General features: G+C 36.4%; 1 long non-coding RNA gene across 1 annotated transcript; it reads left to right on the top strand.

Moving 5' to 3' along the window:
- The first annotated feature begins 21,153 nt into the window (after positions 1 to 21,153).
- On the top strand, positions 21,154 to 53,594 carry LOC308066391. The gene is made up of 3 exons (XR_013929143.1): positions 21,154 to 43,393; positions 43,556 to 53,341; positions 53,374 to 53,594. It is a non-coding gene; the product is annotated as an uncharacterized lncRNA (long non-coding RNA).
- The last annotated feature ends 18,495 nt before the right edge of the window (positions 53,595 to 72,089 follow it).

The raw sequence follows: 72,089 nt of genomic DNA, 5'->3' as shown, positions 1-72,089 counted from the left end.
ACAGACAATGAAGTGTTTGTCGGGAGTTTTAAGCATGATAGAGAAGTAAAAAAACCCATCCTCAATATCAAAGATGGACAACATTTTTGCTTTCTTCCATATTAGTGGCAGAACATTGCTACCTATGTTACAGCCGTTACGTCACACCTATAATTTGTTTGGTGCATAACATTATTAGATTATGATCAGATTCACATCATATCTAATTGCCTTTAATCTTTCTGCATAGGTTTGTTACCAAAGGTACTAAAAGAATGAGGTAGAAAAATAGTTGTAAGAAACTTTTTAATGCCACTTAAAGCCAACCCCCCCCATTATTTTAGTGCATAAGTTCTCATGTAGGAAACAACTGCTATTCTGTAGTTTGTGTGTGATTTTTTAGGTTTGTTCATTTTGTTTGTTGGGATTTTTAATAGATGCCCTGTATAAGATCCAAACAATTATTAAATGATAATCAGTGTCAGCAAGTATTGCAATACTTCTTTTAAACGTTTGTTTGAAACTTTTGGAAAGAATTTTAGTTCTTTTAATTATTGCTTTGAACATGTTAATATAAATTATCAGTTTTAAAAAGGAATTATGGTGGAGTTGTAGAACACCTAGATTTTTTGAGTGACAGGTGATACACTTCCAATGAACATTTAGCTTATTTTTGAATGTTGACACCAACATCAAAAATTATAATATTTTAATGAAGTATAATATTCATATATGGGAATTTCTAAGAGCTTTACAAAATCAGAATTGCAAAGATTTTAGAATATTTTTTTTTTTAATTTTCATTTTTCATACATTTTTTCTACCTGCAAAGTTTTCGGAAGTAATCAAATTATATCAGAATCTAAGATTTTTTTAATTTATTTTCATTCTTCTTATGAGGTTTGTGGTACAACCTACATATGAATTGCCATAAATTGCCAGTATTTATACTTACATTGCATTTTGGTAAGGGCCACAGTATATCTAATTTGCTTGTTTGAACCAAGTAAGTAATTTCCCAAATCACCAGAAACATATACGAATAAATGTGAATATTATAGATCTAAGTAATTTAAAACTTATTACTCAGATTAAGACTTATTACACATGGTTAGTAATACTTCAATTATCTAAATTCCTCACTTGTTAGTTAAGTGTGATTCACAAATGGCAATGGAAAACAAGTACTCTGCAACTGAGCCCATTGCTTTATCCCTCCCTCTCATCACTTCAAACATTGTTGATAAAAAAAGTTGGTTTAGAAATCATAAGTAATGCTAGTAAAATGTAGACATGTAAGTGCAAACCATTACAATAAACATAAATGATACTACACACCATATTGTAGGTATCATTAGATGAACACGACTGTGTGCATACACATACACACAGAATGATTTGTAAAAGGATCTATCTTACCTTATAACAGTATAATAGTAGCTATAGGGTACGGCTAGCGGATGGAAATTTTAAATCCTGTGTCATGTATTGCAGGAATCCCCTATAACTCTTCAGTACCGTGGTATAGCAGGAACTGTTTTAGTGTGATTTGGATGAAAGAAACAAAGCGAATGGAATGAAAAATGCCCAGGAGTAGTGCTGTAATCATCTGGATGGATTTGGTATGTGTTTATGGCAGAGAGCACTGGATTTTTCTTTCTGATTCTTGAGAAGGCAGGTTATCAGGTGACTTTTTTATTCTGAAGTAGAATGCTGCAGATCTTAGTAGAGTGTCTAGTGATGATAATCTAAGCAGGCCTGAACTTTTTAGGTTAATACATCTCCAACAGTCAAAATAGCTCGTTATTAACTACATTCTTTTTCTCATAAGAAACCTTTTCATGCATCCAGAAATCAGATACTGTTCTCTTCCTCCTCTTCCTTGACCAAACCATTTTAGTAACTGAAGAAAATGGTGAAGTTCTTTACAATCATCATCTGTAAACCTGCCCCATAAAGTATTTAGAATAGATCTTGCTAGATAATGTAATTTTTTTTCTGCCTTTTCAACCGGTTCTGGACATTATACTTCAAAATTCCCCAATAATGAGATCAAAATACAGTCACTAAATCACTATTAAAAGTTCAAATCCACCACAGGAGAGATGAGAAAGTAACTCCACAAGATGTTATATTTTTCCATATATATATAAACCTTCATGTACCTTCCTTCATCCATTCATTCTCCTACATTGTATAGAAGCAATGACTAATAAGAGCATTTTTACTTCATCCAATTATTGCATTTATTTGAAAATATTTTTATGATACTAGATTTCTTCCATAAAAGACTATATGAATCATGAATTTGCTTTTATTGCTTATTTTCATCTATGAAATAATTAGATGAAGCAGCTGATACACTGCATCACCAAGTAATAGCTCTTTTTACATCTCACATTTAAACTTTCTGTTTTTACAAAAAATAAGTTAACATAGTGTGGATATAGGTAGAGAAAAGGGGAAAAAAATCAGGATGCTAATGACATTTCAGTGGCATATCCTAAACTGGAAAAAATAATAGTTTTTGAAAACAGAGCCAAATTTATATCACGTTGCTAATAGTACATCAAAAGTATTTGTGAAGACAACTGCATCTAATATAATAGAATCCTTTGAAGTGCTAGTTGTTCTTTTCAATATATTGCTTCATTCTATTGGTTTTGACTATGGCAGAGCCTTCTGAAGTAGTTTTAAAGATACCAGGTAGGGGGATAAGCAGGGAACTCTATATCTGACTAAATAGGTCAAATGAGAAAAGGAACAGATGGAGTTTGATATAATTTCTAAAATGGGCTCTATATTTGTTTGAAATACCAGGTTTTCTCTGCACATTTAAGGACACACTGACAAATACTGCCCTGACTTCTATCTCTTTCAACATACAGACATGAAATTACAGAGTATAAAAAATGAGATGGAATTTGTCCCTGTCTTTATTTGCATTCTAACAACTTTATTTTTCCCTTACCAAAAAGATCTACGGCTACATTTGAGCATAACATTTCAATAACACTGAAAGTTTATACTTTAAACTAAGGTGTAATTTATGGTACATTTTAGAGAACAGCTACTGAGACCTGGGCACAGTTCCAGTGCTGGCATTGCAGTAAAATTGAGACACTGAACTATCACAGATGTTGTTTCTTTTCTACTAGTAACTGGTAGGAAACCTTTTACCTTACAGGGAACTGCCTGAAGTACTTAATTGAGGTGTACTAATAATATTCTATGTCTTAATAAAAAAGATTTTACTATTTCAAGGCATATCTGGGCTATTGTTGAGCATTTAATGACTGTTTGGCAATGCAATTGCATCCAATACTTTACCTCATTCATTGTCTCATGCAGCATGAAATTTTCTTTACACCTACAGTAAAACAAAAACATCCTATTGCAGACAACTTCCTGCAGTAAATCTTAACATATCAAAGCTAGGCATTTTTGTTATGGCCATATGAATCTGTATTTATTTCATTATCTCTACAAAACCATAGATAAAATAAGAAAAAAGCAGAATGAAAATAGTTTATTTGATGGATGTCAATGATGGCCATATAGAGAACAAGCCCCACATTAAAAGTTCTAAAAGCAACTATTGATACTGAAAGGAACTTACAGATTTCTTTTCTCTTTAATGTACCTTGGATATTTTACAGTACATGATAATGTTAACACTGGCTTAATAACTGCAGAAAAATATAGAGAGACATAAAGAGAAATTTACCTATGATTCATTGACTTTGTGCTATTGATATTCATTAATATTTAGACAATACCAATATTAATGACAGCACTTGATAATTTCAACTATGTCAAATATGTTTCATAGAAGAATGGATGTGTTCTAATTACTCACTGTCTGCTATAATTTGGAATTCATTTTCCAACATATAAAAGTTTCTGTTGCTCCACCTGGCTGTGTGCTATGATGAACTGTTGCTTGAACTGAAGAGCCTACGCAATTTCCTCTGAAAATGAGTCAGTCAAATCATTCAACAACCTTTATACATAAAAAACACACAGAAATTCAGAAAAATGTAGTCAATTACTGTGTAGGAAATATTTCTGTTTCTGAAGTATTTTGTTGGATAAATACCAATTTACCAGCATAACTATTCTTCACTGAGGGAAAAGAAAGATGGGAAACATTAACATGTCAAATGTACCCATACTGACTGCAGTATGGAATGTAGGCAAGTAGAGAGGTTTTCACAGAATTGTTAGCCAAATGCTAAAGGAAGAAAGATTATTACCTGAACTGCATTACTGAGTCAGAGCCACAGCACCAGTGCCTTGGCCAAAAGCAGCACCCATGGACAGGGTGTTTGCCCTGGCAGAAAGGAATTCTGAAGAAATTACAGACGCCTGTTATGACCAGGATGGAAATGTAAAGATGATTAAAAGCAATCGTCTTACAACCTTATAAACAGCAGTCCTAAGTGAGATCATATGAGCTCTCCTGGACTGTAGTGGTCTGCAACCAGCATCTCCCTCTCAGAGGGACACCACTCAGAGGTTGTGAAGTTTGTGATACTACAGCAATTGTCACCGAAGACCAGAGCCTGGGCTGACACCCCTGTTCCTTGAGGCTCAACCCTTCACTTGTTGAGGAATGCAAAGGCGTTCAACATGAGTATTTCACTGAACTCAAGGGGAACTTTTAACAGGTATGTTTTTGTACATTTATGTATATATCCCTATATGTCTATTTCCCTTGCACTTTTGTGTGTGTATGCAAATTGGTTTAGATAACTCATAGTAAGCATTAAGAAATTCAATCAGTAGTTAGGTTACTCTTATGATTTAATCAAATTCTATTGATTCACTTTGTAGATGTTAAAATAATCATAGATTAAATACTGCTAAAATCAAATGCCGCTAAAATCTTAAGAATAATCTTGAATTTTGAACAAATCTCTTTCTGATGAACAAAACCTCTCTTTCCATATACCCTTTAGATATAATCCATTGTCCAAGGCTGAGACTGAAATTGGACCTAGCCACACATACACTCTGTCAAAGAGTTCAGCAAGCAAGGTGGTCTATTCTGAACCTTGTGACTCAACAGTAGGATCTCCCTTCCTCCTGTATTTCCTTAAACCTATACCTGTTGTCCAAGTTTGAGACTAAAGGTAGGTCTAGTCACATCTAAACTCTATCAAAGAGTTTAGAAAGCAAGGGGCTCTATTTTGAACCTCAGGACTCAACAGAAGGGTCTTCTTTACTTATCTTGTTCTTTATACCTCTTCTGATAGATGGAGACCATTGTCCAAGTCTGAGACTAAGATTTGATGTAGTCACACCTAAATTCTATCAAAGAGTTTAGAAAGCAAGGTCTGTTCTGAACCCCGTGACTCAACAGGAGGGTATCCCTTACTCTTTTGTCTCTTTGATGCCTGTAAATCATTCTAGCTTGATTCTAACTCCATTTACCTTTGTGTGTTTAATCCATGTGATAAATAACAGAGTGAACCTTGTCATCAAACTTTGTTTAGTCACATTTTCACAAATTCAAATAAATGTATCTTGCTCATAGCTTTGGTTGTGAGTCTTTAAGTGCCCTAACCTAAACCATTCACTGTGTGACAGCAGGACAAGGCTGCCTTTGGGAATGTTGGCACTAAGATCGCCTTCAGCCTTTCCAGGCAGGCCCCTGTGGGTAGGTTCTTAGGAACTTTCAACATGTTTATGGGTTTTGTCCTGCACATACTTGGGAAAGTATATTATTCTCCAGCATAGCATTCAATTATATAATCATAGAATCATAAAATAATTTAGGTTAGAAAAGACCTTAAGATCAAGTCCAACCCTTAAGCTAACACTGCCAAGTTCACCACTTAACCGTATCCCTAAAGTGCCACATCTACATGTTTTCTAAATACCTCCAGGGATGGTGACCCAGCCACTTCCCTGGGCAGCCTGTTCCAATGCTTGACCACCCTTTCAGTGAAGAAAGTTTTCCTCATATCCAACCTAAAGTAATGTACTGTTAGCAAGTTTGTTGATGATACCAAACTGGGAGGTGCTGTTGACTCTCTTGTGTGACAAGAGGACTTGCAGAGGCATCTAGATAGACTCAAGCATTGGGTAATGATTAATGGGATTAAATTTAGCAAGTAAAAATGTGGGATTCTGCACCTAGGACACAGTAATGCCAGGCACAAGTATAAATTGGAAGAGGAGTGGCTGGACAGAAGCCCTGCAGAAAGGGCTCTGGGGGTGCTTGTTGACATCAGGCTCAATATGAGTTAGCAGTGTGCCCTGGCAGCCAAGGGGGCAAACCATTTTCTGGAATGTGTCATTATCCTGCTGTATTCAGCATTGGTGTGGCCTCATCTTGAACACTATGTGCAGTTCTGGGCCCCACAATTTAAGAAGGATGTGAACATCCTTGAATGCATTCAGAGGACAGCAACAAAGCTGGTGAAAAGGTTGGAAAGGAGTGTCCTGTAATGGGTGGCTGAGGATATTTCTTTTTTGTCTGGTTTGTCTGGTTTGGAGAAAAGGAGGCTAAGGGGTGACCTCACTACTCTCTACAGCTTCCTGAAGAGAGGAAGTGGAAAGAGATATGCTGATTTTTTCTCCCTGGTATCCAGTGATAGGATGCATGGGAATGCTTCAAAGCTGCACTAGCAGGGGTACAGACTGAACATTAGGAAACATTTCTTTACTGAGAGGATGGTCAGACACTGGAACAGGCTTCCTAGAGAGGTGGTCAATTCCCCGAGCCTGTCAGTGTTTAAGAGGCATTTGAACAAAACCCTTAACAACATGCTATAACTTTTGATAAGCCTTGAATTGGTCAGCCAGTTGGACTAGATGATAGTTGTAGGTCCCTTCCAACTGAAATAGTCTACTCTAGTCTAGTCTATTCTAAGCCTTCCCTGGCAAAAATTGTGACCATCTCCTCTTGTCCTATCCCTTGTTACTTTGGAAAAGAGACTGACATACCTTGCTACAACCTTTTTCAGGTAGTTGTAGAGAACGAGGTCTCCCCTGAGCCTCCTTTTCTCCACACCAAACAATCCCAGTTCCCTCAGCTGCTCCTTGTAAGATTTGTTCTCTAAACACAGGTTTCACTGCTCTTCTTTGGACATACACACATACAATTCGATGTATATTTTTTAACATGCATCACCTCATTGATTTCCTCCCCTGAATAATTCACATGCCTAAGAATGCTATAATCAAATGCTATGTAGGATTAGGAATTATGCAATCAGAATACAGTAAGGAATTCTATCAGTAACATTTTAAAATAAAAACATCTCACAGCTGTATGTTTCTCAAGGTAGATGCCAAGTCATTTCCATTTATCATAGAAATATAGAATCAGAATGGTTTGGGTTGAAAGGGAACTTTTAAAGATCATCTAGTCCAAGCCTTCTGCTGTGGACAGAGACATCTTCCACTGGACCAGGTTGCTCAAAGCCCCATCCAACCTGACCTTGAAAGCTTCTAGGGATGGGACATCCACAACTTCTCTGGGCAACCTGTTCCAGTGCCTCACCACCCTCATTTTAAAGAATTTCTTCTTTGTATCTCGTCTGAATCTACCTCTTTTAGTTTAAAACTATACAGGTCTTCTGTCTTTCTTATCAGTCCCCTTTAAGTATTGAAAGGATGCAGTAGGGTCTTCCCAGAGCCTTCTCTTCTGCAGGCTAAGCAACTCAAACTTTCTCAGCCTTTCTTCATAGGAGAGGTGTTTCAGCCCTCTGATCATTTTTCTGGCCCTCCTCTGAACCTGCTCTAACACTTTCCTGTACTGAGGACTCTAGTGCTGGATGCAGTAGTGCAGGTGGGGTCTCACCAGAGCAGAGCAGAGGGTGAGAATCACCTCCCTTGACCTGCTACCATGCTTCTTTTTATGCAGCCCGGGATATGTCTGGCTTTCTGGGCTAAAAGTGTACATTGGTTTTTGGCATCCAATTTTTTGTCCACCACTATCCCCAAGTCCTTCTCTGCAGGGCTGCTCTCAGTGCATTAATCACCCAGTCTGTACTGATACTGGTGATTTCCCCGACTCAGGTGCAAGACCTTGCACTGGCCTTTTCAAACTTTATGAGGTTAAAGGAAATTTAGAAATCAATGGCAACATTAGGGAAATTTTTGTTGTTGTTGTCATTTTTCTTCTTACCTCTTTTCAGTTTTGCATTTTTAAAACTTGCCTTATGTGGATTATAGGCATTACTGGTACTTGCATACTTTAAGACTTTAGAACACCTTGCAATCATTTCAATCCACCTTGTTATGATGCACAATTTCCTAACACAAAGCTCTCGAGACATGTTTGAAATGCATGCTGTTTCAAGGCCAATACATCATTGCAGTCTAAAAGCTCCATCGTTGCTGCTATGATCAGTTAGTAGTGTCATTAGAAAGCAGGAACAAAACTACTGGAAATATTGTAACAAAATAATGTTGATCGGTTTCCATAAAATATTTTCAAAAAGATATTAGTTACTCCATCTCCTTCTGGACTGGCAGTTATCCAGAGAATGCCTACACTCTATGGTGTTAGATAGTTATTCACTGTGTATTATCTATGCCCCACTGCATCATGGATTGTCCTTGGTATCTGATAGCAAACAACAGGAAATATAATGATTTTGTCACAGATTATTGTTCCATTTTTATGTGTCTTTCAGCTATGTGAGAGGGTTGGCATAAGTCCATATTTCTATCCCATATAGATTTAGAGTGGGATTGCATGACTTCTGGTGTTTTCTGCAGAACATGACTTGGGTAATGAAATAGTTGCATCAGGATTTATAATGCTAACACATCAATCACTGACTGCCTGAATCATAAGAAGTAATATCACAGAAAGATTTAAAGAGATGAGGTGGGTATAACTGGGAAGAAGACTAAAATAGTATTAGTTGTATCCATGAAATGAGGTAGAGCTTGATCAACTGTTTGCAAGAAAGTACTGGAATTCTTGAACCCACTCTCATTTTAAGAGATAGTGGATATTATGAACTTTCTTGCACGTCCATTATTTGGCTAGTACAAGGGACAATTGGAAGGTAGATCTTCAAATAATTGTTGCCTTTATTTTGGGCATTTTTTTTTTGTCACAGTGATTGAGTATTTTTACCTAAATGATGAGTCAGGAATAGAAGTTACATATTTAAACTGATGAACTTTATGGCAATCAACATAATAGCTTTTTACTGGAACTGCAACAGAAGTGAATTGCTCTCATGATTCTTTCTGAACTAAATCCAAGAACAAATTCATTTTCTCTTGTGCTCCAAAAAATCCAGCTCTCTGCAGGGGATAGTACAGTGTGTAAAATTGCATGGTGGGTTTTGCATATTTTCTTTTTTGAGACAGTGATTTAGAAAATAGAATTTTTTCATTCTCCTTCCTTATCTCTTATGTTGTCTTTTAATTTCTCAAGTTGTACTTTCACTGCTTTTTTCATATCACAGACCAAAGGATTCTGTGATCATTGAAATGAGCAAAGTATTTCATAAGCTTTTCTAATTTTCTTGCTTTTATAGACTTTTTTTAAAGTTAAATTTTCACCACTAATCCTGAAGTTATTTAAAAGAATAAAAGTAAGTATTTAGATACTACTTAACATGTTTTTGCTTAATTAAAAGCATGCAATTGAAAAAAAAAATCCACGTATTATAAATTTATAGAATGATTTTTGATGACAGTACAGCCAAAATTATTATGATCAACTGAAGTGTACAAATTCAAATTCAGGTAAAGAAAACTCATAGGCCAGTTTACAAAATGGAAAAGAAATCAACTAATGTTCTAGATGACAAGGAATCAAACGCATTTATTTGAAGTATATTGTACCTACTGACCATAATTTCAAAAATCAGGCATTTTTTCTCATCTGTTCTTGTCTAATGTGGCACCACAAATATGCAAATGAGAGCTATAGAAATAACTGCAAACAATCTAGCTGTGACAGAATTTAAAGACTATTTCTGGTACATTTACTTCTGTGAAAGTTCAGGAAGTGCCATTTTCAAGAGTTATGTTCATAATTTTGTTACCTTCTTGCTTCCAATATAGTTTTGGGGTTTTTTTTCCATATGGATACTTCTCATCCACAGCTTCTGCTCTTCTTCCCAAAATTTTTCAGGCACAATAGATAAGCATTTTAGAGCTCTATGCTTTGTTAATCAATCTGACCCTATAAACAAAGCATAGTTGGTTACCTGTTAGCAAAGTTAATTTATTTGACTAAAATATCTAAATACATAGGTGAGATGTACATTAGCAAAGCCATATTATGTCTAAGGTACATATTACTGTGATACTCATGACTGTGCTTGGTGACAGTATTGATAAAACTATGTTCCTTATTTAACAATTCTGTGTAAAAGTGATTTTATCATTGTAAGTATACACTTCCTTGATATCTATATCTTTCATTGATGTGGAGTTCTCTACCAGGAGTGACACTGTAATTTTTAGTCTTTCTCTTGTCTATCTTTCTCAGCATCCTACTCTATTTTTAATTGGCAATAAACTAAATTAATTTTCCCTAAGTTGAATCTTTTTTTCCCTGTGATGGTACTTGCCAAATTATTTCCGTCTATCTCAGCCCATGAGTTTTTTCTTCTCATTCTCTACATCTGTCCTGTTGAGTATGGGGAATGAGAGAGCAGCTGGGTTGACATCTTGTCAAACCACTATAATCTCAGCCTTGAAATTCTATCAAAACTGAAAGATATTCACACTCGTTTCAGTGTAGAAAATTCTGTGTTTGGTTGGTTTTCTTTACGGTTTCCTAGAATGAGCGTTTTGACCTGGTTCAAATTATAGACTCATAAAAACTTATGCTAAGGGTTTTTTGCACCTGTTAAAAGGAGGCACTTTAGTCTTTGAGTAAAATACAGCCTGCGTTAACAGCAGAGGAACACTTCAAGCTGAATACAGAGCTTCTCTTGATGGAATCAGGAATGGTTCTCAGTAATAAAAATAAATCAAAACTTGGATCAAACCAATTTGGTGTTGATTTTGCATAGATAAAGGTAAAGTGGTCTTCTGCAAAATTTATGGTCCAAAAAAAGTAGTGAGGGGGAAATTTCCTCTCTCAGTCTTTTTTTTTTTTTTGTTTGTTTGGGTTTTGTTTGTTTGTTTTTGGGTTTTTTGCGGTTTTTTTAATTGTAAAAAAACTTGTTCATGTTCATGGAACTTAAAAATGAAATCCTAATCCAAATTTGTTTCACACCTGTTATAGCTTCAGTTGCTTATATACAAATTATTACATAACATGCAAAAACATTAAAAGCACAAATTCTTTAACTTAAATTTTCTGAGCCTATACTGTTTAGACAAAGTGGAAAATATATCAAGATATAGTTTGATCAAGATCCTAATTTTTCAAAGCCACTGATCACTAAATATCCATTAAAAATAAATAAATAAATAGATCGATAAATACATAACTGAACCAACCTGAATGGGGCAGTGCAATTTTAAAGCTGTTTATAAAGGAGAAGGGGGAAAAAAATAAAATGAAATAGAAGAGAACACAGAAATGAGATTAAATCTTTATTTTCTATGACCAAACTTCCATTCATAAACACTGTGAGAACTCTGAATTGTAAAGACATTGGTAGCAAGAGTAATTATTAAATATTTCAGTAGGGAGTCATTACTGTTGCCCTTTAAATATCTTTCTGAAAGCTTGCCCTACGTACAGCTGGGATAGGGTTGATTTTCTTCCTAATAGATGGTACAGTGCTGTGGTTTTGGATTTAGTATGAGAATAATGTTGATAACACACTGATGTTTTTGTTGGTGTTAAGTAGTGCTTACCCTAAGTCAAGGACTTCTCAGTTTCCCATGCTCTGCCAGTGAGCAGGTGCACAAGAAGCAGGGAGGGAGCATAACCAGGACAGCTGACCCAAACTGGCCAAAGGGATATTCCATACCATAGAATATCATGCTCAGTATATAAACTGTGCGGAGTTGGCCAGGAGGTAGAAATAGCTACTTGGCGACTGGCTGGACATTGTTCAGTGGGTGGTGAGCAATTGTATTGTGCATCACTTGTCTTTCTTTGGTTTTATTTCTCTCTCTCTTTTTGTTGTCTCACTTTACATCATCATCATTATTATTATTCTTATTATTACTATTACTATTATTACTATTTTATTTCACTTATTAAACTGTTCTTATGTCAAGCCACATGTTTTACCTTTTTTCCGGTTCTCCTCTCCATCCCAATGGGAAGGAGTAGCAAGTGAGCAGTTTCATGGTATTTAGTTGCTGGCTGGGGTTAAACCACAACAGATATATCCTTCAACAATGTAATTAAATGCATTCAGCAGCTCCTTTGAATCCTAAAGAGGTGGTGAACCTGTGTGCAAAACTGTGGTAGATTGGATTCCAACATAAAACTCATAAAACCACAGAAGAATAAAAGCATGAACTTTTAAATAACCCATTGAATTCAGTGTCAGATAATGCATAGGTAGAAAATTCTGCAACTCAAAAATGGCAAATAGCTAGGGGACTTGTCTCTAAATATATTTAATGCTCAAAGGAAAAGCTTTCAGAATATGCCAAGAGTTTCTTCCCAGTATTTTTTTTTCTGTTTAACATGATTTAACAATTTTCATCAGTTGCCTAATGTAAGTATAGCATATGCTTTATTTCTATAATCATGTGCACAGTGTTCATACCAAGTCATGGCTGTTGAATGCATGTAATGAAGATTGTTGCACTTACATAGATTTAGTCAGGTTTTTTTCTTAATATTTATTTAGCTGTGAAAGTAGAGTTCTCCCCTGGAGATTCTGCTCTTTTCCTAGAAAACAAAACAAAACAAAACAAAACAAAACAAAACAAAACAAAACAAAACAAAACAACTTACTGCTTGTCCTGGATATTGAGCACTGTCCTTACTTTACCTGGCTCAAGCAACTTTGGCTCTTCATTTGTACACTTGCTGTTTGCCCATTCAACTGTCCACTTTGCAATTTTAGAGAAACTTGCACAAAGCTCATTTCAGTCCCTCGGAAAATTATGGAAGATCTTAGCAGTATATGAGGGACCAGAATGTGACTGGAAAAAAATCACCATGGTAAGTTGGGCTTGACCAATCTGATTCCCTTCTATGATGTAACAACTTGCTCCATGTGTAACAGTAGAGCTGTGCATGCCATCTACCTTAATTTTAGCAAGGTGTTTGACATGGTCTTTTGCAAAATCCTTCTTGATAAACTGTCAAGGTATGGACTGACAATAGACAAAAAAATGGCTCATTTGGCAAACTCAAAGTTGAACTGGTGACCAGCCCCAAGTGAAGCTACTCACAAGTCAGTATAGGGTCTAATACTATTCAGTACCTGTATAAACAATCTGGATGACAAGATTGAACGTACTCTGGCAAAATTTTTGAATGACAGCAAATTGAGAGGAGAGGTGAGTATATCAGAAGGAACAGCCACTGTACAGAGAAGGGTTGGCAAGCTGAAACACTCAGCTGATAAAAATTACATGAGGCTTAATAAACATGAATCTCTGCACTTGGGACTGAATAATGCCAAGCAACAGTACAGGTTGCAGTGTGACTGACCGGTGTGTAGTTCTGCTGAAAATGACCTTGGCATCCCGGTGGACAGTCAATTAAACATGAGTTAGCAGTGCAACTTTAAAGCAATAAAGGCAAACCATGTCCTGAGCGGCACCAGCAAGACTATATCCAGCAGTTCAAGGAATGTAATTATTCCCATTCTACTCAGGATTTGCTGGGCTACATCTGATACTGTGTCTAGTTTTGGCCCTACACATTCAAGAGAGACACTGAAAAACTGGAAAAAGTCTAACAGAGGGTCATTAAGTTGTTTATAGGGTTTGAGAATTTGACACATGAAGAGAAGTGGAGGGAATAGATTGTTCAAGCCAAGGGAACAATGGGAACTAATCAGTCTTCAGGTATCCAAAAGGCTTTTATAGAGATATGAAGGTACTTTCTTCACAAGGTTGCAGGTGATGAGAAGCAACAGACATAAGTTGTTTCAGCAGAAATTCTGCCTGGATGTGAATTCTTCCCTCTAAGAACAACCAAACATTGGAAAAGGCTGTCAAAAAATGTAAGACTCTGCATGACATGGCTCTGCATAACATGGCCTAGGGCTGTGCTTTCAAAAGATGGTTTCATCAAATGATGCCTAGAAGTCTCTTTCAGCCTAAACTTTTCTATGATTGCTAATAAATAAAAGCAAAACAAAATAAAAATGCGTTGTAGTTTTTTTAAAACAATATTCTTATAGTATGTTAAAATTTTAAAAACCTCAAACATTTAAGTTGTAAGGCTTAATTTAAGATTGTACCATTTATCTGTATATAGAAACAATATTTAGTCTTTGTTGAGCTTGTACAGGCTTTATTTCTGTTACTAAGCTTTAATTTCCTCAGTTTATTGCCCACTTATTCCTATGGGTTTCCTTTGGCACAACTCCTGTTGTTCTATAAGACTACAAGCTGAAGGCCCTAAGAAACATAGGTCCTTGTAATGCCAGACTGCTCAAACATAGTAGAATGCCCATTTCTATCCTCATGATCCTTAAATTCAATCTACTTTGTAATAATAATCACTTCTTATATTGCTTTTTTACAATATTTATATGCACATCAATATTCACCATGTTCCATTTATTTGGGTACATGCATTTAGACAATTTAACCTTTCTTCATAAACCATCTTCTCAATGAAATTTGTCATTCTTTTCTGAATGTCTTTCAGTTTCTTTACATCATTCTTATATTGGCACCTTAGGAACTGCAGATTTTAACCTCTGAGGCTTTCTAGTCAGGATATTAGAAATTTCTCCAGAAACACTTCTTTTAAATTACAATGAGAGTGATATCATTCAATTAATTAGCTATCTGGCCTTCCTTCTATGAAATAGGCAAAAATATTTCAGAACTTTCAGATTTAAAAGAAGAAAAAATTAAGGATGAGAAGGAAGTGGTGGCAAGTATAACAGCTTTACTTATTCTGTAAATAATCTGTCTACTTTTCAAGTTGCTAAAAATAATTTCATGGATGCTAACTGGCATAGAGCTTGATTTGTTTCAGATGTTAATTCATGTGTTTAAACACAACAGACACACACAGATACTTGCTTATTAAACTCAATATTTGGGTTAATATTCTACTTAACTTTTTCAGTAATACTAGTATCTGAAACATCTGAACTTCAGGTTTATGCTTTAGACATCTTAGGTTACTATTGTCATGCATCATCATGGTACATGTGGTCTGAACAAGTCATACTCTAGTTGCTAAGCAGGAACCTAGCTGTGAATAAAAAGAAGCATTACTATGTCTCAGATATCTGTACATACCCCTAACCTTGAACTTAAGTCAATATTTGCTGAAATTTCCAACAAAGGCAAAACATGACCCTCCAGATAGATCTGCAATATGTTTATTTGCTTAAGCAGCAAATTTATTGCAAATAGATATCCAATGTTCAAACATACCTTTCTGAAGTCTATTTTCAAACAAACACCACAAAATTAATATGACCTTTAAAAATGTGATGAGATAATAAAGTAATAGAGAATATAGGGAATACATTTAAGGTTTTCTGTCACAATCGGGTTCAGCATGAAGTTTTTTTAAATTGTATTAAATACAATAAGTAATATTCAAAACCAGAAATAGACCTACATCAAATTATTGAAAACACCTACATACCTGAATGATCTTGGCTGGAAGTCAGTGCTGAACTGCTTGACTTAAATAAGAAAGATTTCCTCTTAGAAGCAGTTTGATTTTTAATTTTATATGTATATATATTTCTTGTAATGCACCTGCATGCATAAGTAAAGTGGAAGAATCCAGTGTGAATTGTGTTTTTAAATTGACAGTTACACATAATTTTTAAGTGACTCATTCCAAAAGTTGTTGCTGTTGCATAGGATAAGGGACACTAAACCCAGGTTCCTCATATTCAGTGTTATTCTTAACAACTCTATTAAAGAAGATATGGTACTTCCTGTACAGGAGAGATTTAACTCAATGTTGTATTTCTGAAAAAAAGTCACCTAGTACACTCTGGAGACATATGTATATTACTGAAGTTAACACTGACTGTGTTAAAGTGAATTTAAGACTAAATAAACATAATAATTTTGCATTAAAAATTTGTGAATGTTTGCACTTTCTATACAATGGACAATGAACATGCAAACAAAGAAAAAAAGGTTGCTCAATTTACTGGGCATTTCTAGAATGCTAACTTAGAGTGTTCCTAATATAATTGAAAGACAAATTGCCCACCCAATGGCAACATGCACTATGAAACCTCTTTAGAAAAAATGACATTGGAAAAAAACATGTGTTACCCTGAACGTTATCTCAAATCCTCCTTTCAGACTTGTCCTGGATGTCTAGCTGCGATTTCTTTGGGTGGTTTTTAATTATCTGCATATACTTGTCAAGGGGTTAACTGCTGTTTTATTTAGTAGTTAAATAAAACATACTTTTAATCAGTAAATGATGATTTTACTATCTCCTGTAAAACTCAAAGACCATTTGGAAATAAATAGTTCCATTTCCAATTTTGTGTAATACAGAAGTCTTGTAATTAGTGATGCTGCCCTTGCCCGTTTCATTACCTGGACACAAGTAGTCCAATACAAATGCTATTCAAGACATTGTACCGAATCAGAAAGCAATGGAAAAGAGATAGTTTCCTTACTGAAATATTTTTCAAACAAATAGGAGAAAATTTTAAATGGAGTAGTTTAAAACTTTAAGCTGAATAGCTTTTAAAACCTAACTGTATTTTTAATATGATTGAGAAAATCCTTCCTCATGCTGCAGTGAACATTGTTGACTTAGACTTTAGGAAAGCTTCTGACACTTTCCCACAGCATTCTCCTGGAGAAACTGGCTGCTCATGGCTTGAACAGTTGTACTGTTCACTAGGTAAAAAACTGGCTGGATGGCCAAGCCCAAAGAGTGGTAGTAAAGGGAGTTACATCCAGCTGGTGGATGGTCACAAGTGGTGTTCCCCAGGGCTCAGTATTGAGGACAGTTCTGTTTAATATCTTTATCAGTGATCTAGATGAGGGGATTGAGTGCACCCTCAGTAAGTTTGCAGATGACACCGAGTCAGGTGAGAGTGTTAACCTGCTTGAGAGTAGGAAGGATCTGCAGAGGGATCTGGACAAGCTGCATCGATGGACCAATGCCAGTTTTCTGAGATACAACATAGCTAAATGCCAAGTCCCGTGCTTGGGTCACAACAACCACACACAATGCTACAGGCTTGGGGAAGAGTGGCCAGAAAGCTGCCAGGTGGTAAAGGACCTGGGGGTGCTTATTGACAGCTGGCTGAATATGAGCTAGCAGTGTGCCCAAGAAGGCCAATAGCATCCTGGCTTGTAACCAAAATACTGTGGCCAGCAAGACAAGGGCAGTGATTGTCCCCCTAGATTTGGCACTGGTGAGGCCACACCTCTAATACCGTGTTCAGGTTTGGGCCCCTTACTCCAAGAAGGATGCAGAGGTGCTGGAGCGTGTTCAGAGAAGGATAACGAAGTTGGTGAAGAGTCTGGAGAACAAGTCTTAGGAAGAGCTGCTGAGGGAACTGGAGTTGTTTAGTCTTAGGAAAAGGAAGCTCGGGGGGACCTTATTGCTCTCTACATCTACCCGAAAAGAGGTTGTAGCAAGGTGTATCAGCCTCTTTTCCAAAGCAAGAAATGATAGGATGAGAGGAAACAAACTCAAGTTGTTCCATGGGAGGTTTAGATTGGATATAGGGAAAAATTTCTTCACTGAAAGAGTTGTATAGCATTGAAGAAGTCTGCCCAGGGAAGTGGCTGAAGCACCATCCCAGGGAGTATCTAAAAGACCTGTGGAGGTAGCACTTAGGGACATGGTTTAGAGGTGGACTTGGAAGTGTTAGGTTAAGCATTGGACATGATGATCTTAAAGGTTTTTCCCAACTTAAATAATTCTATAATTCTATTATCATAGTTTCTTGGTTCTTTCAGGTCAAATTTTCTGAGACTTTTGCAATATTGCTTTTAAGGTGTTGAAAGAAAGCTATATTTAAATTAAAATCAGGGTAACATAATGCTGTCCCTTTAATTCTTTTGATTGGTAGAAATATCAACGTTTAAATGGAATGACTGAATATTAAAATATGCACTAGTACTACAAGTCATATTTATGCTGTTTTTTAAAGCTGAAATTCTAGAAAACAGCATCCCTGCTATAGTGAAAGCATTTTAATTTAATTCAAAAAGTACACCATAAAAATTCAGCAATCTATGTAAAAGCAGTGAATGTTAACATAGTAACATTGCCACGGTGAATACACTACAGTCTTACAAAATGAGATCGCAATTAGTGTTATAGTCATAGTACCTAGCAGCTGAAGACACTTTCTGCAGCAGATTCATTGCTGTGAATGAATAGTAACATGCCTGGAAGGCCAATGTGAAATACTCTGAGTTTTCATTTAAGAGAGTGTTGTTACATTTTCATCATTTGTTCTATGATATGGAATATAGCAGCTTATAAATAAACTAAAAGCAATTAAAAGAAAAAAATAACCATTTTAGCCGTGAGGTATTTTTTTTTTCTTGAAAACTCTGAAATTGTTTGGGTACAACAGTTTATTGGTCTAAGGTGGGACACATATGGATTAACTGAAGCATGCCTCTCCTAAACAGGAAAATACTCTTCTAGCAAAAGAAAAATGTAGAAGTGAGATGCTAAATAAAGAAGCTAAAAAATGAAAGCAGTTATGCTGAACTTTAAACAGTTCTGACTGTATTCACACATTAAGCTAGTCCTTTGTGTCTTTTTACAGCCTGTCTATCCCCCAGTTAGAAGTTAGAAGAAATATTGCTATAAGGAAAACTGATTTGAAATAACATGTGCAACAACAGTAAATCTTCTTGAATAGTTATTTTCTTGAATCAGAAAGAAGGTTAAAAGGTATTTGAAAGTCCTTGCTGAACCAAAATAAGAAGTCAATATAACACCCTTGTCCAGTTACTGATTCAACTAAAACAACATAAACATCTCCTGGCAAGATCTGAATCAGCATGAAGTCTCTGCATTTACTAAAGCCCGCGGGGCAGCCTAATGTTACACCTGCCTTTTCATCTGAGTATTATTCACCCTGTTTCACTGTCTGATTTGACATCATGTGCAGTGTGAACCTTTTCTTTCTTTACCTTATCCTGGTATTGTGTTGGGTTTTTTCCTAAGATCTTTACGTAAAATATTCCAAGTGAGTTCTTTCCTGCAGTGGACAGCTACCTTCATTTCTGACAGAAGATACTGCAAAGACCTGATCAATCCAAGGTCTGTCCTAGCTCTCACACCACTGTGCATGTGTATGTATTACCATATTCATGTGCTGGGGAAAATGCAGAGTATAAAGACACATACCCACTCCACACAAACCCCTCCACATTTTGTTGGTCACTATTATGGCATTGATAGACAGGTAGCACTGCACTTCAGCTTCATTTACCTTCCTAACTCCTGTGTGCTGGATTTAGGAATCTGGAAAGATGTTGAAATACTGTTCTAAAAAACAAAGAGGTGCCTGTACTCCAGCACTGACATCACCCACATTTTAATGAAGTAAAACCCCAGAATGCGCTTATCAGAGTAACTACATGTTATTGATGGGAAATAAAATTCGGGCAGGCCAGCTTCAGTCAGAACTAACTTAAAGCAGTATTGAAATGAAAAGCTAGATTGGTTCAACCTTTTGAAATAAATGCCTAAAACTCATAAAAAAGTGGGAGAAAATCTGTTGGAGAAAATCACTTTGAATGCAAATCTGTTGATTGTATTGTTAGTGAGTCAGCAGGGTACCTGCTGTCTAATGCTTAGGGCATATTAGAACATTTAGACTGGATACAGTTCATCTAATGAGGATGTAGGCATCCTAACCTCATTTGAAGCCCAAAGAAAGATCTTAGTTTTATTTTACAGAATTCTGTACTTCCAAATCCATTAAGCAGTCCTCTTATTTTTTGAGTTGTCAAGGTTCCTAGGTACAAGGTGTGTCCTGAGTAGATTGTTCTCCAGATTTCCATTGCAACTCAGATTTAGATAGACAGCTGACTAAATTCTATCGAAATATCTCAAAAACTTAAAAAAAATATCTAGAAAACATTGGACGTTATATTTTTAGTTTTTAAATCACATATATTATACTGCACTGGGTCTGGATGAGCCCAATGGCAGCCCTCAGTGCTGTGCTTGTGTTGGTAGCTGGGAAGGTGATGATCACACACCAGTGCTTTGGCTGCTGCTGAGCACCACACACACAGCACCAAGGCTGTCTCCCCAGCCTTCCCCACCCTGCTCACCAGCAGGCTGGGGTGGGCAAGATCTTGGGAGGGGACACAGCCAGGACAGCTGACCCAAAGTAACCAAAGAGATATTCCATACCACATGACATCTGCTCAGCAATAAAAGCTATGAGAAAGGAGGAGGAAGGGGGGAGCATTCATTATTCACAATGTTTGTTTTTCAGAACAACAGCTACACATACTGAAGCCCTGATTCCCAGGAAGTGGCCAGACATGGCCTGCTGATGGGAAGTAGGGAATAACATCTTTTGTTTTCCTTTGTTTCTGCACATGTGCCTTTTGTTTTTGCATCATTAAACTGTCTTCATCTTGACCCACAAGCTGGTTTCTTTTTTTTTTCATCTTATTTTCCCCTCCCTGTTCTACTGTGGAGGGGAGTAATAGAGTGGCTTGGTGGACACGTGGCATCCAGCCAAGGTCAACCCTCCACCATACACTTTTGATAAAAGTGTGAGCATGAAGTCAAACATATAGGGAGATGTAAAGATGATATTGACATATACATATACTTCAGGGAATTTTTTTACTTGCCTGTCAACATTAAGCCTACCTTCTAAATAGAAGTATGCATCTTTATTTTTATTTGGTGTAAGCAATTGCAAATGGATTTAAGATGCCTATCCTTTGCTGTTGAGCCTATGACCTATGACATATAACTGCTGCTGTGCCATTAGCATGGTCGGTATAGACTAGGAAAGGTATTTTGAATGTATATTTTTTATATCATCGATTCCCTTTATGCCACTTTTAGGTTACCCATTCTGTTTCAGCTGTGGAATTTAATTTGCTACTTTTAAAATGCATATTGTATCAAAACGCATACTAAATTAAATATGTATTAAATATACGCATTGTATTAAATAAAGTCATATGTATTAAATACATATTGTTTAAACTTATTGCAGGTACTCATAAAAAAGTGAATGCAATTTTGACAGTGAATTTGTGCATAATTTTCTGGATGATTCACTACACACATAAAAGCAGAAAATAGCATAATAAGCTTCATTTAGCTCAACAGCTATTTTTAACTGGAAAGTTTCTTTTTGCACGATTATTTTCTTTTAAAGTGCTATGTTTTTCATTCATATCTGCCAAATCAAGATACCTCCAGGATTAAAGTTGATGTGGAACAGCCTATTATGTCATTTTCTCATAAATCACTTAATCTTTCCCAAGTAAAACAGAACACTGAAAGTTACTACTATTTAAAGGAAATTCAAATAGCTGCAAATAATGGTTTTCACTGAAATAATTAAAACACAATCAGAAATTTATCAATTTCTTCAGAACATCAGGTTTTGTTGAAAGACGAAGAATAGCACATGTAGTTCCTTTATGAAAATTGTGGCCTTTATTAATCAATGGCAACAGTTTCAAAGAAGCTATGATCACTGAACTAAATTAGGAAGTTTGAGTTCTCAAAAGATAATCCTTACGGTGTAAGATCTGTGTGAAAGGAAAGGTAGAGAATAAAAGAGAAGCAGAAAAGGTGAACATTTCTTAGATTCCCACGTCTTCTGCCATCTTCAATCTCCTGCTCACACTACTGTGTAATAACAGTAAAGGTTTACATATAGCCTAAGAAAATACATTGACAGACTACAGGGAATGCCTTTTGACCAACCTTTATTCTAATCAGGAAATTGAGTGTTTTACAAGAGTTTGATGATTGTTATCGCAATACCTTTCTTGTATGGTCCAGATTAACAACAACAACAAAGGGGAAAAAAGAGCACACACAAACAAAAAAAACCCACACCAAAAAATAAAAAACCTCAAAGCCAGATTGTCAGAGACTAGAGCTAGGAAGACAATTTCAAAAGTACTCACCAGTCATCAGATATCAATACTACATAACTTGTTGCTTTGATCAATGTTGAAAATCTGCCCTGAAGAATTTGCAATCACAGATCCCTAATGACCAATTCAAACTCAGGTGGAGTGCCACCCACTCATTCAGGTAAAGCCAGTTACACAGTGATATTAAGCCTGATGAAAAGGAAGTTTCAAAACAGTTCCAGATATTAAAAAATACCATCATTACCATCAAAAAGAATTCAATAAATTCATAATAAGAAAAAAATAATATTAAAACCTAGAATTTAAGAATGGAGAGTGGTATATAATAAAAACAGTTCCTTCACAGTGTCATTTTTAAAGACTATGATTGTATTTCAATTATTTCCTTTCTTGTAACACCTCTAGATTTTCTCTCCAACTCAGTATGATGTAAATTAAGGACCACTCCTTTTCTTACTACTATTTCTTCAGTAATTGTTTTGCTTATAGACACAAAAGTGTCTAAGTGGATGCCTGATTTAGGACTATACAAGAGCTGTTACCATCCAGTCTCTTAACTCCTATTCTTTTAATAATTATTATATACATTTCCTATTCTTCTTATTCTTATTGAAGCCGGGGGCTTGGACTAGAGTCCAGTGACATGAAAAGTCTTATTAATTCCAGTGTTTTATAATTAAATTCCGATTGTTGTACTTTGTGGATTCCACACCTTTCTTGTCCTTATTTAATCATTTCCCTCCACAGCTTTATTGACACATTGCTGTATGTAACTTATGTCAGTGAAGTTGTTATTCACTGTAGAATATTTTCCTCAAAAGGTGGTGAATACTTGGGAACCAATTTTTTTTTTTTCTTACAATATAAACTGAAGCTGGTTCAATACCCCAAGTAAAAACACCTATTCCAGAAGTGAGCAGTTGAAACAGTTTGATGTTAAACCAAAAATTACACTTTTGTGCTGAAGTAAGGGTGTCAAATATGGGAGCGTACTGGTAAAATTATATTTTTGTGCTTATGGGATACTGGTTTATCCCTTTTTTATGTGTAGGCAATACCTAATTAAATCAATTATATACTAAGTAATATCAGTCCCTGTTCAAACGGATATGATGACTAACATTACCACGACAAGAGCAAGCAAAACGGAGTAGCTTTTCATTTCTTTTCTAGGAAAATAGGAGAGCAGATTCTTATCAAGTAAATGAATGATAAATACAGGATTCAATTAATTTAGCCTGTGAAAGAAGTAGCAAATGTCCATTTCCTGCTGTCAGCTTGCAAGCATTTAACCAGTTCCTATACAGTGGTACAATATCAACTCGGTGGTTGGTCCATGTTGGCTTATATCACTCAATCGGTTTGACCCACTGATAAGATTTCTGGCAAGTTACTGTCTTTATATGTAACTCTACAGGATGAATCAGTGAAACATGCAGAAAGGCTAATGTTTTCACATATTTCTGCTGGGGTTTAGTGCAATCCCTATATATAAACATTTCCCCCTCCCCTCCTAATTTCTGTAGTCTTCTACTGATTTCATCCTTTATAAACTCTGTAGAATTTTTCCAATAACAAATATACTGTTTTGCCTTAAAGTTTTCTGAACACACAGATATTACTAGTGATTAGTTTTCTTTTTAAAAGAGGTTTGAATTAAACTTTTGGATGGCTCATTAACCTAAGAATCTTATTAAAACATTCCAGATAAGCAAAGGGAACATTTGCTAAGGACACAGCCTCCTTGTTCTAGGAAAAATCTCATTCTACTAATTCTTACCTTCTAGAGATGTAAATAAAGAGGGAGGACTCTGTGAATTATAGGTTTCTCTTTGTCTCAGAAAGTGACAAAAATCCGTCGCTTCCACACAATTTCTAATTCTTTCTTAAGACTATGTACAGATGGGTTTCTCTGAGGAAACCAGCAAATATTTGAGGATAGGCAAGAAAAGGGTCAGAAGCTAGAATTATGAAACATGATGATTTCCAGATCTCCATTGTATGTAGTTGAAACAAATTAAAAGTTATCACAAGCAGAAAATCTTTGTTACCAGGCTCTTGGCAGCTTTTTAGAAGTACTTGCATGTTGCATTAGAGGCATGGGTTGTTCACCACCTGATCAGATATATGATCTGGTCTTCAAATCACACAGTATGTTGCTGGTCTGTGGAGGTTTTTTTAGTAAACATTAAACAAGGAATTGTTATTAATTTTTAAGTGTTAACATTATTAGTGGTTAGACAGTATTGAATATTTACTTGCTAATTCAAAGTATTTATGAAGAAAAACTGGCAGAATACCTGTAAAGGTTAGTATACCCTCCCACAACGGTTCAATAATTACAGAGTAAGGAAGTGAGAAAAAAGGGAAAACTTGCAATAAACATGAAAGTACTTGCTTTCTAAGTGAAAGGAGGTTGTAGCAAGGTGGGTGTTGGCCTCTATTTGCCAAGTGAGAAATGATAGGATGAGAGGAAACAGCCTCAAATTGTTCCATGGGAGGTTTAGATTGGATATTGGGAAAAATTTCTTCACTGAAAGGGTTGTGTAGCATTGGAACAGGCTGGCCAGGGAAGTGGTTGAGTCACCATCCCTGGGAGTATCTAAAAGACCTGTAGAGGTGGCACTTATGGACATTGTTTAGTGGTGGATTTGGCAGTGTTAGGTTAAGGATTGAACTTGATATTAAAAGCCTTTTCCAACCTAAATGATTCTATAATGATATGGTTCAGCTTAACTTATAAAGTATTTTTTTCAATATATTCCTAAAATTACAGGGATCATACTGTGGTGATCTCTCTCTGCCTTTGAATCACCTTAGACTAATTGTAATTACCAAAAGACATTGCACTATAAAGTGCATATTGTTTTTGACCTTCGCCCCGCCTCCCCTCAAAACAGCTTCTAAGTGAAACTGTGAAACACAACATGGTAATGAAGTAGCTGGGTGATAATTTATTTTATCAGGTGGAATTTGACATGCATGAGAACAATTTCATTTTATTTTCTCTAAAATTTCATATGTTCACATGTTCTTAGCATGAGACTAAATGCAGTACAACTTCACTGGAATTGCATATGATTTATAATAAGACATAACAAACTCCAAACAGTTTAGGCAGATTGAATAAACATTGAAATGTGAACACTTTTACCAACTGAAAGACAAGATCTACCAGGAGAATGACTTTTGCTTATCGTCATAATGCTGCAAAGCAACCATTTTAACTGGTTGATAAAAATTTTATCATGAGAGGTTCCTATTAATCTAGTTGATAAGAAAAACTCATCTGCCTAATTCACTATAATAAATAAGAAAAATACAACTGTTGTCTGTTTGCTTTTTAATTTTATTTAGAAGGCAAATAGACCAGTTCCTGTTCAATGTGATTTTTTTTATCTTTCCTAAAACAGAAGAATTTTACAGGTTAGCGATAGAGATTTAAATTATGAAGCATTTTTGGTTAGCTGCTGCTGAGCAACATTTCTTGTGTTGCCTATGCTTCTGAATGTCTGAGTGACACCCTTCTGCTATGCAGGAAACGTGCTGTCACAGATATTTTAGACTTAGTTTCAGCAACTGGCCTCTAATTTTGTTAAAATAAAATAAAAATAATAATTTTGTTGTAAAATTACAACAACAATGTAGTAGTTAAGACTTTGGCATCTTCTCAGATGATTTGTGTGGTTTTATCCTGGAATCCACTCTGTTTAGGCTTGTTACATTGCTCAGTAGATTCAGTATAATGATTATATCTTAATATTATTTAATTTGTTATAAATATTTTGTCAGGGAAGGACTAGGAACATAATATATTAGCATTACAATTCCTGACAGAATATTAAGAATTAAAATTAAAAAAATTAATACTGCTTTGCTTGCTATAAATATTACATGAATACCCAATAAAGGAGTACCGCCAATTCAAACCTAATATGCTTCTGGCACAGTGGATAAACGAAGCTCCCAGGGAAAGTTGTAAGAGTTTACTGTGGATAAATAAATAATAATAAAAAAACCCACACAAAACAAAAGCCGCAAAACCCCCAAAAAATCCCAAACCCAAACCCCAATGCAACATAAATCCTAAGGAATTAATGAGCAGCTTTGCCTCAAGCAACTAACTCTCCCAAATGGCAATTAGTTCATTAATCCCCTGGAAATGCCCTAGGCAGTGTTTCTTAACTGTACAACTATTTCTAACTGACATCAGGAACAAAAATAGTCTCACTTCATAGGTTTAACATAATTCCTAGCATTATCATTCTATGATTGCTTAAAATAAATGTGTATGTGTATATAAAATACTATTTCACAATATTTCCATGCAGAAATAAAGAACTACTTTTTTAAAAGCAAATTTCTATATTACATAGAAAATGGAACATAATTAAAATTTACAATGTGATTAACCCTTATTTTATATCTTCAAAACACTTTGAAGACAATTAATTAGTATGAGTAATGACCTGATGACATTGGTGATAAAAGCATAGTGGTTTATTGGAAGGCAAATGTCAACTCACTTGAAAAATTCACCTTGGTACCAACATAAGTGATTCTCTTATCGAACAGGTAGTGGACTTGTCTCCAAAATTAACATTATCGTTATTTTCAGAACATAAGGACAATTTCAAAGAAACACCACACTTCAAAGCTGTTTCTGTTCTTATTCTTTCTTCTTGGCATTGTACATCCAATATAATTGTATTTCTTAGAAAATTTCAGTGAAAAGTTACATGCAAGAATTACCAGTTTCCTGTTCAGAGTTTCTCAGCTTGGAGAGGGACTAGCAAACAATTAATACAATCTCAATATCCACTTTATAGAAACCTATCCTTCAGCACAGATATTGAATAAGTCTTCCTCCAACATTTTTTCATTGGAAGTCCTATGGCATTCACCAATAGTTTTAATATTTTATATTACAAAATTCCTGTTTTCTAGTCATCTACAGGAGATTCAAATTATAAGATGTTCAGCTGAAGAATTTACTTTCTTTCTAAGAAGAATGTATATAGTCCTAGTAATTTCTTGTTCAAATTAAGTGTTAGCCAAGGGATAGTCGTTATACATGAACTTACAGCCTGTCTTCTTGACCAGACTAAGGTAAAGTAAAAAATATCTCCAACAGTATTGGGTTTGAGATGTGGCAGTAGTCATACTAGTGGGAGTTTGTTCATGCAATTTTAAGAAATGAACTGATATAAAATATTCACCAAGTCTTATTTGAGGGTCTCCAAAAAACCCAGAATTTATTCTAATTTTATTTCTGTGCAATTATTGCATATGCTTCAAATTGGCAACAATTCTTCGCTTCTACCCCATGCTGATCACCCATTTCTGCATTTGTTTTCTCATTGGACTGTAAAACTTAATTGTTGGCCTATTAATCCAAGCATTTTTAAAGCCTGAAACTTTTGAATTTCTGCCAAATTGAAGCTCTATTCTCTTGATGCCTTTTGCTAGCAGAAGAAAGAAAAGACCTAATCTCCTTTCTCAAAACTGGATTGACAATGTAGGCTCTCAATAATTAAAGGTGACAGATCAGAAGGGGCTTTTCTCTGAGCAGTGCTGAGCAGGCTCATGGCACAGGACTCAGAAGGTGAATCATCCTATTCTCTCATTTAATAAAACAAGCCAATTAATAACATAAATTGTATGATATACAATATAAATCTGTGGCATCCTCCTGTGTTTGGGTATATTGTTCTCATCTCATCTACATTCATCAATTACCAACACATATATGTTTTACCTATGCATACATATATTTCCCCAATGACTAGAAGACAAAATCAAAATAAAACCACTACTGAACTGACTGCACTATTCCAAAATGTGTACAAAAGTATATTATAGGCAGAAAACAGAAGTCAGCTGAAAACTTTTTTTAATGTTGTTCTTGAACAACTATTTAACAGGAAATTGCTATTAATCACAAAGATGCTGAGTCTCTTGTGGGAATTTTAGGTACTTATATTTCTTTTTTTTCCAGACACAATGTGCAATTTTTTCTGCTTGTTGAGTTAGCTGTTTCCCCTAAACCATTATATGAAATTCTCTGGGTTCAGGTTTTACAGTGTGGAGGCTGAAAAGAGCCAATTACACCTGACAATTATTCTAAAATATATCCAGAATAATTTCAGTATAAGTTAGAGCAGAATTTAGTCTTAAAACCCATGGATGTCAGTAACATGTTCTTTTTTTCATGCAGTTGAACAGATTTTACAAATATTCCTGAATTTTCTGAAAGTACTATTTTTTTAAATTGATGGCAGATGACCATTAGAAGTCCATACCAACAAAACCAATGTGAATTATGATGAATTCCAGTGTAATACTTAATAAATGGTGCCATAAATGAAACTGCATGCTATAAAGTATTAGAATAGAATAATTGAAATCAGAGTGCTCATATGGGTTTGTTTTGTTTCCTTGAACCATTAACTAAGCAGCACTATTATCTTCCCTGACAGAAACTCTTGATGACAAAAAGTTTGCATTTTGTGCTGCTGAGCTACACAGACAAATTTGAATGTCAAAGAATTCCTTTTTAGAGGGATAGAGCATTATTTTACTTCTCCCATGAATGGCTCACAGCTGTGATTACAGACTACAAAATATATCCCCTGTTGGAAAATTCAAAGCCATGTATTCCAAAGTCAAACCTCAGGACAAGTAACCTTTTCATTGTTAGAAAAGTAACAGTCACTTTACCAAAAAAGAAAAGAAAAAATGTTAAGAATGGAAAAAAACTGAACAAAAAAATTAAATATGTTTTTCTTATATGCATAAGGAGATACTTAATTGTACAATATCAACAAGGAGATACTTAATTGTAGCAGCTCTAGAAAGAAGCTTCTTGTATCCCTTCACTTATTTGTGTCACTTTAAATGCTGCAGGACCTCAGCAGTAGTACAATAAAAAAGGTTGGTATTGGAAAATGTTTATATTAATTTTATTTCTTTGTAGAATCAGAATAGATCTACTATCTGAATTCTCTATTTTTAGATGTTTGCAGAGGAAGCATACAGCAATAATTGCTTAGAGGGTGTAAGTTTAGCTTTGGGGGGGGGAAGAGTCAGTGATCATAAAAGACATATTGTGATCCACTTTAGGAAGGCTCTTACTTCTGGCATGCTATTGACTGTGCTTTTTATACCTGTTTTGATATTTCACAATTAATCATATTATCTACACCATCTAACTTTATAGTTTATTACATAAAATTAAGGAACACCAATTCTCAAAAAAGTAACTTAAAAAAAGAAAAAACCCTATGCTGCATATCAATTTGAATTGTGTAACTATTGAAATACTTCTGAATTTAACACAATTCTTTTGTTAATCACTGAAGTAATTCTTAAATTGAGACTTTCAAAGATATGATCTCACAGAAGTTAAATATTTGATGCATTAATTCCCCTGGGGCTGCAAGTGAAGGGGCAGGGGCTCCCCCAGGGTTGGCAGGGAAGGACTGAAGCCTGACTGGCACATTAGCTGATGGGTGGGTGTCAGGATCAGTCCCAGTGAGAAGAACTGGTGTCAAACACATCCCTAAGATGAACAGACTGGGCTATGGGGATAAGGCTGGACTGGGACATCAGTCCACAGGTCGCATTACTCACCCTTAATCACCTGTGAAATACATCCATCCCTGCTGGTATTCTCCATCATTTTTGTCAGATCTCACTGTGTTATGTTATGTTCAGAAGTTTCTCATGTCATCTGCAAAAGTTTCTCACAGTTTCTTCAGTTAGCTAAACCTCAGATCAGGATATAAACGTGAAGATATGTTATTTTAGCATGGTGTGTATGTCTAACAAATGCAGAAACATGCAGATGTCAGACTGCTTTCTCAAGCAGCCCTAGAACTACCTTTATCTTATCTTTCATATGGAATTTATATTTGGAAATTCATCTGAACTTGTTGTTTTCTCATACCTAGGGAAAATACTAACATTCTGCAAAACTGAAATACCATTTGAGACATGGCAAATATAAGGATAACGTACCATCAGCAAAGCCATGTTTACGCTTAGCCAAATGGATAACTCACCAGGTGACAGTGCCAACTACCCTAATTATTTCAGTAAAGATGCCTGTGTTGCAATTCTGCAGTGCAATGCTTTCTGCTATCACAGGAGGGAAAAAAAAAAAAAAGTCTTGAAAACTATGGAGCAGCTCCTCCCAGCTGCTAGCCACATCCTTTGCAATAGAAGAAATTGCAGGTGTTCAGAATCTTGCTTTGGCTACAAATGCCTCTGCCCCCTTTATTTCTTCACAGGCTCAACCTAAAAAGGTGCTCTGATACTACAGCAAAACTGAATTGTTCCATTCCAACAATGGGGACAATTTAAGTCCTTTAAGGAAACAAAATGAAGTTATTTTACAGTATTTAGAATCCTTGAATTGGCTCAGCCTGTCAAGATGTATTGCTGTTGTTTTCTGTTTGATTGCTAAGTGCAAAGAGACATTAAACCCCTAGATCCAAACAGAGGAAAATTCTCTGGTGAAGAGAAGAAAACAACCATTTTTATGAGAATTATTTCACAAAATGGGGACAGGTCTCAAGGTGCAGAGAATGATTAAAGTAGAAGTACACAGTAGGAAAATTCTGGGGTTTCTGGTAAGTATGAATAATAAAAGTAAGCTGAAAACAGGCTGCTTAAATTTAGATAGCTCCTGCTGGAGCATCAAAAATAGGACAGAACGGGATAGGTGTAAAAGTTTGTCCCTTAACTGTCCCTTCTACCCTCTTTGCTGTTTTTCTCAGAAGTACAGAATAGACTTCTTTAGATAGGCACAGATACATAGAAAGATAATGGTAAATTTCTGTTTAAATAATACTGCAGGATGATAAAAGTTCCACATATTTGACCTCTCTATTGGTTTATGCTCCTTAGGGGTCTTGTGAATGTAGTGATCCCTTAGCTCTGTGGATTAGTGGTTGCTTCCAAGAACACAGAAGAGACTAGTTTTATAGTTTTCAACTATAGTCAAATAAGAATAACAGCAATTTCAATTGTAAACAAAAAATATGTTGGTTGACAATTTAGTGTTAGCATTGGTATTGATAGCAACCCTACCAGTATATGACTCTCAACAGCCTGTAATCCCTTTCCAGTTAGGAACTGGATTGCATGGATTAGCTTTCCATCTTGGGCAGGTCCAGAAATGGTCCAAGCTTCCTAAAAGGGTGGGAATTTTAACCTATGACCATGTGTTATTAAAAACCAGAATACAAAACACTTGACATCTTGGACAAAGATGAATGTGCTGGCTACTATTTTCTTGACATGAGTATTCTTAAGCAGCTACTGCCAAATTTTGGGCATTCAAAAAAATTTCCCTGACCTGAAAGTGAATCAATGTGTATCTATATCCACCTACTACCATCTCACTGATTCCCTTGCTACATATGCCAAGGCAAATACTGCTCACCTCAGCATAGACAGTAGTTCAAAATTACATCAATCATGGTTTAAAATGCAATTATCTATATGCACAGAATAGAGAACCTTTAAGGTTCATATTGGATACTGGGTCAATAAAGGGTGTGTTTTAGAATTTATAAATAAATGAATAGAATTTATTTTATTGCCTTTTTATATCTAATTTAACCAAAGACCATAAAAGATTACAAGAGAGAAAAAGGAGGAAAGATGTCACAGCACTATCAAAACTGGCCAGCTGCAACAAGACTTTTACCATCCCACACCAGGTTGACTTCAATAAGTAGTTCCCACGCCTTGCCCCAGCACAGCCACCAATCCCCCACAAGGCTTCAAAAGTTCATCTACTGTCTGTGCTGTTTCTTCATCCTCTTCAATGCCAGTCCACCCTGCTTCTTGCCTCTGCTACAGCTGGATTCTCCCTTCATCTGGGCTGCTCTTCCAGGCAGCCTCTCCTCATTCAGGCCCCCTCCTTATCTCTCCTACATCCAGGGTGTGTTCTCTCCCTCCTCCCCCTGCTTCTTCTGGGTCTCTCTTCATCCAGTGCTCCTCTTTATATGGTCCTTAGAGCTATTTAACTACTTAGCAGGAACCAGCCACAGCTGCACATCATCCACATCAACCAACACTCCACCCCAGAAGCCAGCCCACAGCTGTATATTATCAATGTTAATTAACCCAGCTTCATTCCTCTATAATTCCTCTACAGAAAGACTGTTAAGACCTTCACATTCTTCTGGCCCAATTCTTGTTAAATCCAGCTGTACCAAGATTTTCTAGTGGTAAGAATTTCATAAAGAAACTGGTTTCTGAGTCTTTTGTCTTCTTGATCCATTCTAATATTTGAGAGTTCAACCCTACTGCCCAGAGAAGTTGTGGATGCGTTCATTGCAAGCGTTCAAGGCCAGGTTGGATGGGGCTTTCAGCAACCTGGTCTAGTGGAAGGTGTCCTTGCCCATGGCAGAGGCTTGGAACTAGTCCCTTTTAGGACTCTTTAAAATCCCTTCCAACCCAAACCTGTCTATGATACCCCAGCAGTAAATACAGTTTCCTTGGGTATGATTTCTTTCCATTGAACCATGATCTTTGCTCCCTTTACTTGGAAATGTTTTTTGACTTGGAATCAAAAGTGTGATAGCCTTCTCATCAGAAAAAATGTGTTCTTTCCTCTAAGACCTCTCAAGCATGTCTATTTATTTCACTTGTAATTATTTCTGCAAGTGCAACATTCGATATGAAGAAGTAATCTATCGCTGAAAATGAACACTTGGGATTTTTTGTTGGGTTTATTGTTTTGGTTTAGGCTTTTTTTGCATGCCCTCACCTTGAAGCCCACACCCTCCACACACAAAGGATCCAAGGTAAGGACTGTAGAATCATAAACCTCAAAAATCCCATCAGGTTCTTGCTTCTCATTCAATGTTAGAAATATATCTTAGAAGAAGATGCTCTCCAGCAGTCTGCAACTATGAGTTGTTGAAAAGCTTGCCATACATTTCAGTAAGAAACGAGCAAGAAAGTTATAAAAGAGATTGTTTTATGGGAGAATGCAGACTAACTCAAGTGCCCTCATAACACCCAAAATTAACAAGTCAGAACTAATTGTAAATTGTTAATACCAGGATCATACAAAAAGTTAGATTTATGTAAGCCTATAGTCATATAACACAAAGTTCTCTATATAAGAAGTGTTACCGTATTTATACATTTCTGGAATATAAAAAAAGAATTGAAAACATAAACCAGTTCTGTTTTTTCAGAAGACCAAATAAAAGGAAAAGCATCCCAATTTTTCAATCAGTTCAAAAATATGGAGGTTAAAACTAGAAGTCCTTTTTATTCTCCTCTTTTCCGATAATGTGAACAGGATTTGGTTTTATCTTTCCCAGTTCTAGAACAAAGGATGAGCCTGTGTATTAACCATGGCAGGTTTTGCACTCTCTTTACACTGACTTTAAATTTTAACATAGGATTTGATCTCTGGAACATACTAAGGGAAAATACTGCAGTTGCTGAAAGAAATTCATTAACTGTTGTTTCAAAGAGTGGATATCTAGGTTTTTAATCTTCTTAAGTACATAGAGACAGAAGTTCAGTTTCAGAAATGTCTGTGTTTGGCAAGTAGGTATTCTGTCTTACGAGTTCTTGATGTACATCCACTTAACTTGCAAGGTAGAATTCATCACCACAAAGCAAAAAAGAAATCATTCAGATATTTGAAATCTTTTCTTTATTTACCTTTTTTTCTGAAAGTCCAGTTCCAAATATAATGTTGACCAGGATCTATCAATAACAGAAGAACAATGTGAAGAAAAAGCTATTGCCTTTATTTTATTACATAAATGCAACCTTTTCCAGAAAGAAATTCAAATAATATAGAGAATGAAGGACTTTATCTCAATATGATTTTTTTTTTGAGTAAAAATTGGATCAAATATATCAATATTTTTGTTAAGATCATATACTAATAATTAAAGTATATAAATAACTAAATCTATTATAACTTTCCCAAATTTTTCTATTTGTCAAAACACTAGAAAGCAATGAGAAAAATCTCACATTGCAAAGTCTACAGAATACACAGTTGAAGCATAGATACTACATCTATGCCAATTGTAAACTAATGTAGAAATAACATATATAAAACTGTTTAAATGCAAAATTCCTTCCCCCATCTGTTTTAACAACATTTCATACTTACTATGCTGTGGAAAAGTCACATATTCAAGTGTTCAAGTCCCTTTGTTAGTGCCATTTTTTCACATTCTCACATAGGTGAGCAAATTTTATGTAAGTGCTGCACATTAGCAATAGCAGTGTACTATTGTACTATTAAGGTGGAATCCACTTTCAATTTAAAATAGTGATTTTTTTTGTTATCTTTTTTTTAACACCTCTCTTGCTTTATTTTCTCACCCACTGTTCATAGACATTATATCCTATGTTTTACATGCAATGTGTTTTGTTGTCATTGATCAGACCACACAAGGTGCAAGAAAATGGACTCTTTAAAACTCTATCAGCATATAATTGTGATAATGGTTATCTATATTGTGAGCAGTTCCTGTAGTTTGGTATTTCAGCCTTCACTCACAGAAGTAACCTTGAAAACTGAGAATGCAATTAAAAAGTGCTGAAAATCCTTATGTTTTTCAGAACAATAAACAAAGAGTAACACTCTCTTTTTGCCAGCTATGATCATGTAATGAAAGTCCTATACACTAAACTTGTCCAGAAAGCACGACATGTGCAATTTTTATGGTTTATTTATTTAAAAAGCTAAAGAGAAATTTTCAGCCTAGGACAGAGAAACAATTTCTGGGTTATATTCACCCGCCTGCCACCTCACAGTGTTAGAGAAATCATGAAAAGTCTTTGCTCTTCTGTTTTCTTCTCTCTGTGAGTTTAGTGTGGAAAAGTTCATAATTGACAGAAGCTACAGGCTTAAATTAAAACCTTCAAGGCATTTTTTGCTTTGAAAGTCAAAATCTGACTTTACTTAACCACTAAAATTCTAACCCTTTTGCAAAATACACAGAAGAACGTATAGTGCAACAATGTTCATAAGATAAAATTTCAATATATCTAGTCTCATGAAACTGTACTGATGATTCTGGAAAAAGTTCTCTACCTTTATTGGGGTTGCAATTCCCTGGTAACACAATTTATATTTCTTCTAAGGATCCTACAGATTGTTAAAAGCAGACTGAATCAAAACATGAAGTCCGCTTCATGAGGTGTTTGCTGAAGAGATGGTCCTAAGCATATTCTTGATGTCACAAAGTATATGTATATTGTGGATAAAATAATGGCACTGGGATACACAATGGTGTATAGCCACAAATCTTTGCTCATATTTTCATTCGGTTGTGTGTATGAATATGTACATATATATATACATACACACACACGTATTACATATTTGAATGTATAGGAAGGAAATAGTTGATGCTGGGATAGGAACATCTGGAAAACTAACAAATTGTGTTGACTTAAAACTTGAAAAGTAAACTTACCAAATTCACCCAATAACTGCACAGCTGAAGCTAATAGTTAATTCTTACACATCATTAATTGCTATCACTACTTACAGAAAACTGCTAGTCTTTAACAACCATATTATAATTTACATGTGAGTATACAATGCCATGAAGCTGAAGCAAAATAGTTAGCAGTGGCAGCTACAGTCCTGAATCGGCCTAGTGACCAAGCTCCAGGTGACCAGGCTTGAGAGCTCCTTGACAAGAGAAATTAAAACCAAGATGGGTTTGTCTTTTTTTCTTTCCCAGTTTTCTTCATTTGTCTGACGTATAATGCCCTCTGTGCCCCTTCCCCCCAAAATGGGTCTCCTCTGATTCCAGTATTGCTTTTTGGTGTGCATTAGGCAGGATGTTCTGCCTGTCTGTGAAGTCATGTGCTTCTCTGGCCTTCTGTCTGTCACCTTTTTATCCCTTGTTTCCCATGTGCAACTGCACACAGATATGTACCTTCGATGGTCACATTGCTCTCATCCTTACGTAAAATGCTTATAAATTGTTTGGTTATTCCATGGAAATATTACTAAATACTGTTATTAATTGCACTATTTTGGTCTGCTCATATTTGAGTTTAAGAAAAAATAATATTAGCATATTTAATTAAATAATTGGTTAACATTTTAATTGGAATATCTTTAAAATATGCAGGTGTCAGAAGGCTCTGCTTTGACTACATTCTCCAAGTGGGAAATTACATTTGGTGGTTTCTAAAAGAAGGGCATTTTATAGTGATGTTAGAAGTAATTTAAATCATACTTATTAACACCAGCAGAACAGTCTTTTGGTTTAATTATGTCCCAATGCAGACATACAGTAGATTATCCAAATGCCCTGCTGAGTTAACAGAATTCTTTGTCTATTGTGGGACTGTACGTTTCAAGTTCCAGTTTCTATCACTAAGGGTTCTGTGTGATGCCTTGATCCAAACACACACATAATTAAAAGGAGTCACCCACCCCTGTCACATATGCCATGTTGAATTTCATAATTCCACAGTGCCCTTAGGCACACAGCAGGGATTACTCTTCAAAATCCCATGTCCTCTATGTTACTGCTTATCTAATAAGTAACATCAGTGCTGAATTCTGCTGCAGGCTGCTTTACATCAGAGAGCTAACATTTCAACACAAAGGCAAAGTGGCATATCCTGAGTTAACAATAACTGTTCATAAGTAAGGTAGCTATTTCCTTTATCTGTTATCATGCAAACAACAGTAGGCGTAATGTGATGGTGCTGTTATTGCTGTTCTTTGTGATGCTGTAAATATATGTAGATACTGAGGCAAAGTTTATTGAAATATAAATAATAATAAAATTGTGTATTTTTCCTTTTATCAAAACAGAACTTGAAGCCCTGAACTTTATGTACCCCTCAACAACATCATTTCTACTCAGTTTGCCAAAACCCATTAGATAAAATCACAAAGAAAGTATGATTTTGTAATGATAATATAGCAAAAGGTATTTTGATATTGAACACAAATAGTGATGGTAGCAGTTGCACAATTTTGTTCTGGAAAGCTCAGAAAGTTTCAGAATGAGATGTTGGACTAAGTTCTGAAAGATATTAAAGGGTTACAAAACCAAAATAAACAATCCTCTTGCTTACCACAGCTCTCCTTTAACCGTATACTAGGCCAATGACTTCAAAAGTTTTTAGGGACCCAAACAGTTTTGCAAAGTCACCTAGAATTAGAGCTACAAGAAGATGCAGTTTCTAGGTCCAAATTCCCTGATAATATTTTTGTTTACTTACAAAACATAGATTTGATTAGTGTTAATTAATTAAACACAACCCTGAAAGGGTTTGAAGTTTTCTGGGAATCAAAAGTTCAACTTTGAGGCACAAATAGACTTCTATAAGACTCGAACAACTAGATCATATAATAATAGAATCATTTATGTTAGAAAAGACCTTTGAGATTATCAAGTCCAACCATTAACCCAGGACTACTAATCCATGTCCATAAGCACCACAATCTAAGCATTTTTTAAAAACCTCTAGGGGTGGTGATTCTACCACCTCCCTGGGCAGCCTGTTCCAATGCTTGACCACCTTTTCAGTGAAAACATTTTCCCTAATATCCAATCTAAACCTCCCCTGGCATAACTAGAGGACATTTCCTCTTGTCATATTGCCAGTTATGTGGGAGAAGAGACCTACCCCCACCTCCCTACCTCCTTTCAGGGATCTGTAGAGAGCAATAAGGTCCCCCCAGGTATCCTCCAGACTAGAGAAGCCCAGTTCCCTCAGCAGCTCCTCCTAAGACTTGTTCTCCAGACCCTTCACCAGCTTCGTTGCCCTTCTCTGAACACGCTCCAGCACCTCTGCATCCCTCTTGAAGTGAGGGGCCCAAACCTGAACATTAGAGGTGTGGCCTCACCAGTGCCAAATATAGGGGGACAATCACTGCCCTTGTCTTGCTGGCCACAGTATTTTGGTTACAAGCCAGGATGCTATTGGCCTTCTTGGCCACCTGGGCACACTGCTAGCTCATGTTCAGCTGACATCAAGCAGCATCCCCAGGTCCTTTTCCTCCAGGCAGCTTTCTAGCCACGCTTCCCCAAGCCCATAGCATTTTGTGGAGTTGTTGTGACCCAAGCGCACGACCTGACATTTCTTGTTGAATCTCGTACAACTGGCAACAGACCATGAGTCCAGACTGTCCAGATCCCTCTGCAGAGCCTTCCTTCCCTCAAGCAGATCAACACTCTCACCTGACTTGGTGTCATCTGCAAACTTACTAAGTGCACTCAGTCCTTTTGTCCAGGTCATTGATAAAGATATTAAAGAGGACTGACTCCAGTACTGAGCCCTGGGGAACACCACTTGTGACTGGCTACCAGCTGGATGTAACTTCATTTACTACCACTTTTTGGGCTCAGCCATCCAGCCAGATTTTAACCCAGCATAGAGCACACCCATCCAAGCCATGAGCAGCCAGTTTCTCCAGGAGAATGCTGTGGGAGACTGTGTCAAAGGCTTTACTAAAGTCCAGGTAGACAATATCCACAGCCTTCCCCTCATCCACTAGGTGGGTCACCTTGTAGAAGGGGATCAGGTTCGTCAAGCAGGACCTGCCTTTCATAAACCCATGTTGGCTGGGCCTGATCCACCAGTTGTCCAGCACATGCTGCGTGATGGAGCTCTGGATGGTCTGCTCCATAGCCTTCCCTGGTACCAAGGTCAGGCTGACAGGCCAGTAGTTCCCTGGATTCTCCTTCCTGCCCTTCTTTTAGATGGGCGTCACATTGACTAACCTTGAGTCTTCTGGGACCTCCCCTGTTAGCCAGGACTGTTGATAAATGATGGAGAGTGGCTTGGCAAACTCTTCTGCCAGCTCCCTCAGTACCCTTGGGTGGTTCCCATCTGGCCCCATAGACTTGTGTATGTCTAAGCAGAGCAACAAATCATCAACCGCTTCTTCCTGGACTGTGAGGACTTCCTTCTGCTCTTCCTCATTCCTGTCTTCTAGCTCAGGGTGCTGAGTACCCAGAGTGAAGCTGGTCTTGCTATTAAAGACTGAGGCAAAGAAAGCATTAGGTACCTCAGCCTTTTCTTCATCCTTTGTGGTAACGTTCCCTGCTGCATCCAATAAAGGATGATTATCCTTAGCCCTTCTTCTGTTTCTAATGTATTTGTAAAAACATGTTTTGTTATCTTTTGTGGCAGCAGCCAGCCTGAGTTCTAGCTGGGCTTTTGCCTCTCTAATCTTCATCCTGCATAAAACTATGACATCCTTATAGTCCTCCAGAGTTGCTGGCTCCTTCTTCCAAAGGTGGTACACTCTTCTTTTTTTCCGAGTTCCAGCCAAATCTCTCTTCATCCAGGCCAGTCTTCTCCCCTGCTAGCTTGTCCTTCAGCACATGGGGACGGCCTACTCCTGCACCTTTAAGACTACCTTCTTGAAGAATGTCCAGCCTTTTTGGACCCCTTGGCCCTTCTGAACTCTCTCCCAAGCAACACTGTCAACTAGGCACTTAAGCAGGCCAGTCAGCCCTCCAGAAGTCCAAAATAGCAGTTCTGCTGACTCTCCTCCTTAGTTCTCTGAGAATTGAAAACTTTATCATCTCATGATCACTATGCCAAACATGTCCTCCAACCACTACATCACCCACCCTGTTTTAAACAGCTGGTCCAGTGGGGCATCTCCCCTGGTTGGCTCACTGACCAGCTGTGTCAGGAAGTCATCTTCCACACGGTGGGATCCTCCTAGGCTTTTTTCTCTCCACTGTGTGGCATTTCCAGTAGACATCTGGTAAGTGGAAGTCCCCCACAAGAACAAGGGCCAGAGATCTTGAGACTTCTCCCAGTTGCTTGTAGAATGTTTCATCTATCTCTTCATCCTGGTTGGGTGGTCTATAGCAGACTCGCACCAGGATATCTGCCTTGTTGACCCTCCCCTGCTTCTTACCCATAAACACTCAACTCTACTGTCACCGGCATTCAACTCTAGGCAGTCAAAACACTCCTTGACATACAAAGTTACACCACCACCTCTCCTTCCTTGCCTATCCCTTCTGAAGAGTTTGTAGCCATCCATTGCAGAATTCCAGCCACACAAGTTTCCCCACCATGTTTCCATGATGGCGACTATGTCAGTTTTCCTACTGCACAATGGCTTTCAGCTCCTCCTGCTTGTTGTCCATGCTTTGGGTATTGGTATTGATGACCATCAGCTGTGCTATTGATTTCACCTCCAACCCTGGCATGCCACCCCAGGCTCATCTCTAGCGAGCTTGCTTTTATTCCTTTCCCCCTTTGAATCTAATTTCAAGCTCCCTTGATGAGCCCTGCTAACTCCTGACCCCTTTGAGACAGGTGAACCCCATCTGTTGCCAGCAGGCCTGGTGCCATGTAAACTGACCCATGGTTAACGCCCCCCAAAATTTAGCCACTGACACCAGGCCTGGGAGCCAGGTATGATCTCTGTGACCTTCCAATTACACACCCCATCATTCCCTGCAACTGGCAGGATAGAAGAAAACACTGCTTGTGCTCCTGATCCCTCAATCAGTCACCACAAGGCCCTGAGGTCTCTCTTGATTGCTTTCAGACTTCTTGTCATTTAGACTTCATCATTGCCCACTTGGAAGACCAGTAATGAGGAGCAGTCAGAGAGCTGTACCAGGCAAGGGAGTTTTCTAAAAACATCCCTTACCCAGGCCCCAGGGAGGTAGCAGACTTCCCTATGGGTTGGGTCTGGTCAGTGTATTGGGCCCTCTGTTCCTCTCAGAATGGAGTCACCAATGACAACCACCTTTCTTTTCTTCCTAGCAGACCTCACCATGATGTGGGGTTGACCAGCTGTCCCTGGGCAACTCCTCCAAACTGGACAGGCTTTCATCCACATCGTCATTTTCCTGGACATCAGTTTCCAGAGCCACATACCTATTGTATAGGGGCATCTGGGAAGGTGAAGTAGGCCTGGAGGTGAGTCACCTGCTGTCCCAAGCTGGGACCTGTTGCCATTCCTCCCTGCCACTTAGGACCACTCCATCTGCCTAGTGGCGAATGGGTAGGGGAGCCTCCACTTCTGATGTGTCTATTTGGCGCGTTTGTCTCAGCGATGGTAGAGTGGCTCCACCAGTCTCCCTCCCCCTCACACTCCTTGATACTCCTCAGCCTTCCTGCTTCCCCTTCTATCTCTGCCCAGGGCTGAGCAGATCATCCACCTGGTCACCCCTCACACAGGTGGTGTCTCCACTGCCCTCTCACAACAGTGCCAGGCTCAGGCACCCCCTGCAGCCCGGGACCCGGGCACCTGCGCGTTCACCCGGGAACTCCTGCTGGGCCGCCACGCCTTCCGGCACCTGCTTCGGCCGAGTGGAGACCCTGGCCAGATTCCTTCTGGGGAGCAATGAAACGCCATCACAGCCCGCCCCTTTGAGGCATTAGGGGGCAGTGCCCTGCTCGTGCCCTGCCCTCGCCCATCCCTGCGCCGGCTGCTGCGCCCCGCCCCGGCTGATCCCACACGCCCAGCTCGCCTGCTCGCTCCCGCCTCGCGGGCACGTGCGGGGTTCGGGCCCTGCGGCCCTGGCCCCACCTGCGCAGTCAGAGCAGCTGCTCAGCCAGGGCTGTGGCGCTTCCTGCCGGGGGGGACAGGGCAGCCGGGTGTCGGCGTGACCCTCTGCCCCAGAGCACCTCTGCCAGAGCAGTGAGCCTCGGAGACTTCACTGAAAACAATGACCAGGCACAAATTAAGTCTCTTTCATGCAAACGCTTTGAGCATGCGTGGCTGGCTTGCAGTTAATTTACATACAAATGTGCTGACTCCTATCTTAACGTACATTATAAGCTGTTATTTGAGGGGCAAAAAAGCCACAGAGTGCCCAGCCCTTTCCATTACCCTCATTGCTAGATCCCTCGCCCCACTGAGCAACAGACCTATCCTTTCCTCTCCTGTCAATGCACTTACAGAACTCTTTCTTACTGCCCTTCACCTCCCTTGCTAGTTTTAGTTCAAACTGAGCTTTGACTTTCTTCTGTATCTTCCTACATGAGTGGGCAATGTCTTTGCTTTCCTTCCATCTAGCCTGTCCTTACTTCTGCTATCTCTGTACTTGCTGTGATTGAGCTCAGTCAGGAGCTCAGTGTTGATCTATGCTGACCTTTTCCAACACTCGCCTGACAGGAACAAGCCATTTTTGTGCCCTGAGGAGGTTGTCCTTGAAGATCAACCAGCATTTGCATTTGGCAACAATTCATCTAAAAGCTACATGAGGTTTGACTCAGAATAGCAACGTTAACATATTTTTTTTATGTGGCAGTAGTGTGTTTTTTTCGCTGGAATCGTGATACCTAGCCATCTAATTTAATTTTCCAGGATGCCAGTAGATATCTAAATTTTAGATCTAAAATCTTGCCCTCAGCCTTCTGTTCTGTATTCCTGCTTTCCCAGCATGGGAAGGAAACATCGTGAGATGGTAATTTTTTTCCACTGATGGAGTACATGTAAATACTAAGAATAACAGATAGATTATGCAGGCACACACATGTAGTTTCAGTCTGACCCTCTGAAATACAGTTGTTAATTGTAAAACTGTACCCGCAGTTAACCTACAAATATAGCACCATTTGTAGTGTAAATGTACAACAATAACGTCTCTGAAAACTGGTAACATTTAAATTTTAAAGTATGCCTAGATCCCAGCTTTGTATCTACATTGTTTTTCTTATTAGAAAATCAAACTTCAAAAATCCATCCTGCCAAGGGAGAAACAAAAAAATGAAGAATTAAAATACCTGAAAGTCTTCCCTAGGATTAAAAACCAATTACAACTTCTTGTCCTTCTAACATTATGAGAAAGTTATGAATGGCTTTGGAATCACAGCAGTAAGCTGTGAATGATATATGAAATGAAAACAATCCTGCTGAGTATACTGCTGTGCTGTTTGCTATGTCTTATAGACATTCAGGCCCACAATATTCATATTGTGGACAGAAGAATAGCCATGGTAATGTAAAATTTCAAAAGCAAAATAAACAATAGTTTATAGTTATAGTGTGTGTGAGAGAGGCTGAACCTTTCAATGTGTATTCTATTTTCCTTTGAAGACTTTTTCTCTCATCACCCCGTTTCCAGACTAGAGCCCATGAAGCAAAGAGAAGAGAATTATTCTCCAAAACAGGCTTCTTAGAATGCTAAAGATGCCCTTTACAGGTTAAAATTTCTTTCCCCTTCTCATCACTAGGCAAGACACAAAATTTTGTTTCATGCATCAACAGAAGCAGCTTGCAAATGCAAAGGAAAATAGCTTACAAGTAGATTTATTCACTTAAGCTTGAATGCTGTTATCACAAAGATCCAATGGATACTATCAAATACTCAACAGACTTGCCTTGCTTTAGCCATTGTGCTGGACTTTGGTGCTGTCCTATGTGAAGCAAAAGAGTTACCTGCTGATTATGCAGTATCAATTAAAGAACAATCAAGTCTATAGATATGCAGTGCTTATCAGTAAATGTATAATCTCTCACTAAAAATTACCAAATGTATGCTATTTTCACTTACTATACCTATTTATTAATAATTTGGTGTGAGATATCCTCTTTGTATTTAATGGTTAACTTTTTTCTAAATGCTTTTAAAACTGCATTTCTTCAGGTAGTGCTTTCCAGATAGTACAACTGTATTGTTTTCTAGTAAAGGCAATCCTTTCCTGAATCTCTGGACCCAGCCAATTACTGTACCATATTCCTTCTAGTGGAAAGATAATTGTCATGGTCTAACCCTGGCTGGGAACCAAGTACCACACAGCCACTCACTCACTCTGCCCACAGTGGGATGGGGGAGAGAATTAGAAGAGTAAAAGTGTGAAAACCCATAGGCTGAGATAAAGACAGTGTAATAGGTAAAGCAAAAGCCATGCACACAAGCAAAGCAAAACAAGTTCATTCACCTCTTCTCATTGGCAGGCAGGTGTTCAGCTGTCTCCAGGAGAGCAGGGCTCCAGCACACATAATGGTTACTTGGGAAGACAAACAGCAAAATTACAAACTCCCCCCTCTTCCTCCTTCTTCCCCCAACTTATATATAATCAGCATGATGTTCAACAGTATGGAATATCCCTTTGGCTAGTTTGGGTCACCTGTCCTGGCTGTGTCCCCTCCCAATTTCATGTGCCCCTCCAGCCTTCTCACTGGCAGGGCCTGAGAAACTGAAAAGTCCTTGACTGAGTGTAAACATTACCAAGCAACAACTAAAAAATCAGTGTGCTATCAATATTATTCTCACACCAAATCCAAAACACAGCACTACACTAGCTACTAAGAAGAAAATTAACTCTATTCCAGATGAAACCAGGACAATAATCTTAATTTTGTGGTTTTTTTTTTTTTCTGATTTATTAGAGTTCATTTAAAAAAAAAAAAAAAAAAAAAAAAGTTTTCTGGTTTGTTAAGACCTTTTCTTCTGCTGCCAGAACAAGCATGGGTTCTGACAGCAGTGTCATGGCATAAGCATGCCCCTAGAGCCCAAAGTACCATGCTGACAGTGGTGAGTCATGGAAACTGGAGCCATTAGGCAGGTAGCCAGTAGGGATTGCTGGTGTAATTTCTAGTTTAGTGAAAATTTGTGGATTTTCAGTTGGGATAAACTTTTAAAGCATAAGTGAGTAAAAAAAGCAACTGGATTCAGAAACAAAAATTTTGACAAGATGTAATAGGTTTTAAAACTATACCTTAATATGACCTTTTTAATCTTTTATTTGGTAAATGATAGGGGTATGCATAACTCATTCACTGCTTGGTAATGTCTTCATGGAGATGTCAATTAGAAGAAAGATCTCCCATCCCAGAGATTTCTGCAGTAGATTATGTAGTAATCTTTCTGATGGGTAGTACAAGTAGTAATAGTTACAAGAAGATTAGAGAGGCTTTATGACTGGGGAAGCCTATGTTTGAGTTTACACTTGTCCTTTAGACATCCCCAAATCCTCCATAATTATAGCAGAGAATCTGACCTCACTTTTAACCAACATTACAGAACAGGTCTCTATACTTACTCTTTTGCATGTGAATGAGAAAAAGGGCTTTCATGTAAGTGCAGAAATTGTAGAGGAGCAAAGGCATTCTCAGCATCAAGGCACAGTGGGGGCCGGTGAATCCGTGGGTGCCAGATGTGGGTAATGGTGGGTGCTACCCCAGGGCATCCAGGGCAGGGCTTCACAGCCAGGGCCCATCCCACCATTGCATCGAGGGAGCTGGGCAGGCCTGAGGGTAGCCAGGGGCAGCCTCAGACCGGGGCACTGGGCACCTCCCTGGGGATGGTCTGAAGCTGGGCTGGGACAATAGTCTGTGGGTGAGGGTCAGGGTCAGGCCTGGTGAGGGGAAACAGGGCCAGACACAGCTTTGGGATAGCCAGGCTGGGATGGCAGCATGCAGGGTATGTCTGGGCCTGGATAAATGGGCCAGGCACAGGTACAGCTGTAATGGTCTTGAAACTACAGGTGAGGCAAGGGCTCAGGATGACAGCCACAGCTTCACAGAGCCTCACAAGGGCGTAAGGAGGCACCCCTCCCAGAAGCCTTCCAGCAGAGCTGCTTGGAAGCCTTTCCCGAAGGTCACCAGCTGTACTACCCTGAGTGCGAGCCCAGCCCACTAAACCTCCACGATGTGGATGATAAACTCAGGGCGTTGACTTTAATTTTCAAGGAAAACTTTTCCTTTAATTATTGTTTTACTACAATGCATATAAGAAGCACGTATAAGCATGTAAGAGATGTTATATATATACCGATTAAGTCTGTTGTTATTTGCCATTTTTGCTCATTTGCCCTTTTTAGTAGGGATGGGTGATTTTCTTCAGGTGTACACCAGAATTTGCATTAAAAAGTGATATTAACAATCTTGGAATCTGCAACTTGTGATCACAGGTTTCAAGTACAGTCAATGGAAACTTCTTCTGTGGAAGAAGGATAGTTGGATTTGGGTAGTTTAGTTTTGTCCCAAAGTTTTGTCACAATGTTTTTGTGTTCCCAATGAAATGTTGCAAAAACTTGTGGGTTTGTTTTTTTGTTTTTTTTTTCCCTGTGACTTACAGACACATAAACCCCCTTACATTTGTTTGTTAAGTTTTACATAGTTTATAGTCGCAAAACAATACTGAAAACAAAATGGAAACAAATCTGTGTTTAGTTCTCAACTGATGACAGTTCCCTCTACTGATGCTCCAGCCTGGATAAGATACAAATCCGCTTCACCAAGAAGAAATGTAATACATATATGGCTCTGTTCAAAGACAGTCTCTGTTTCTTCGGCTCAGAGCACAGCAGGTTTGTGCCTGCTCGCAGTCAGACTTGTGGAACATCACTGAGACAGCTGAGAACTTATGAAGGAGTCTGTGATGTTACATAGGAAGCACTGAAGAGCCTTTAAAGGTTTGCCTCTGAAGGGATGCTGTGTCTCTGGGGGAACTCAAGGTATCTCTATATTAGTGTTTTAGTTTTGTTGATAAATGTGCTTTTTAAGTCACTTTTCTGATTGTTTCTACTTTGATTCACATTATGGTTTGAAATTACTGTTACTGGGTTTCTTTTGAATGAAACTAAATACAAAGATGCTCTCCAGGAGCTGAATGTGCTCTGACTGCTGGTAGTTGCCACATTCAAGTGACCAAAGTAGAATTACTTCAAAGTAAAATTTCCTGGGTTCTCAATACTAACTCTTTCACTGTATGAAAACTTAGGTTCCTTTTGCTATTTGTTACTTGTAATGTCTACATAGCCTTAGACTGCTCCTCAGCACTGGGAGTATGGCTCTCCTCTGATGAGCATAGAACGTATGCAGCAATCTGAGTCAGACATATTTTTGTATCACTAGTTCTGCTATTAAATTCCTTCCTGTGACACTGTTGATGTGAAAGTAAACAGAGCTGGATGATTTTTTGATTTAATAACACACTGTTAGTGGTTTGAGGATTACTTGTGAATTGTGGCCTGTTTCTAGTAGTTTCAGACAAATACTTGTTTAGGGGACCAAAGGGAAAGAATCGATTACCACGAAAGTTCTCATCTATCTAATAATTTAATGGCCCATATTCCCAATCACATGTAAAGGATCCAAAGTTCTTGTGTTGCTTTTACCTGAAACCTTACATGGTTTATTTCAATTCACAGCTTTTCATTGCATAGACTTTAGATTTAACTCTGACCTCTACTTTTCAGGGAAGTGTTTCAACTGCTATGAAGTAAACAGTTCATGACAGAGACAGATTATTGCTATTAAAGTAATGTAGCATGATGTCATGCCTGAGATTGCAGATCCTGCCTCACTTTGTTGATACAGCTATACTGCTTTCTGTCCCATAGTTGACTCAGTCATTACTTCTGTTTGCTTTGCTGGGCTTATTGGTGTGCTATGTTCATACTTGTAGAGGAATGAAGCTGGGTTAATTAACATTGATAATATGCAGCTGTGGGCTGGCTTCAGGGTCGGGGTTGGGGGGTGCGGGGTGGTGCAGGTGCAGGTGTTGTTGGCCAATGTAGATAAGGTGCAGCTGTGGCTGGTTCTGTTAAGGGGTTGGGCAGCCAATGAAGAGGGAGAAGCCAAGGAAGACAGAGAGCTCTAGATGAGGTGAGACTAGGAGAAGACAGCAGAGGGACTGGCATAAAGAGTATGATGGTATGTGGTGGTAAAAGACCTTGTTGCAGCTTGATAGTTTGGAGAGTGCTGTGACACATACTCATGGATAACAAAGAACTTGAACAGACTAATACTGTCTTGTAGTGTGTCACTGTCATTATAATTTCAAATGGTGTGAAAGTTAGGGCTTATCTAAATGATAAAATGCCACTGGTTATGTCTTCTGCAACAATACTTCATGTCCAGCCTGTTGTGCATTGGCTCCAGTGGTGACATGTAGCATAGAAAAATCCTAACTACTTATCTGAAAATCTTAATGAATATATTATGTTTATGCTGTCTACAGGATAAAGAAACATGAGTTTACATAATGACACCACGATCAAAGTTTGCCTGTTCGTTCATGTGATTGTATCTTATTTGCCTAGCTATATAAAACTAATTTTCAAAGTTCTAACTAAAGTTAGATCTAATATACTTGCCTGATTTTTCAAATTTCTAAAATGCGCTCTTGATTTTAAGGAGCCAATGCACTAAACTCTTAGCCGATCAACCTACAGCAATGAGGTAGCATCAGTGGATCTATTTCTGACTGAGTTTATGCAAGACTTGCTGACAGAGGCAGAAATTCCTCTCTTCAGTTAATATGACAGATTTGATTATTGTTTTTTGCATTATTATATTGCTTGCAGAATTGTGCATGGAACCTTCATTCTCATTATAGAAAATGAATGGCATTGCACATTATTTAAGCCAGAATGATTAAGGACCTGGCACAGCTGAAGTTAATGTGAACAGAGCCAGAAAGCATTACTTCAGTAACGAATGCAGGGTCTCTGGCAGAGTTAGTTAAATCTTTTCATTTTCTTATTACTAGTACCAGAATCTTTCAGAGAGGCAAGACTTGGATTTTTAAATGATACTTGCTGCAAATTTTCATTGATACCCTGAAATACACTGGAAAAAATTCAAACCTCAATGTAATTAGATATCAGTTATATTGGACTTCAATACTGATGCCAGGTAAAAGGATAAGCACAGGAGGTAACAATTTTTTTTTAAAGATACAGTTTTTCATTTTAATTTTTGAGTGAGACTGAAATTACTGAAAGAATTTAAGAAGCTTAACATTATCTGGTACAGTGTATTCCTGGTGTTGTATTTAACTATGTAGGCCTTGACTATCATGGTTAGCTTAGAGGCATGATTGTCCTTTTAAAAAAACCAGCTTATGTTTACTTTAACTTCCAGTACTTTTGAATGTTGACAGCAGTGTAAACAATTATTTTGATAATGCAACATAAACAGAGAAATAGCTATTTCCAGTGATGACTTCAAAACTATTTTTATTATCCATACACCATTTTCCTTCTTTTTGCTAGTTTGAAACAAGTTATTATTAGAGGGACTGGTTGTGTTGTTATTAATTATGAATTATGCAAAATTATGTTTGTTTTTAACCAAGAGATAGCTTGGTTAAAAAACTGAAAGGCCAATGGAGGACTTCTGATTTTGTTTTGCATTTACTTTACAAAAAATATTCAAGTAGAATTTTTTGGTAAGAACTGACTATTGATATTGAGATAATGCTACTCTTAGAAAGTTGTGTGCAGGGTTCTTAAGCATCTAAATTTGGGATTGTGTATATAGGTAGCCTGTACTTAGGCTTTTTTCAGGTCTTCTCTCAAAAATTCCTCTTCCAGTGATTGCAATATATTACAGGTCGTATATATCTTCTAGGATTGTTTATCAGGCATCGAAAATCACTATAAGAATCTAAATGGTACTCAATTTTCTTTTCTCAAATCTTATCTTTAAGCTCTTTATTTATATGAGGTATGTACAAAAAATGAACAATGGAAAGGTGCAAGAACACTGATAGCAGTGCATAGAGTGGTGACTGATACTGCCTTGTGTTCTGGCCTGGCTCACACTTCAGATATATATTCATCTTCTTACTCTTATATTTTCATGACAGACCTCCTTTCATTTTCATTCTTTATATGCATGAATCCAGCACTAAAGAAAACTAGTTTGTAATTGAAACTCATATTTTAAAAGATGATAATACATTCAAGATCTTGGGTACTATAATATTTTTCACTTACTCATTTTAGTATAGAATATGATTGTGCATAATAATAGATAATAGATAATAATAATAGATTAATGCAAAAAAGCTCTGCATATTACCATCATATTTATTTTTCCTTCAGAAGACGAATTAAAGCATGAAATCAGCAAAAGATATCTAATCTCATTTTTAGGACTCTGAGCCTACTGTTTGTTTTACTGGTGTCATCTTTTAGTGCTTAATTACCCTTATTGTTAAGGAATACAATTATGTTCAAGATGGAATTTTAACAGGTTCACATTCCAGCCTCCACATCTTGTTATATCTCTTATTCAAGACATCCTAATGACACATACCTTTTCCAGGGCAAATTCTAATATCAAATGATCAAGCACTCTGTCAAAATTCTCTTCAATAAATTGATTAGACTGAGTTTGTTGTCTTCCACTGTGATTCTTACTTTCTATGCTTTGGATCATTTAAGTATCCTTCCTTCAATGCCCTACAGTCTTACTGAATTTAAAATGCAGTGTCATCTGCTTGATATGGTGATGTCAGGTACAATAATAAAATCATATCCTTTCACGTACTTTGTATTCTTCTAAGCCCAAGGATCACATATCCCTGATTAGCCTCAACAGTACATTCTGACCTTATGGTAAGTCTTCAGAGGTGAAACAGTGTACTTAAAAAAAGTCTTCCTAACTCAAACAAGCTATATAAGACGGCTTATTTTAGTTCTAGACAGTATATTTTTCACTACTAAAGTCACATGTAATTACAAAACTCAAAGTTGTAACCCTTTTTCCAGTAATTTTTCAGTAGTGCTTTGATAGATGTGTTTGATGTGAAATTCAGTTTTCAGGAGTATCACATACTAAATATAAGCCTAAAATATATTTTTCTCAATTCATGGTTGATTAGTTTCATAATTTCTGATAGTGAACATGCATTTGTCTTTGAGATTTAGTTCTGTTGGCAACGTTCATAGGCAATGAAGTCTGCTAATTAAGTTTGTGTTCAGAAGTGCACAACTGGAATACTAAAAAAGATTGGATGTTGGAGGGGCAGGTAGGGTAACTTACTTTGGTCATATATGACATGTTGAATTACGTAACTATTATGTTTGTAGGCATTCAACAATGTCTAGTTTTTCAATAACCAATGTGTCTCTTTTACTGCTCATCTAAAAAATAAGTGCTAGAATGCTGCTTCAGGCTTGTTTGCATGACATTTCAAAATACTGACGAAGTGACATATCTTGAATAAACACTTCTAAATAAGTTGGCTATTTCCAGCTTTCTTTTTTTTCATATAAACAGCACTAAGAATGCAAGTATGCTGCTGTCATTATTAGCATTTGCAGAAAATGTTTTTAAAAAGTGGAAATTGAAAAAAGATTACATGAAGTGTTACATTAATGTGTTTTATATATGCCAACACAAGACTTGACATTTACACCAGTCAGTTTTGATATGAAGAACAGACAGAACTAAACAGTAAATGTGTCAGGTTTTACATTATTACAGGCTGATACATATCACTAAGCAAGATTTTGCTTGTTTGTTTCATTCTTTTCAGAGTCTGGAAGAAAACAGAGATAATTTTCTCAACTACTTGACAGATATTCTTCAAAGTGAATTTTTAAGATGAAGAAACATTTTACAAAGAAATGTTATATAACAAAGATAAGTGAGCTTAAAGTTTAGATAAAGCACAGTTTCAGACAAGGATTTATTTTTCTGTATCTTATTTCAATTTGTCATAGACTTGAATTTACTAAAAAATTTACTTTTTTTGAAAGATATAGTTGACAAAATACCTTATTTTTCTGCAGCTATTCTACTTTTTCTAACATACTTAAACTTTGTTAATCATTCCTTATTATTTGCCTAAACTACTTCCATATGCCAGTAACACACAAAAGCTAATTGCAGCAATTTATCAGTACTTTCAGAATCAAGAAAGCTAAATTCTGGTGGAATCTGAACAGAAAGTAGGTAGCCTGTGTCCAGAAGAATTCAGTGAATCTGGTTTGGGTCACAGCTTATGTTCCCTAGCTTTGAGCTGGGCAGGAAAATTACCTCATCTTGCAGACATGTCAGGAGCGTTCTGCACTGACGTGAATCCAAAACATTAAAAAGTCCACAAAAATTAGGTATGCAAATAGATCCAATATAATTTCATAGTGCCTTATTTGCCTTTTAGCAATCTGGGTTCAATACCATGGCCTAAATAACAATATTTCTATTTATTTGTTGGTTTATTTATTTACTTTTTAACTTTGCATACCCCTCCTTTCTTCTCTACAGCTCTCCCTCTGTGTGTCTCACTAGAAATTGTATTTTCAATATGATAAATATTTTCATGTTCAAATGATACATTCAGGAAGAAAAGCATCCATCTAAATTAAATACTGATAAGCCATCGCATCAGAACATTCTTGAACGGTTTATCCTAGCTTATTTCCCATGAAAGCAATGCCTGTGGATAATGGGACTAAAGATAGATTTTAAAATTTTGCTTTCTTATTATTAGTGTTAATTGTTTTTAAAGAGAGAATTTTAATATTGTTTATCAAGATAATAAAATCATCACATACCAATAAAATCATAGGGTGTGAGAGTTTCCACACCATCTCTTGTTCTTGAAATAATTTTAGATAAAGGTCATTTGAAAAGGTGTAGTTATTTTATGAAAAACACTAATTGTGGAAATACTTCTAAATTCCAAAACAAAATAAAAACAATATTTCAATATTTGCATAATATTACAGAATGACATTTTGTAATTCAGAATTATGAAATATAGAGGTATAGAGAGAGACCATGAGATATCAGATATGTCCTATTTAGGTAAGTCCTGTCTAAATCTTTTCTGATAGATATTTTTCTATCTGGTTTTTATCACCATTTGGATTTTTTTCTGTGGAGATGAACAAGAGGGAGAGAAGAAAAGAAATCTGGGAAGACAGTGTTGCTTCATTAAACTGCAGTGACAGAAATTCAGCCATGTGATATTCCTTTCTTATAAGTAGATATGAAAAAAAATTGTGACAGCTTTTTGTTTCTATTTTAATGAATACTCACCTTTTGGAACCTGATCATTGAAGAACACTTCATTTCTCAGCTCAATTTAAACAATAGAACTGAAAGAAACAAACAAAAAATTTTGCTGCATTTCAATCTTCTGCACTGTGGACTTCTGCATGTTGGATAATGACGTCTTTTCTTTCTGTAACTGTTCTGTTTCTTTTTGAGCTAAGGCATACATGTTCACATTTGTATCAGCTCATGCATTTTTCCTGCTGCAATTGCAGAAACCCTAATTTCACTTTAAGATCATAGAAATAAATACATAGAGGTGTGGCTTCTTTTGATCAAAATCTCAAAAGTCCTCTTCTACAATAGCAGTTTTCTCTTTGTTTGGCATGTGTTTCTGAATTATAGGAAACTATTAAAAAAACAGAATGACAAATCTTGGGGAGGGATGCACTTTTGGTTCCTTTCATTTGAGGCCCACCATTCTCATATGTCCTTAAACATACATTTTAAGTCATGATAAGTCATAAACAAATCTTTTAAAGAAAAAAAAAAAAAGAGCATAGGATGCTTTTGAATTCAAACATATTCTTACAATTGGATTAAGAAGTTAGAATATTATAGTATTGTATTTTTTATTTTAAAATCTATGAATATAGTTATGGCACCCTACAATGATGATTTAGACTGAATATTTTAATACCAATCCATTACTCACATCCAACATTTCACAACATGCCTTAGGTAGGGTTACTTAACTGTTTATGAACTTAACTGTTTATGAACTTCCAGATTGCTCTAATGTAGAGGAAATACTACTTTGTGTGATTTGTGTTTTGTGGTTGGTTTGTGTTTTGTGGTGTTTTTTTGTTTTTTTTTTTTAATGGGAATAATATTAGTGGCTCCTGTCAGAAGAAAGAATCACATTGAAAACTGGGTTTGGTTGGTGTGTGTGGATTTTTTTAGGTGTGGGAGGGTTTTTTGATAGTTTTTTTGGTCAATATCTAGCTCCTTCTGTGTATGATACTGATTAAAAAAGCATAATTTCCCATTTAGAATTATGATTGAACCTATTTGATAGTTTATGTTGCTATTTTTTTCCAGTGCCAGAAATATTAAACACATTTCTTGAAACAACAAAAAATGGAGAAAAGCTGAATGAGTGCTACTGTCTTGTAACTTTTCCTGTGTATATAAGACAAAATATCCTACAACAGCAATTGAAATCCTCAGTCCTTAAGTGAAAAGACAGGCATATTGTTTCTTTGCAGTAATAAAGTAGAGCACTTGTGTAAGTCTGCAGGAGGATAGCCAAAAGCACTTTCTCTTTTGATTTCTGGGAGTAATTTTTACTAATACAGTTAGGAACCCACAGTGGAAACAAACTCCTCTATCAGATACTGTTTTTATCTGAGAGGAAAAATAAATAAGCACTAAATGGAAACCACTCTGTTTTGACATCGTTAGTGGATGTATCAGGAAAGCTGCAGGCCTATGACAATAGACTGATGACATTATTGACAGAGGAATCTATTCACTAGAAACCTGGCATTTATTAAAAGGACTGGAAGAGACTACAGAACAGCAGATGGAGGGCAACTTCAGTATCATTAACTAAGTTTTGACTGGAGCAAATACTGTCATTGAGAACTATTGTTTTTCTAATGATTTAAAAAAAAAAAGTTAAAATTTTTCATATGTGAATGAGAAACCAGAATGTTAATTCAGATTGTTCATTCTCCTTTGAAATTGTCAGACCAAGGTAACCTGGATAGCTGTTTTTACTATTTAAAGAATCTGAATTTATGATCAGGGTTATAAATTGCTGCATGTACTACAGTACTACAGGTTAACTTAAAACAATTGTTGCTTGCAATTGTATATGTTGTATATGGAACAAATGGAATAATATCTTGAAGTAGATATCTTCCTGTTGAAATTAAGAGTAGAATAAGCTACAATGGACCTTTACCAATGTGAAGGGAAACACACAGTAGAAAACAATTACTCTAAGTGGTTGGGTTTTTTCTACTTCTAAGTATGGATAAGATATTAGGATTGATAGACCATCTATTCACATGCTGTGTCAGTTCAGTTGCCACAGAAATATCCCTCTGATTTGACTGTTGGAAAGACCAAGAATCACCTAATACAAATAGTGAGGAAAGTGGCATGAAATTAAGTCAGACAGGAGGAAAAAAATGAGAATGCTTAAGAAAGGCAATTCAACTTTGTTGTGTGTATCTGACCTGTAAATATAGGAAGAAAAGAGTGGATCGCAAGACAAATTCCACTTAAACTCCTCTATTTATGCTTCAGCTCAGTCATTTTTTCAAGAATTGTTTCTGAAAACAGAGAGAAGTAATCTTTTCCAAATACAATTGTTTAAAAAAATGGAAAAGACAACACTAAGTGGCAAAAACTTACAAAGAGAATACCACATGCAATATCTAACTGCGGTAAGGTGTCTGCATTTTGTATCAATACAATGATTGAAAAAGTAATTACAAAAGTAACTACAAATCTAATAAACATCATGGAAATAAAACCTGGGAAATTTCAGTCTTAGGCTTGCAAACGCTGCCAGAGAAGAACTTAGGAAGGGATATACAGTACTTTAAAGAAAACCTCTCACATTAATTAATACGACTGTGAACAGTTCCTTGGTTTCAGGAGTGGAGTAAAACGTCAATTCCTCAAGATGAACCTCTGCTTTTTGGATAGAAAATATAAATTGTCTCACAAAAACATCAGGAGCATTTTGCTTTCAAAGAGCCCAAGTATCAAAAGCATAGAAAAAGTCTCCCCCTGCCCTTAATATGCTAAAAGTGAATTAATGCTGCAAAATCAAGTATTCTGAGGTTAGGAAATATTAGACTTAATTCATCCCACTTCCAGGTGAGCAATATGATAAAAACTTCAGTTTCATGATAATTTATTGGCTTTTTTCCAGGAGTCTTCTGCATGGATTTTTTTTTTTAATAGGATTGCATACATTTTATGTAGAATTGATGTTTATCACCTAATGAACAGTATTTGAGTATGTATTTTGTCTTCCTGATCCAATCTGTGGCTCCAGATCTTATTTACTCTTTCTCTAAAGAAAAAAAAAAACTTTAGATAGAATTTCTACAGCATTTAATATCACTGTTGTTTCAGACTGCTTCAAAACATTAATTAATGGATTTTCACAATGGCTGTAGCATGGAAGAAGATAAAATTGTCTGTTTTATGGAGATCTGAATCACAGACAGATAAATATTGAAAGTATATCTACCTTTCTTGGGTACTAGGTTTGAAATGCGCAGAACCTGATTTCCTAGTGTACCTAATACTGCAACATACTTATTTCATATGTTCAAAGCATATTTCTCATTGAGCAACACTGCATTGAGCACTGTGAGTGCTTAGTACAGCTGTAAATGAGGCATCCACATCCTGAGATCAGGCTCCCAGAGAAACAGAAAATCAGGTAACTGATGACTTAGAAAAAAATCTGATTAATAACATAGCAGTTCTGGACAGAACCAGGGATAGAAACCAGCTCATGAAAACACTTTTCCTTTGCTTTAACACTGAGATTTATTTTTTTAATTATTATTCTGGGTTATTCATTTGGGAAGCCTTCTGCCTGAAACCAATGATCTGTAGACAAAAACTTCCTTTCCATTAACAGTGATTTATCACCAAGGAACTTCTATTCTATGCATTCACACATAACATTTTGGTGTAAGATAATAATAATATAGTAAAAAATAAATATCCATAAAATATACTGAATTATATATTATTAAATTAAAAGTTGTGTGTGGGTTTAATATCCATTTAACATCCCTACAGTGAATGTGTCTGTTCCTATGTGCATAATATTGTAAGAGCTAAATATTCTGCTATTTCAGCTAAAGGACAAAACCATCACAATGTTGGGGTTTTTTGCCCTAAAATATAGAAAAATAATAAACAGTTTGACTAAGGATTTTAGTAATATTGGCTGTTAGAAGAGAAATTATGACATCCAGAAATTTTGTGTTCCATTCTAGGCTATGGAAAGCGGTACACACACAATTTCATGCATTAACATGATGACTTCCTCCCTGTCAAGGTCTTGTCATTAGTCCTTCCTTCTGTGTTTCCACCTTACAGACACTGCACTCTTGCATAAACACATTTAACTTCACTCCATTCAACTCTCTTATATTTTCTGGAGGGTGTTGGTTTTTTTTTTTTGGTTGGTTGGCTTTGGGTTTGTTTGTTTAGGGTTTTTTTTTTCTGTTTCTCTCCATACTTCTCTATCAGTATCTATTTCTTTTGAACTATTGCCATTTTGCTGAATCAAACAGCTTTCTTATTTCTATTGTCTCACTCAAATAAGAAGAGGGCAAAAGGAACTTAAAAACAAAGTTCATAAGTTATTTTTTTATTTCGAATTTTTATTTCACTGAGCTGAAAATTTTTGGCTTTCAGTGAAACTGAAAAATTAATTGCTCGTGAACATACTAGACCATTTGTTCACACTGTATCATTATCAGTTACAGAAAAGCACCTAACACTTCCAGCTCTCAGAGGATTCCTCATGCCGTTAAGTAGCACTTCTGAAGACCTTGGCTACATTGATAGTCCTGGCCCACATTTAAAATGTTGGTGGTGCAAATTCTGTGGCAGTCAGTCTGGAATCCATGAAATGGTTCCCCTAAAATTGCCTAAGAGCTTAGGCAATTTAGTGGATGTGGAATGCAAAATTTATTTTTGTCAATAGGCATTTTTCATTGATGCTTATTTGTTGGTACAATTCCAGTAGGTGCTGCAGAGAATCAGAAGACATTAGCTCAGGTTGAGTACTGTGCTGCAGCAGCTATATCGTTTGCAGATTTATATTCAAATCACTTGGAATATGCAGTAAGACAACTGAGACATGTCTTAATAAGGACCTTTATAAATACAGTTCTGATGATATTGTAATGTAGCCTGACTATAAACTCAGTCATACCTCTGCACATAATTCCTGTTTCTGTTATTGAAAAAAAACACCTTAATTTTTACCAAATTTATACAGGGTGTGTATGAGCAGATTTTATCCAAAAAGAATATGCTTGAACATGTATGTATGTATGAACATATGTATGCTTATACAATGACTCATTCAGGTGGTCATCACTTACGGCTGAGGATTAGCAACATAATTCCTGATAGCTCAACAAATTGTTTTATGGCTAGATAATACCAAGCAACAGTAACTCAAAGTTATTGTTTTTAATTTCAGAGGTTTTCTTCTTTTCCTGAAGATGTTTTTCTTTCCATTCTAAGGTGTACTTCTGAACATCTTTTTTTTTTTTTTTCTTTCTTTCTTTCTTTCAGTTCCAACACTTAGAAATTTTGAAGAACTCTGTGGAGATAAAAATGATTTAAGGCATTGCTAGTTTTTAAAATTACCTAACACAGTTTTTCTTTCTCCCTGTAACTATACCCTAATCACAAGCAGCAATGTTTAGGGGTTTTTGGGTTTTAGTACTGATTAGGGCCTTTCAGCATCAGACTTCCTACTACTACAGTGAATTAACATCACTGTATCATACATTATACCATCCCATGTAACAGGACTATAAGGTCAAATTACTTTCAAACATTAACTTGTCTGTAAAAGAAGTATGTTATTACAGTACCACAAAGTACAACTATTATGATGGTTTTCAACTGTTTTCTTAATCAAGCCCTTTTCAGCAATGTATGATTAAGTGTAAAAATCTACTGTGTGATGAAATTGCTTATTTTAGACATTTTAGACAGTTAAAATAGATGAAACCTATTAAATGTGTGTGTAAATTTTCAGTAATCACTGTGTTTATTCAAGATATTCTTGTTATATCTAAAACACAATTGTATTTAATTTTAAGACATTGGAGATAGAAATAAAAAAATAGTCTTCTAAAACTATATAGAAATTCAGTTTATTTGTATTTCAATAGGCTAATAATACTTGAAATAAAGAACTTTAAAATATCTGCATCCTGGTAGAATCCTAGCATTGAATAACAGAACAGCTCTTGGCTATCTTTTGGTTTAAAATGGTGATGTTAAGAACTGTGCATTATTCAGAAAAAATGATTGAATGTTTATATGCTAAATGAATAGTTCTGTTACAATAGTTCTGCAACTTGCATACCCAATGGGTTTAATAACATTTAGAAGTTTGCCTGGGGACAGGAAAGTCACCTTTCAGTTTCTTTATGTACCCATTGGAGAGCAATTTAGCTGTTTCAATCAGTTAATTCATTTCAAACAACAAATTTCTCCAGAACTTTAAAAAAGCCTTCATAACTAAAAAGCTAACAAACAAATTCTTCTAAACCTCAGGAGCCATTAGTAGTTGTATGCCTGTCAGGATACAGGAAAACTTCAGAATTTAAATCATACTTCATTATAAAAACAATGAAAACATAATTTAATGTTGATTGGAAGATAATACAATCAGGATTAAATTTGCTATTTTGTCTCCGGGTACTGCTCTGTTGAAATCAGTACTGGTTCACATAAGAAAGGCAAAATGAGATATGGTTCTTTATAGTTAAGCCATGCAGTTCTATGGTTTTTCACATGAAAATATAAGTATAGCTTAACAGAAATATAGTTGTTATGTGGCTGGGGTGTGTGTGTGTGTGTGTGTGTGTGTGAAACCAAAAAAAACCCCACACCCTGAAACTTAGTTTCTTTGTAGTATTTTGTCAGTCCAGGGAATCATTAATCTTTGAATCAAGCTCCTGTGAGAATTTATTAAAAATTCCATGAAATGTTCTTATAACTTCTTCAAAAGAATTAAGTAAAATTTCTTCTTGGAAATCTGATTTTTGCTAGCTGAATTCAATGATTCTTTTTATCTATTGTAGGGTGACAGAGCGCTGGAACAGGCTGCCCAGAGAGGCTGTGGAGTCTCCTCTGGAGACATTCAAAATCGACCTGGATGTGACTGTGCAACCTGCTCTAGGTGAACCTGCTATAGAAGGGGTTGGGCTAGATGAACTCCAGAGGAACTCTTGACTATTCAGTGATTCTGTGATTGTCTCTTTCCCCACTTCTTCCATATTATTTAAACAGTGTTAAGGATCAGAGAGATGTGAAATTAAAACTCTGCCTAATTCTTCAGTTTATTTTCCTAGGTGGAAAATGTTAATCTCTGTATGTATGTAAAATAAATGAGTAACACATAGAAACTCTGAAGATAACTTGTCACTGCATTAAAAAGTCCTATATAATCAAATAAAAGAACCATGCTAGATTTCATCAACAAATTAGCACGTCATCAGGATATTGGTTCTTGAAACATTTAACAAAAGATCATTTCTTTATCCTCTCAGATGAACAATAAACAAGAAAAAGAAGGAAAAAATCCAAACCACATAATATTGTAAGTGTTTGGTTTCTTGTCTTTGTGGAACGAAAAAATTCTGAAATGATCTAGTATTTGACAAATGTAGAAAAATATTTAGATCTATTTTTTTAGTTGATTAAAATGAAAGCAATTATAACAATTACTGGTACTAAAATGATTATATATGCAAGCTAATAAGAAAAGGGAAGGAGAAAAAACAAAGAGATGACAGAAACTCTCTGCATTTAGTATCTCTCTCCAAATACACACAATTCTTAATGAGTATTTTTCATGCAGCTCACATGCTCTGTTAGTTTTTACTTTAAATATAATTATGATAGTTTGAATGACAACACTTATTAAATTGACTGTTGTTTAGATAGCTGGAAAATCATGGACTACAGTATTTTGATGTATCATATTCAGGAATTGGGAAAAAAAAAAAAAAAAAGAAAACCATCTTTGATGCTATTTCTTTTGCTCTTAAGTAAGACAAAAGAATATACTCAAACAGTTATTACAGAGCAATCGGTGCATTGTTAATCACCATACTTACCTTGGGATGTGAGCAAACCTAAAATCAGTTTTCACTTACAAATTTCTGGGAATAGTCAAGGCAATAATGTGAGAAGATGAAAAGGATCACATGGTGATTTGAGATATTAAGAGCAAATTTAATATTCACTTAAAACTTCACACTGTCTTTTCCTTGTTTTATGACATTCAGTTGTTGTAACTGAAATAAAATTATGAAATTACTTTTTTTTTCTTTAAGTTCCTCTCTAATCCTCTAGCATAATGTTATAAATTTGGTTTTACCTGTCTTGGCAAATCCAGTGTTATTGATCAGGCCCTTCAACACCTGACACAATGTTTTTTGACCCTGTAAAAAACCCCTATGCTTCACCCATGTGCCATTTGAGGAACAGAGGATTCCTGTAGATAACGCATTCCTAGTGCACCACTGTCTTCCTTTGTCAAACAGAGTAATTTAATAATTCCTGAGATAATTTAATGGTGTTCTTATCCTATCTTTCTGTGAAGGAATATGCAACAGCTTCTGTGCTGTTATCAGTTTTATAGTAACACTGGGGTAGTTTGGGTTTTACTCCCTGCATAAAATACAAAACAGTTCATCTGTTGCTTTGGAATAAAGTTCATGGTCAGATGAAGCAGATCTCATTTTGCGAAGTAACCATAAACACACAGAATTGAGATTAAGATTTAACTACTATTTTCCAGTTTAGATTATATATAACTATCTTTAACACCTACAGTCATAAATGCTTTTTGTTAAAAGAATCTTAACCATTTCAACTTGAACTAACTAGTATAACTAGCTAATCAGTTATGTAATATAAACTTTTCTTCATTCCCTTGGTTTCCAAGAAAAACTCTGGCCTTATCTAATGGCCCAGCAGTTGCATATGGCCTCATGTCACTCCATCCAGTTTCCCCTTCTTCAGTTCTAGTAGACTGCCTGTGGCATCTTCTGAAATACATGGAAGTGCATAATTTTCAGCCTGAATTAAAAATGTAGTCACCACTTTTAGTAGTTTCATTGTAAAATTCTAAAGATTTATGTCATTTGAGGAACTTTATAGTACTCGTTTTGCTGACAATATCTACTTCCCTCTTTAACCTGTTCTGTTACCAGAATGTATGGGCATTATCTTTACAGTATGTTCTTCGAATTTCTATATTTTAAAGTCTGCCCCGGCCCTCTCCCCGCCCCTCCCCCCCCCCCCCCCCCCCGGTATAATAATATTCACAAAACATTCTTATTTCTGCAAAACAATATTTTCTAGGATGGAAAAACTCTCAAACCTTAATTGTGTCTTCATTTTTTAAAATTCACATACTTACCTAATATAGTCTATTATTTTTGCAACGGACTTGCTCATAATTCAAAAAGTAAACCAACAAGATCTAATTTCCTAACTCTTACAAACAAGTAGAATGTTGGTTTTATTGACAGAACTGTATGTTTTAAATTATTTTTTTCTGTAGAATTATCACAGTATACACAATCTTAACATATTTAACCTTCTCCTTTTCAGAAAAGCCTATATTTTTGAACAATTAATAAAATCAGAAAAACTAGGGAAATAATATTAGTATAAATTATTCATTCCACTCCATTAAGTTTATATTTTTTAATATGACATTCAAGATACTGAAAACTGAAATCTTTTTTGTTGTGCATACTGTAACATAATATCTCTCCAGAAGAAAACCTTAAGAAGCTTGCTTGGTTGGTTGTTTTTGTTGGGGTTTAGTGGGTTTTTTTGGGGGTGTGTGGGGTTTTTTGTGTTTTATTTTTCTCCTTTTTGTTTTATTGCAGGTACAAAAGATTATCCTAGTTTGATATGATTACATTTTTTTTCTTATTTTTTCCTAGCAGAATTTACCAGTCCTAACCTGTAATGATTATTTTAATATGTATTTTCTATTGCTTTCTTAAACTTAACTCAATGACATAATCTTCATTAGGGTGTTTGAAATTCTCAGCAAAATGAAAGCAAATTAAAGATGATTTTTTATTGGCATAAAATTCCTGTATAGATGGCTTTGAAGGAATAAAAATACTTTCAAATTTATCACATTTAGACTTTTACCGAAGAAAAAAATTATGAAAATATTCAGTCATTATTTAAAAAGTGAAAGTATTTTTTGTCTTGAAGCAGTAGTTTTATTTAAAAATAATTAAAGCGAAGAAATAAAAGAATAGAAGTCTTAAAAATATCACTCTGCCTTACATTTTTCCATTCAGTTGTCAAACGGGAGAAACCATAGAATTATAGAATCATAGAATGGTTTGGGTTGTAAGGGACCTTCAAGAACATCTCATTCCAACCCCCTTACTATTGTCAGGGACATCTTCCACTGCATCAGTACCAGAAGGCCATTATAAGCCTTCTCTTCTCTAGGCTAAATAACCCCAACTCTCTCAGCCTGTCATCATCATAAGCCTTATATTATTAGAAAATTATCTTTCCTTCCTCAAGCATGAGCCTCTGGTATCCAGTTTTACCATGTAGCATTTGAATAAAGCACTCTCATATGACTATTACAACTGCAGCCACAAATACCTTCTGGTAGAATTGGAAAAAGCTGTGTTACAGAAGCCAATAAACCGATTCCTCATACTTAAGAAGTATTTTACAACTTCATAAGCCCTCCCAAAATGCTGCAGTACAGAAGAAAATTAGCGGTCAAGTCTTTAAAATTTTTACTAGTGTACATTTAGAAATAATTTCTAATGTTTTCTTTGTACTGTATTTTGAGCAACCTATGCATTTCACAAGAATTTAGTGCTAAAAAGGACATGTGCAATTTATAAAAGGGAAATGTTTTATGTTAAGACTTCCGTGCACTTCTATTTTGAGCTTTGTGTTAACCTTAACTTCCCCTAGTTGTTGTGTGTGTTTGTATGTTTGTTGTTTTTCCAGACTATGAACCTTACGTGCTTTAGAGGAAAACTGTCTGGTAATATTAGGAACTTAAAAAACCAAATAAAAATTAAAAAAATATTAATAGATTAAAATAATAATTATAAATCCCTTTGTCTTCATTCTGATCCTTTAGCTTAATGTATCAAAAATGTTATGCATTATCTGAGATTTTTAAGTGTTACTGCTTTTGAGAGACAACATTTATTTTCTTAATATCAAAAGAGGTTTTGCCCTTTCTGAAAATAATTTGCAATTACAGGAAGAATAATGAAAATTTAAGTGCATAAAGCGTTCCTTACTTTGCAGTTTCCCTGCCCCCGCCCCCCCTCCCCCCAGATTTTTACTATTTTCCACTTTCAGGATTGCTAGTACCACTCCATGCTATATCTTGTCCTTAACATAATATTTTTATTTATAAGTATTTTATAGATGCATATGACCCAGTACATCTATTCTTAAGGCTAGGTTTTGGGCCACACACAAAATCATAAATTATATTCAGTGTCCTAATGATTCTGATTATCTGCCTCACAAGCTAGTACAAGTTCATAGAGAATATCATTATCTAACTGGTCCAAAGGCTAAATGATTGTAAAAAAGGCACTATTTTCTAATCTCATAGAATCTGTGCCTCCAAATCAGGATTGAGTAATAATGCTGGAGACACAAAGTTTTCCATGCTATTTCTTCATCTGTTATAAAGAGAGGTTTCATAGCATGGTATTTTTCCATAGGCATAGAAATATTTAGTATGAGGCTAAAGGATTTTCAGGCCCACCTTCCCTCCAAGATAATAACATAAAGAAAAAAAGAAAATTATTACAGAATGCTGTAAAAATTATTAATTAATTAGTATATAAAAGCAATTGTTTTACTGTCTGTGTTCAACATTGACAAGCAGGGCAGAAGGAAACCACAGCTAAGCTTAAATTTCATAGCACTTTATGAAAACTTGCATGTCATGGACGTTCCCCCTAAAAAGTATCCCTATCCTTTGAGAAATTTCCTATGGCTTCCTTTAACTAGCAGCTCAGTACAGGCTGAAGAAAGCATAGTTCCCCTCTGAAAGAACAGTGGGTGACAAGAATCATAGTTCTGATATCTATGGTGAGAAACATCCATGCTATCAGCTATGCCTTTTTTTTCTCCCCCTCTCCTTCCAGTTAAAACTATACCAATCATAAATACCCTAAGGCCAGTCTGATACAAAAATGCTGCTCTAGAGTACTTAAACTGCTCTCTATGAAAATTGGTTCTTGTGGCTTAATGTCAGTACTTTGCAGCACTTTGAGTGTTCACTTTCAGCAGTGACAGACATTTTGGTTGGAAACAATCCTTAAGGAAGTAATAAGCTATTGAATTCACACACAAACACTACAGACGTAAGAAAATGTACAGAACAGAAGAAAGAAAACAAAATATTCTTAATTCTACTTTGCGTATGCAATGTGTAACTATTTTAAAAAGCATGATTCTTTTATTTTCCACCTGATGTATGCTGTTTCATTTCTACTTCTGCCAGAAGAATGATTCTTAGATCTTATCTCTTTGAAGACAGAAAGGGAGCGAATTCTCATGAATGAAGAAGTGACTTGCACCTGATCTCAAACAGCTAAACTGGCAGGCTTAACTGGCTTCCCGGTATGAGGTAATTCTGAACTCAAGGTTTCCTATGTTCTGGCAATGGTCTCACAAATAATTTCATCATACTTTCATTAAATGTTCAGAAAATTCAGTATTCAGTATTCTGTGTCAAGCATGACGTAGTTCTGCTGCAGAGTGCTGTATGGAATTTCTACAGAGGGGTACTTTTAGCTATCTATCTGTCATCCATCATTGGTCCTATCTACACGTTACACATTTCATCTCAGCTGTTAGATTTGAAATAAAATTTAGTGTATATGTAGCAAGGAGATGCTGTTTATAGCCAACCCATTAATATCAAAAAGGGCCTTTAGATATGAATCAGAAAACATTCATTTAGGTCACTTCAAAATTTTACTTAGGATATCTTAATGTTCTCAATCTGAAGTGAAGAAACATAGACTGTTATGAATTCATAGGGAAATATGTGGGTGATACTGTAAGGCTATGTCATAAATGTGTGGGAAAAGATAGAAACTCCATAACCAATATGTGTACAGGTCCAATATTGCAAGTAGCCTTGGAATCCTGTCCCAGAAATGTCTAAGTGGAAAAAAAAATATATTTTTTTAGAGGTTTTATCTGTGTAATCTAGTTAAATTATTCCTATTACTATTATATCTCCTGGGGGTAAGGAGAATCTACCTCCATTTTTAGATAGTGAACTGAGCTATATAGAAATAAAGATTAGGTCAATGGTGAGAGAACATAATAAGTAGGGTGGGACCTTGGGGTCTTCAGAATTTTGCCCTAATTATTGTGTTGGTATTTTATAGAAGTTGTGATGTCAAGATATAGAGAAGAAGAAAGTTCTGTAAAGCTTGCTTGTGACTATTGCCTGTGAGCACCTTTGAGTGAATGTCAATCTGTGAAGTCCAAATAGACAAAATATTTTTCAGAAACTTTCAGCAAAAGATTTGTTTTCATACAAATTCACAGCATTTCAGAATTATTTATTTTAGGATGAACAAGGAGATAAGATTTTCTGTAAGTTAGACTGCTTTCAAGACCTAGCTAATTTTGAACTACTCAGCTATATGACCCGGTACTACTCTGTTTTGTGGTTACTAGATCCTTTTTCAGCTTTACTACCCCTAGAAGTATTAGTCCATATTTCCACCCTAAAAGTTCAATAAGAATTGTTTAAACACCCCCCCCCCCAAAAAAAAAAGTAGCATGATTAACCCTGTAGTTCTTGAAATGAAAGGCAATACTGCACTGAATAACATGTTTCTGCAGCAGAATTGTACTACTCTATGCTAGAGAAACTCCTGTACATAGTTCCTTCATATTCTGCATAAAAAATGACAGAAGTGGTTAATGAAACACTCATTTTTGTTCCCCTAGCAGATTTGCAACAAATTTTCATCTTTAAATTACTTTTTATAGAGGCTACAAAGAAAGGACACTCAGATATGCAATATTGGATAATATAGGAGGAAATAAAGAGCAAACTGAAGAAGCAAAAATTGGATACCATGTGACCGTACAATACATGCAATAGATAAAACTATGAACATAATTTTCTTCAATAAAAGTACAAAAGTGTTTATTTGAGAGCTATAGATTTGTTTCTATAATCTCCTTTTCCTAGAGAGTTATCAAAGGTTGTTCTCTTGCTAGAGTAGTATTCCCTTGTCTTGAGCTCTGAATTTCATGATTAGGGTGAAAAACTGCTTTTTGCCTGCTTCTGAGTAGATGCACATTGCTGAAGGAGTTGCTTTTTCCTGATTCACCAGTGTCCACCTCAGCACTTTCAGCCTCCAGGGCAAGCTGTTGGTCTTAATCATAAATTGAATACATGAGGAAGAATAATTAAAAAGCAAACTGTAATTATGAGTAACATCCAAAGGGAGCAAAACTAACACTGAATGTAGGCCTTAGGTTTCCTATTAATGCATTTAGGATTAGCTATAAATATTCTTGTTAAACTCAATTAAATAGTTCATTAGATGGATTTTTCCTATTAGAACAGGATAAGAAGCTTGACTTTTCGAACTGTACTGTTTGTTGAGGTTTTCTTTTTCTTAACTATTACTGTGTATGCTTCAATGGATTTCCTTTTCCTGGGAGACATATTTTAAAAAGACAGAGAAAAAGAATCCTTAGCACATCTTTAGGGGGCTGTGCTTTTTGGGTTTCTTTTTATCACCATTCCTCCTGCACCCCAAAAGTAATTAGTGATGTGTCAAATGCTCTATGATTATACCTGCCTGAGAAAAAGTGATATCCCCTTGTTGGTGGGGTACCTAGCAATTAGGATCATTTTGTCTTCCCCTACAATTGTCTGTTTTACTAAACCTGGGTCACATGTTTGCTGTTACAATTAATAATGGATATCAGTCCAGATATAATTTGTTTCTTTGTAATATCTGATGAATCCGATTGAGATATATTTTGGTGTGTTTCCTTATGCTATGTCCTATCCTAATCTTGTCAGCTGTGGCTAATGTGTGACTGCAAAATTATGCAGAATGAAGCAACGTGCATTTACTGCAGTATAAATTGTCACCTGACAATACTTGACTGAACTTTCTGAAGCTATTTTTCAGGACTACAGGGGTATAAGTTCAAGTACCCTGAGAGAAAAACTCTTGCAAAAATTTTCAGGGTCTACCTTGCAGAGTGCTAAGCTCTCTGGTCTTTATTAGTTGTTTAACTGCATAATAAAATTTAATGTAAAATCCTCTTTTATTTTTAATTTGATTTCAGCTATGTTTAGGTGACAGCTACAATGTGTTGTCGATAAATAGTACAAGTAACAGCTGTTTCTTGGTATAGTGAAAAGTTACTGGAGACTCCACAGCTATGAACAGCTACAATGGTCAGCTAAAGGAATGCAGATCTAGAGTCTGACTAAACTGGTTTTAAGAAACAGAACACAAACATGGTATTTAATGCACATAGAGAGCACTTACATTGTAAAATCAGCTATAATTTGCAGACCAATGAAAAAAAAACTGAAGGTGTTAAAAGCAAGTCTATTACAATAAACCCAAACAGATCCTAAAGTGAAGAAGGAAAATAAACTCAGCATCATCTTCTCTGTGACTGCTGCTCATTGTCATACCCCACAGCCACCACCAGACTGGTAACATGGACATTTAGAGTCAAAAGAGCAGTGGAAGAGTGAACATATTACCAGCAAAAGGGGTAGGTACTAGGAAGCACGTGTGTATGACTGTTTTAATGGTACTAATAGTTTATTCTTTTTCTTTAATTAGATGTAGACTAATAATGTATCTTTGGTCTGACTGTTAAGATATCAAATATGTGTGGTGGGTTAATGTTGGTCTGCCAGGCACCCACCAAGATGTTCTCTCACTTGCCCTGTTCAGCAGGACAGACAGAGAAATTAAGATTAAAAAGTTCATAGATCAAGACAAGGACAGAGCTCACCAATTACCACCATGGCCAAAACAGCTTAAACTTGCAGAAGATTAATTTAATTTATTATAAATTTAAAATAGAGTAGGATAGTAAGAAACAGAAACACCACCTTTCTCCCAGCACACACACACACACACACACACACACACACACACACACCCCGCGCCCCATCTTCTCAGGTTCAACTTTACTTCTTTTGTTCCCAACTATTCTGCCTTCCATTCTCATGGGAGGAAGGCACAGTGGAATGGAGGAATGGGGTTGTGGTTATTAAACACTTTGTCTCTGCCACTCCTTCTTCCTCACACTGTTCCTCTGCTCAAGCATGGGGTCCCTCCCATAGGACACAGTCCTTCACAAACTGCTCCAATGTGGGTTCTTCCCATGGGCTGCAGTACTTCAAGAATTGCTTCAGCATGAGTCCTTTCCAGGAGGCTTCTCTCCACCAGCTGCAGCTTCCTTCAGGGTATATCCATCTGCTCCAGCATGAGGTCCTCCACAAGCGGCATGGTGGACAAGATGTCCACCATGAACGTCCATGTGCTGCAGGGGGAAAACCTGCATTACCAGGATCTTCTCCATGGGCTGCAGAGGAATCCCTGCTGCAGTGCCTGGAGCACCTCCTCCCCCTCCTTCTTCAATGACCTTGCTGTCTACAGGGTTGTTTCTTTCACATATGCTCACCCCTCTCTCTCACAGCTGCTGTGCAGTGTTTTTCACTCTTTCTTAAATATGTTATCACAGAGATGTCACAGCATCACTCATGGGCTCAGTTTTGGCCATCCACAGACCCGTCGTGGAGGCATCTTGAAATGGCTCTGTCCAACATAGGGGAAGCTCCTGATTTCTTTTCAAGCAGGCCATCCCTACAAAGCCCCCCCTCTCCCTGCTACCAGAACCTTGCCATGTAAAGGCCATACAGAATCCTAACAATAGTTTCCGTTCTTTTTATTTAATGTCTGTTTCCTTTCTCCCTGTAAATAGATTTGAGAGTAATAGCATGTGGCATCTTTATGTAGAGGACTTAGAATGGCATTTTGAGAAAATGTCAAAATGTTATATAGATGTCTACTTTTTAGTGTTTATTCAAGTAAGCAAAAGTTATGTGTCTTTGAAGTCTTGTTCCTAACCTGGTTTGAAATCCAAACTCATAGCATATTCTCACATTTAACTTGGGTAAAATTTTAGATTATATTTAGGTCAAGGGATCGGAGTAGATTGTCTTAAAATTAGTTTTTTTTTTTTAACATCTCTGAATTCATAAGCTTGCCTTTTCATTGCATCTCCTTTGTTAATGCAATGCTGGCATAGCAATAGTTAAATGTCAAGTCTGTTAGAATTTCCCTATAGACCCTGTTTTGCAAAGAATTAAAAAAAAAAAAAATCAAGTATGAAAATCTAGCTCCAGATGAAACTTAACTGCTTCTTGTTACTGTTCAACAAAGTAGTTTCCTGGTTATCTTCAGATGTCATGCCTTTTTCTTCACAGATTATTTTAAGCATGTGATTTTACATCTAGGTTATTGTCCTGTTTTTTGCTAAGATAGAGTTAATTTTCTTCCTAGTAGGTGGTACAGTGCTGTGTGTTTGGACTTAGTATAAGAATAATGTTGATATCACTCTGATGGTTTAGTTGTTGCTAAGTAGTGCTTACCCTAAGTCAAGGACTTTTCAGTTTCCCATGCTCTGCCAGTGAGCAGGTGCACATGAGGCTGGGAAGGCGCATAATCAGGACAGCTGACCTGAACTAGACAAATGTATACTCCATATTACAGAATGTAATGCTCAGTATGTAAACTGGGGGGTGCTGGCTGGAACACACCATTGCTGCTTGGGGACTGGCTGGGCATCAGTCAGTGGATGGTGAGCAACTGTATTATGCATCACTTGTCTTTGTTGCATTTTATATTGCTCTCTTGCTGTTGTCTCCCTTTTCATTACATAATTACTGTCTACAATTATTAAATTGTTCCTATCTCAGCCCACAGGTTTTACCCTTTTTCTGATTCTCCTCCCCATCCCACCAGGAGGGAGTGGTGAGAGTGTGGCTGCATGGTACATAGTTGCTGACTGAGGTTAAAACACAACAGTGATCTTTTAATTTTTGCAGTCTGAAAGCAGCTTCTTTTTTACAGTGTGAAAAATCTTTGTTTATCCTGTCCGATGTTCTCCACCATAGGTTTGTGTGTTTTCTTTTTTTAAAGTTAATTGTTATTGATACAGTAGATAAACAACAACTAATGATGTAGGCTAGCTACAGATTCTTAAAATAAATACATATGAGATGTATAACTTAATTTCAAATGCTAGGTGCATTCTGTAAATTCTATTGTGAGCAATTATCATCAAACTTTATTCAGTTCTATGTACTAAGAAACCAATCTTTTTCATGATCCTCCTGAAAAAACAGTATGTTAATTTTTAATATATTTTAACATATTTAAATTGATGGAAGTATTTTAGATGTACATACTCTGATTAATAGGCACAAAGCTATTTTCAATGTCTACTTCTTCCACTGTGCATTAAAATGTAATGATTGCTATTAAGGTTAATTAGATAATTCCATCAATCTATACCTCTTTTAAATAAAAGCATGTAAAATGCACATATAATCCAAGGATCAATAAAAAAATGGGTTTCTCTGTTTCTGATCATACTAAATGAAAAGCATGTAGACTACTGCTAAAGCTATATGGTGCCAGTTTAAAACTCCATCTGACTTGTCAGAAACTGCTTTACATTGCAAAACACATTTTTTCTAGACTCCCATGTGATATGTCTTGTACAAGTGTGTAGATCACATTATAGTCTTATTATGAGGAAGAAATGTTTTAAAGAGCTTTTGAAGTCCTAAGCAATTTATGGTTCAGAAGTCATAAGGGAAATGAACTTATGTCATTGCTACATCAGGAATCCCGAAGTCCCATGGACACTGAGAAGCTCTGCAGGAAGGATTCTACTACCTAATTAAACAGAAACATCAGCTTTCTAATTCCACAGACAATGGAGAGAAAAAATGAATGTGGAAGAAGGACAATAATGAATAAATTAGTTTTGAACTTCAGCTCAAGACTTCAGCAGCCAGCATGACATCATAGCTTTTTTTTTCTTAAATTACAGCAGCCATATACAAATTGGTTTCTATTCTTTCTACTTGTTCAGAATTTCAAAAGTCACTCCCTTATGATTTTTCTGTCTTAATTTTGCCATAATTACATGTTTTACATTTTGTGTAAGCTGCTGTAGATGTCTCAAGGATGGTTTAGTCTGTACCAGTATGAGTTATCTCTCTAATTTTAATGAATGCTACTTTCTTCCTGCACATTATTTTCCTGCCAGCTCATTGTAACTCCAGAAGATTGAAGAAGAAAGAAGCACTGCATGGTTTTTCTTGGCCGTTTTCAGT

Source organism: Falco punctatus (genome assembly GCF_963210335.1).
Source record: "Falco punctatus genome assembly, chromosome: 1".
In the NCBI taxonomy this organism is placed as follows: domain Eukaryota; kingdom Metazoa; phylum Chordata; class Aves; order Falconiformes; family Falconidae; genus Falco; species Falco punctatus.
This window is presented reverse-complemented; position numbering and strand designations above follow the sequence as displayed.